Source organism: Physcomitrium patens, chromosome 13 (assembly GCF_059467195.1).
Source record: "Physcomitrium patens ecotype Gransden chromosome 13, ASM5946719v1, whole genome shotgun sequence".
In the NCBI taxonomy this organism is placed as follows: Eukaryota; Viridiplantae; Streptophyta; class Bryopsida; order Funariales; family Funariaceae; genus Physcomitrium; species Physcomitrium patens.
Window position 1 is genome coordinate 14,149,892 of NC_143422.1, and position 72,089 is coordinate 14,221,980.

The window sequence follows — 72,089 nt, forward strand, 5'->3', positions numbered from 1 at the left end:
AGGAGCTCAACCACTATTTGGAAAAATTTATAGTTTATCACAAATTAAGTTGGCAGAATTTAAAGAGTAAATTGAAGAAAATCAGGCTAAGAACTTCATACTTCATTCTAAATTTCTAATAAGAACTCCAATTTTATTTTTGAAGAAAAAAGATAGATCATTGTGGATTTGTATTGATTATTGAAGAGTGTCACGGACACAGAAATTGTCACAGACAGAGAAATACAGGCTCGAGATCTAACAAGAAGTTCAAGAAGAACTAGAAAAAATTAGATTAATGAGATGAATACAAGAACAACACCAGACAGGTGAGCTAGAGCTCCAAGAGATGTGTTGTCGAGACTGAAGAAGTCTTCAACCTTGATTCTAATATATACTCCTATTTAGGAAGCTTTTTAAGCAACTTCTACCAACTAGGAAGCTTCTAAAAGGTTCCAGAGACTTGCTTCTAGAAGGTTCAAGAAACTTGTCTTTAGAAGGTTCTAAGGACTATGTTCCTAATATCCTCTACCAACTAAGAAGCTTCTCAAGCAACTTCAATCAATTAAAAATCTTCTAGAAGGTTCCAGAGACTTTCTTCTAGAAGCTTCTAGAAACTTGTCTCTAGAAGGTTCTAAGGACTATGTTCCTAACATCACCCTCTCCTTTAGCTTCGAGGTCTCTGAGAAGCAATATTGTTATTAATCAATACCAACGCAAGAAAATAAAAATTTGTCACATAATGTCTGCTATGAATTCCAACTGTTGTTCACGAGGCAAGACAGTTACCGGCCCTTAAAGCCAACGGTAGTGGCCTACGCCTTCGACTTCTGACCAAGCATGAACTTCCATGTCCTCATTATGAAATTGTCCTGCAAATATGCCTTCTGGCTGACCATCGTAAGCAGGCTCGATTTCCAACACAATTACCAGTGATCGGTTACTCAGTATCCTCCATCGTCGTCGTGGTGTAGGTGGTTCTATATCTCGGGGTCGCCTTCATGAGCTAGTCGGTTGAGATAATCTCACTGGCATAGTATCTATCTCTTGGCTATCCATATCAGAAGACCAAACTATGGCTACTGAAAAAATTCTACTTTATCTTGGAAAAAATAACTACATCAATTACGAATTTTGATGGTGCTCTCTCCCTTTCTTATATTCTTAGATGAGCAAGCTTCAGAACGAAGCTATCAATGAACCGACTTAGGTTTATGAAGATGTTGTTGATGAAACTCTTGTACCTTTTGCAGTGCATTGGCGAGATTTTCAGTTGGCTCCCGTGTTCCTCATTAATGTCATAGTCGTACCAATGAACAAGATACTCCAACTTGCCCCACCTTCGTCGTGAATCCAGTACCTTTTCGACCTCAAATTCCTCGTGGTTCTCGATCTCAATACTAGGTGGCGGACATTGCACTCTTCCAGGAAAAGCCGAATCTTGATAAGGCTCCAACAGAAAAACATAAAAGACTGGATGTATCTCCATAGAAGCCGGTAATTCCAAATGGTACGCCACTGGATTAATTTGCTTCTGGATGATAAATGGTCCCAATCTTTGATAGTCCAACTTATCACATGATCGCTTGGTCTTAATAATTCGTCGAAGAAGCCATGCTTTATCTCCAATTTTGAAAGTAGGTGCTTGATTCCAAAATCTATCTACAGACGCCTTGTAGGATTCTTGAGCGGATTGTTATTGAAGCTTCAATGTAGTTTGAAGCTCTGATAGTTGCTTCGCAAATCCTTCAGCTGCTGGATTGTTATTTATTGACGGACTCAATAAATCAAGCTTCAGATGATACACATAGTTGGAAAAAAATGGTGTGTATTAAGTCAACGCATGGAAGGTGTTGATATATGCAAACTCGGCTAGCGACAGATATGCGGTCCAATTGTCTTGCTGATAGTTGATGCTACATCGTAAGTATTGTTTCAAGACTTAGTTCACCCGTTCCGTTTGGCCATCAGTTTGAGGATGAAAAGCCAAAGAAAGCTTGATATCCACCTTCAGTATCTCAAAGAAAGATCTCCAAAACTTTGACACAAACTGGGTTCCTCGATCTGATATGATATCATGTAGTAGTCCATGATATCGATATACATTATCAAGAAAGAGCCTTGCTGTGACTTCACTAGATGATGTCTTCTTGCAAGGGTCAAAGTGTGCCATCTTTCTAAGCCGATCTTCCACAACAAAGATGTTGTCAAATAAGTTCGATGATGGCAGGTCCGTGATGAAGTCCATGGAAATTGAAGACCATGGTTGACGTGGAATCGACAATGGTTGTAAAAGTCCATAAGGGCGATGTCAAGGATTCTTGGATCTTGAACAGATGTCATAGTAGAGGACAAAATCTTTTACATCCTTCCACATTTCGGGCCACCAGAAATCTTGAGAAATAAGCTCCAAGGTCTTGTTGAATCCAAAATATCTTGCAGCTGAAAAATCGTGGCGAGATTGAAGAACTTGGAGTCGTGCTGGTCCTTTTGGAATATACAACCGCTCCTCAAAGTATAAAAGATCTCCCTCTACCTTGAACTTGTCGTTTTTGGTACGCTACTTGATATCAATGGCTATTGAATCTTCAATGGTCATGGCACGTATCTGGTTCAGGAAGTTACCATCAATTGGCACAATAGTAGCGCAAAGCCAAAATTGCTTTGGCTTCAACAACGTCGTACATTGTTGATCAAATGCTGCTTCTCCAGCCTTTGGTACAAGATATAATCTCCTTGATAAGGCATCGGATAGTCCTTACTGCTTTCTAGGTAAATAAGTGATAACAAAATCGAACCTAAATAGCAACATACTCCACCAAACTTGACGTCAATTTAGAACTCGAGCCGACATGAAATACTCCAAATTCTTGTGATCCATGTATACAGTCACTAGGTGTGTAGCTCGTTCAAGAAAGTGATGCCATTCTTGGAAAGAATCTACTATAGCAAGAAGTTCTTTATCATGGATCTCATAATTGATTTCAGCAACAGAGAACTTTCGAGAATAGAATGCAACCGGATGGAGCTTCTTGTCTTCTCTCATGTATAAAAGTACAGCTTCCAAAGAAAAAACCAAAGCATCAGTTTCTAAATAGAAGGCCTTTGTAAAGTCTGGATGTACCAAGATTGGAGCCATAATAAATGTCGTCTTTAGGTCTTGAAACGCCTTCTTTGCTAGAGGTCCCCATTCCAGCTTATCCTTGCATGTTAACCGAGTGAGAGGAGCAGCAACTTGAGAGTAATTCTTAATGAAGATCCAATAGAAGTTAGCAAAATCAAGAAAGCATTGTACAATTCTAACCATCTTCGGAACCTTCGAGGACACAATTGCTTCTTCCTTCTTGGGGTCCATCTTCAAGCCTTCCATAGTCGCAACGAATCCCAAAAACTCCATCTCCATTTAGTGAAATAAACACTTCTCCAACTTAGCATATAATCCTCGCTCACATACTTTCTCGAAGACCAAACGAACGTGCTTTTCATGCTCTTCCTCGTTTTTGGATAATATCAGAATATCATTCAAGTAGATGATAACAAAATCATCAAGGTGCTCCCAAAAAATGTCATTCATCATATGTTGGAAGACCGCTGGAGCATTGGTAAGACCAAAGGGCATGACATTATACTCAAAATGGCCATACCTTGTACGGAACGCTATCTTCCATTCATCTCTTTCCTTGATTCGTACGAGGTTGTAAACTCCCCTTAAATCAATTTTTGTAAAGATCCTTGTACGTCCAAGTTGTTCTAAGAGACCAAAAATCAAGGATAACGGGTACCAATTCTTCTTTGTTACCTTGTCGAGGCCTTGATAGTCCACGCACATCCACAACAAGCCATCTTTCTTCTTCACCAATAAGATGGGTGTCCCAGTTGACGATTTTGATTGACGGATGAAGTTCTTGGCTAGATTCTCGTCGATATACTTCTGTAACTCCGCCAACTCCGTTTGCGATAGATTGTAGATTGGGCCAAAAGGCGGTTGTGTTCCTTTCTGTAAGTCTATGGTGCAATCATATAGTCGGTGTTCCAGTAGCCTCTCGGCATTCTTCTTTTGAAACATGTCTTTAAAATCCTTATATTGCTCTAGTATACTTGCTGTCGAGATCTTCTCTCCGGTAGTTGGAGCCGCGTAAATGACAAACGGTGTGCCTTCTTTGGACGATCTTACAAACGATCTTACTCCAATGAATAAGGATTTCTCTATTTGAGTTTTTCTACTAGGCTTATTCTTGGATGGTTTTGTGGAAAAGGTCATCTTCCGCAACTTCCAATCTATGGATGGGTTATGCTTTTTCAACGAGGAAAGATCAAGAATAATAGGATTTGATGGAGTTTTAATAAAATTAAAAATAATATGACTACTATGGCCCTTAAACGTCACTTCTATAGGTTTTGATTCATGGGTGACACTACCAGACAATAAAGGTCGCTAGCTATGACCTCAATGTGAACAGGTTTGGATTTTTGTACTAAAGGGATCTTATGACGCTTCACAAATTCTTCATCTAAAAAACAAGTAGATGCTCTTGAATCTAATAATGCTAAGGTTCTGAGTTTTTGAGGGCCAATAAACAAAGGAATTATAAAATAAAAGGCAGGTTGAGCGGAAAGAAAGGAACATGGTTGTTGTTGCGATATTTCACTGTCTAGTCGTACAGTTCCTATTGTGGCTAGGCATCCTCGTTTTCCTGAACAAACGTGCACCTGGTCATGACAGTGTGTCGATTTTACTTCTTGGAGCAATTTCCAACTTTGTGGCCTTCTTCATCGCAACATAAGTATAGACCTTCCTCCATACGTCGTTTTTTTTTTTTTTTTTTTTTTTTTTTTTTTCTAGAATAAGAAATTTGACACGTACCGCATCAATTTGCAAGTCTTCTATCTCTGAATGTGAATTCACGTTGCTTGCCGATATAGTTGGGGCATGGCAAACCGTATGTTATCTTGAGCATTGGTCTTAGCGACGTTGGAATAGGCAGTTATTGCACTTTACAGCTTGACTAATAGCTTTGTTGAGTATTCGCGGATCAGGAAGAGTTAACAGCAAATCCTTCACATCGTCCCTTAAACCCCAATAGAATTGACTCATCAATGCTTCTTCGTCCTAATTGATGTTGCATGCTAATTGCCTGAAATCTAATGTATAGACTGATGTAGAGCGTATCCCTTGTCGTAGTGGTTGGATCTTTGTTGTAGCCCATCGAACCTTGTCGTGTTCACCAAATGCTTCCGCAAACGCCTCCAAAAAGGTTTCAAAGTTTTTTAGTACGGACGATCGTTTCTCAAATAAAGGAGTAAACCATGATAGAGCTTGTCCTGTAAGTAAGGTTCCAACAAGTCCAACACGTGACTCCTCTGTTGGATAGCGTTCGGGCTATAAAACTGTTATCAACCTGATTTGATTGATGAATCCTCGAAACTTAGAATGCGTACCATCGAACTTGTCCAGAAGGCTAACTCGAGGCTCCTTATGTTGTAGAACCAGCGATGCTTGTCGAACATGAGGTAAAGTTGCTTCTCCAAGTGCAGAAGTTTGAGGCTGGTACAACCTAAATTGTGCCATCCCAGATGCTCCATCATTATGAAGCCTTGCCACGACTCCTTCAATCTCTGCAGTTCTTTGCGATAATATAGCGAGGATATTCATGATAGCATCCAACTTGGACTTTGAACTTTCCGTCATACTAATGTCTTGGCTTCCAGCCATGCTAAGAGAAGGACAGAAATGACTCTACAAGAAGACAATATTGGTTTAGGGGAGGGTACTCCACAACCTCTAAAACGCCTTAAGAGCTTCAAGAAAAGGGGTAATCCACTCTCTCCAAGAAGAATAAGACTCCAATATTGTAACAAAAGAAGTATCAGTTTAGAGGAAGATAATCCACAACATCTAAAATGCGAGTACACCTTCAAGCAAAGGGGTAATCCATACTCTAACGAGGAAGAAACTAGCATTGATATCTGAGGTGAGTGCAGTCTCGACAAACTATCATGGACACAGAAATTGTCACGGACACAAAATTAAAGGCTCGAGATCTAACAAGAAGTTCAAGAAGAACTGACAAGAATTAGATTAATCAGATGAATACAAGAACAATACCAGACAAGTGAGCTAGAGCTCCAAGAGATGTGTTGTGGAGACTGAAGAACTCTTCAGCCTCGATTCCAATATATACTCCTATTTAAGAAGCTGCTCAAACAACTTCTATTAACTAGGAAGCTTCTAGAAGATTCCAAAGACTTGCTTCTAGAAGGTTCTAAAAACTTGTCTCTAGAAGGTTCTAAGGACTATGTTCCTAACAAAGAGTCAACAAAATCACCATCAAGAATAAGTACCTACTATCTTTGATATCAAAACTTCTTGACCAGTTGAATCAAGCTAAGATATATATAAAAATAGATCTATGAAAAGTATATAATTTTATATGCATCAAAAAAAGAAATGAATGAAAGATTACAATTTGAATAAGGTATGGATATTTTGAATACAACATCATATCTTTTTTTGGACTTACAAATATACCATCAACTTTCTAACATCTAATAAATGATTTTTTTTTGAAAGTTTTTAGATGACTTTATAATCTATTATCTAGAGAACATCTAAATTTATTTTAAGAATATAAAAAAATATGAACTTCATATTTATTGTATGTTACAAAAACTAAGAGATATAAGACTTTATGCCAAGATAGAAAAGTATATATTTGAGACTATTTAGATTGATTTTTTAGGATACGTCATTTCAAATGATGGACTTATGATAGATCCTAAGAAAGTTCAAACTATTATGGATTAGAAGATCCCAAAAACAGTAAGAGTTGTCAAATATTTTTTAAAATTTGGTAACTAATATTAGATCTTTATCAAGAACTTCTCTCATGTTGTAGCTCTACTTACACGTTTGACTTGTAAAGACAAACTTCAATGGAATAAAGAAGCAAAATCAACATTTAAAACTTTAAAGATAGTGTGAATACAATTAATAGATCTAATGATTAGTTTTAACCACTTTTATAATTTTTAACATATTTTTATTAATTTTAATATTAATATGATTAATTTATAGATTAAAATTATTTTTTAATTAATTATGACTTAATTTATAGTTTTAGAATGTTAATTAGGCAGATACTTCTAACTATTAAATCTAGTGATTGTTAAAAACTTAAAAATAGTAAGTTTAGAAGGTCTATGATTTATTTTTCTTGATTTGGTTTAAATCCTCTTTTAGTAATAAAATAAGAACTAAATCCTAATACTTAGAAATTTTATCTTAATTTAATCTATAATTATTGGAAATTATATCTAAAATTAGTATTTTAATTCTTCCACTTTATTAAGAAGGCTTTGGTGGCCGAGCTCCCTCTCTCTCTCCATTTGTTTCTTATGGCAAAGCCATGGCAAAATATTTTCCCATTTTGTAAATGCAAATCTTATCCCTTGATATTATACCACCTCAATTTTGATTTTTTTAATCTATCTATTTATTTTTTCTTCTAATAAAATTTTGTAGATAGATTTCACTCACTCTTAGCTTTGTAACGGCATAAGGCATGCTTGATTTGGAGCTATGACGGATTATTGGAAATGTTTTAAAGTAACAAGGGTCTACTGCTCTTGGCAAAGTAAAAGCTTTGAGTTCAAAAATCCATAACTTGGTGATCCCTACCTCAACTTTGATTTAAATTACTAAAATGAGTGTACTTTGAAGACTAGTTTACTGAAAAGTTTGAATCACTAACTTCCAAGCCATAACAAATTTGTAATGAACTGTTAAATAAGAAGGATTTTGTTGCCTTGGCAGTTAGAACAATTGTCTTTGAAAAATCATACCTCAGTATTCACTTTAGTTTTTGTGCTGAATTTTATTAGAAAAGAAGTGCTACATAGTAAAATTCTAGAAAAAAAGATAGTTGTGAATTTTAAATCATTAACTGATTTCTAATAAATTTTTAAAGAGAAGGGGGTCTACTACTTAGGCAGCTCAAGTTCTATTATTTTGAAAATTCATATCTCAACCGTCAAGCATTGGATCACCATGAAATTTAGAAGATAGAAACAATTTTAAGTCAAGTTCAACTACAAAAAAAAAGTGTATAAGAATTGTGAAAGAATCGTGGCAAATTTCTGAACAATAAGGGATTTACTACTTCAATTCGATATATTCTAAGTAAGTTTTCTTTTCCTAATCACCTTCTAATGACATTTTTAGCACTTAAATTTCTATATTATCACTCATTCATCTTATTATCATTAATTAATATTATTTAATAATTTTAAAGAACTTTGTACCTTACTCTGGAAATTAATCTTAAATTCTTATCTTTTCATCCATTTTTACCCTTTAAGGATAAAAAATATATATATATATATATATATATATATATATATATATATATATATATAAGAATTAATCTGATCTTTTAATTTTCTCCTATTCTTTTTAACCTTAAAATTTAAACTTTTATTTTTAATCTTTAAATTTTACTTCTGTTATTCTTGAACTTTTTACTTAATTTTTAGTTATTAATTCTAAATTTCTTTTATTTTATTTTATTTTATTTTTTAAAAAATTTTCAATCGTCCAACTTTCATCTTAAAAATCTTAACTTCATGTTAGTGCTGAACTTAACTATTTAAGGCTATTTACTGCAAGATTTTTAATTTTAGATGAAGTTTGGTCATCAAAAATTCATCCTTGGATAACTTCCTCTAAATATCTCTAGTTTACATGATTTAATATCCTTATAAAAAGCTCTAGATTAGTACTTTAGCATGGTATTAATTTTTTTCTTTATTTTATATTAATTCGTAATTTTTAAAGTTTAAGTTTAATAGAATAAGTCTTAGAAGGTACTTAATTAAATGAACTACAAACTCTAAAAATTAAATCATAAAAATGTGTAACTAACTTTTTTGTATTTTTGGATTAATTTCGATTATTATATCATTTTATTTTTTTGTAATCTTATATGTGATTTGCATCTCTACATCAATTAATATTGGTCTCTAATCTAAGTTATAATCTAATTAAATCAAATTTAAGTGAGGGGAGAAAAAACCACTTATAGACAATCTTTTTATTGCACCAATCTTATATTGCGTCAACTTTTTTAAACCATTTTTTATAGAAATAAATGCATCAGACTTTGCTTAGAATGTTATATTATCACAAATGGCAATAGATAATAAACTTCATCTAATAGTTTTTTATTTTAAAAAAATTTTAGTAGCCAAGATCAACTACAAGATTCATAACAAAGAACTTCTTGCAATTGTAGATTAGTTTCAAGAATGGCCCCATTATCTAGAATAGGCTTTTAATCTAGTCATTGTTTATATCAACCATAAGAATCTTAAATATTTTATGTCAGCACATGTTTTTAATTATTGCCAAGCATCTTGAAACATAATTTTTTTAAGATTTGATTTTAAGATTACTTATTGAATCAAAAAATAATAAGGTTTATCTAATATCTTTGTTAGATATTTTTATCTTATATCAAAAGAAGAAAATGCATCTTTTGATTAATAAAGAATAATTTTCTTGAAGTCACAATATTTTTAGCTCTGTGCAATAAAATCAACATTGATTGTTGATCCAAACCTTGTCAAGCAAATTCAATTAAGTATGTTCTTTGATCCTCTTGTTCATAATATTAAAAACCCTTCTTCTAAGTCTTCTGATGCATCTAAATCCAAGTTTAAAAATAATCAATTCTATTTAGAAGGACACCTATATATTTGAGAAGCAAAAACATGTTTATATATTTTTCAAGCACGTCATGATTTTCTAGTGGCTAGACATTTTGGATATAATAAGACTTTAAGACTTATATCCAGAGATTTTTCGTGGCCACAAATGTGGAAAGCAATAAAAGACTTTGTTAAGTCATGTAACATCTGTTTAAGATCAAAAAATTCCTCGTCATTGATCATATGGACTTCTCCAATCCTTATCCATTCCAAAACAACCATGGTCTTTTGTTTCTATGGATTTTATCATAGATCTTTTAATCTCAAGTTCTTATGTCTCTATATTTGTGATAGTAGGTTGTTTCACTAAGATGGCACATTTTGTACTATATATAAAATCTATCTTAAGTGAAGAAATAGCTAAATTTTTCTTTAATAATATCTATTGCTATCATGGATTGCCTAAGGATGTTATATTAGATAAGAGAATTTAATTTGTATCAAGATTTTGGAGAATATTTTTTAAGATTTTAAAAGTAGAAATTAAACTATCTTTAGCTTTCTATCCTCAAATTGATGGACGATTAGAGCATATAAATGAAGTTTTGGAATAGTATTTGAGGTGTACCATCAACTACCAATAAGATAATTACAAAACTCTTTTGTCATTGGTAAAGTTTATTTATAATAATACAATAGATTCTTCTATATAATAAATATTATTTTACTAATTATAGATATCATCTATAATTTGATACTTTTTACTTTTCAAAAGTTCTTAATCTTATGACAAAAGATTTGGCAAATCATTTATCTAAGCTACAACAATAAAGGCCCAACTAAAAGAGTCTCAAGAATAACAAAAGATCAATTTGGATATTTGTTTCAAGAAATAATCTTATTTCTACATTAGTAATAAGATATAATTACTTTGTCATAATATTAGAACTATTTGCCTTTATAACAAATTCGATTATCATAGACTTGGACCATTTTATATTTGTGAAGAAGTCAATCTAGTCGCTTATTGATTACATCTATCAGAGTCTATCAAAATCCATCCCATATTTTAAGTATCTCTTTTAAAGCCATGAAAGACAGTTAATATCTTAGAAAAAAAGACAAATATCACCATCTCCTATAGAAGTGGATAATAATCAAGAATTCAAGGTAGAAGAAGTCTTACATTCAAGGTGACATAGACATAGGTTAGAATATCTTATTCATGTGTGCGGATATGATATTAGCAAATGCACATGGGAGCCAGTAAAAAATCTTATAAATATAGCAAAGAATGTCAAAGCTTTTTATCAATGATATCCATCAAAACTAAGATAAAGGATAGAAAACCTTTGCTATAAAAGAAACAAAGATCAGAGTATGTAGCAAATATAATTTTTCATATTTTAGAATTTCTCAATATGTAATCACTACTCTTATAGAACTTATTCTTAAAGGAGAGGCTAATATCACGGATATATATCTACTATAATTATTAGTTAAGTAATATGAATAAGTAAAAGTAGGTAAAAATAGATTAATTTTATAATATCTTCTAGAAAAGTATTTTAGAAGCTTCTTAAATGGTATTTTGACTTTATATATATTTTTAGTTGATTGATAGGTTAGAAACTTGGTCAATAAACTAACTATGTGCCACATATGTTGATAGCTTACAAAACAAGTTAATTATGTGGAGTCTATATAAAAAAACTTGCCTTTTAAGTTAAAATACATATCATGCAAAGTCAACACGTTTTTGGAGGTCCTATAAAATGTCACCACATAGATCCTAAGTAGATAGTATATATAGAAGTAAGAGTGAAGCCTTTTTCATTCTTGTCAACTTCTTTCTTGTTTTTAGTCTAGTTTCAAGAATTTCTAGTTTCCTTGTTTTTTAGCAATAGTCATTTTAGTTTTTTTTTTAATATATATACTTCTCTTTTTCTATTTCTTTGACAGAATCTTACTTGTTTATTTGCTTTCATCAAGTTTTTGTCCTTAACAAAAAGTCCTAACAACTTTAATAAAATTCTATAAACAAATTAAATAAGTCTTAAAATATTAATCCATCTTTAATTAAAATTTAAAAACATCTTAAAGAAATTTTAAAAAAAATATTAAGAAATTATAAATCAATCTTAAAGAAATATATATAATAAAAAAATACTAAAGAAATATCAATAAATCTCAAAGAAATATCACATGTAGAAATTAAACACCTTAATTTTCTTGCCTTGAAAATCATAAGATATTCATTTGATGCTAATACATAAGAACTATATCTAAGTAGCTCTTGAAGTATAATTCTTTGTTCTATCTTAATTATAAATCACTCTATTAAGATTGAGAATATCTAATTCTTCTATGTCAATTTTTCACTCAATTTATCTTCAATTATTTCGTAAATAAATTTCTTAATTTTTTTATCTTTTAATATTTTACCATCACCAAGTAGATCTTTATTACAAATTATAAAAACCATAGATGCATTACTCTTGAATTAAAACTTTAGATTGCACTTAATGAAGTTTTATGTATAATTTGTTTTTTAACTCTATGAATATAACTCTATAGCTTTATATATTTAAAATTAAATTAAGGTTCTATATAGAACTCTACTTGAGTTTGTTTATAATTTAAGATTTATGCTATATATTAATAAATTAGAAATACAAGACAAGATAGAATATTCATTATAAGTTTTTTATTAGGATTTTTATTAGGATATTTTTAACATAATTATGTGGCTATTTATACTTTTTAAATAATAAAAATTTTATTACTATATAAACTTAGTAATTCTATTCTATTTATAACTATCTAAACTATCTAAGGTCGTTGTAACCACCTTATCTTTTTTCACATGGATAGGTAACTATCTTGTATTTTTATACTAAACTTTCTTTTTTTAATCCTATTTACACTAGCTTTTACTTCAATTTTTTTATACTAAGTCTTTTTATTTTTTTTATTTTTTTTATACCAAGTATTTTATTCTTTTTCTATTTTATTTTTATTTTTTAATATTTTATTTAAATTAAACCTTAAAAACGATGTAAAATTATTTTCAAATATTTTAAAAAATTAAAAGTATTTTTGAGAGTAAATCTAAGGTTAGCAAAAATCTTAAATGAATCCTATCTAAATCTTAATATAATTCTAAACTAACTTTAATCAAATCTTAATAAAAGCTTAAATCAATCCTAGCCAAATTCTAATATAATTCTAAATAAATACTAAATGAATTCTAAATCCTAATCAAATCTTAATCATATCCTAATTAAATCCTAAAGAGATCTTAAACAAATCCTAGACAAATCCAAGAAAATTCAAAGTAATTCTTAATCAATTTCTATAGCTATTTTAAAATCTCAATAAATACTAATTGAATCATTGATCTCAACTCAAATTTCATCCACATTTCAACCCACTAGAAAATAATAAGTATACTAAATTTTTTAAAAAATAGTCTCACTATTTAAAAGAAAAAGCTCCTAAACCACTTGGATGTTATGTGCCCTTATTTTCCAATCTAGTTGTTGATCTTTCAACAATAATTTTTCCTTACAAAACTATTCAATTACTTCAAAATTTGATTAGTATGTAGATTTCTAAATCTAAACTTTTTTCAATAATTTTTTCTTCAATTGAACTAGCAAATTTTTCAAGTTCATCAAAACCTTTGCTGATTCTAAACTTCAAAAATCTTAGACCCTAATTCAAAAAAACTCTCATATTCTTCAATCTAATTGTTTGATTGACATCAATTTTTTTAAAGACATTGAAGACAATTACAATGAAAAATTCACAAATTTTTACTTATAAATGTATTACAAAACTCACACAATATTCAAAATTGTAAACCTCTTTTTATTTCTCAAAATCCATAACCATTGAATATACTTCTCATTTTAAAAAGCCCTCAAAAACTCAATATGTCTTTAAATCATATGAAACTAACTCTCAAAAAACCTCTCATTTTTTTCCTCTCAAATCTTACTTTTCAATCAACCAAAGAACCTCAAAATCACCTTAGGTACGTAGTTGTGTACCGCAGGGTCTGATTTTAACTCAAGTTCACAATTGTTCTTTGATAGATATCAATTTTTGGTATTTTGGAATAATTTTTACTAAAACCTATTTTTAACTTCTTCTTAAAGATGAAAATATGATTTATTTTTTTAATCTACTTTATTTTTTCTTATTTATGGTCTTACAAAGTAAGTAGAAGCCTCTTTTATAAGAAGGAAGCATTAACACTTATTAATTTTTATGACCTCCTTATCTATTATTTATATTTCTAAGATAATTTTCTAAAATATATTTATTTGAGTTCTTCTAAAATACAATCTTTCTTTTTCTCTTTCACATAATGGCTAAATTATAATAAGACAAAAAAAATTTAAATCTCTATATATAAATTGTGAGAAGACAATTTTGTATTTAGATATAAAATAGGTAAAGACAAATGTGAATGCAAAATTCACCTCTCAACCTAAACTTATAAGATGGTTTCAATTAAGAATTTTTTGTAATTTTTGGTATAAATAAAGAGATATAATTAATAAAAAAAGAAATTAGAATAAGTACAAAAAGGTAAAAAGAAATAACATCAAAAATTGTACATTCTAAATACTAGTTTTAATTAGCTTGTTAGATATTTATCTAATAAAATTTTAAATTAAAATTTTAAATTAAATATTTAAATATTTAATTTTATTATCTTTCTAATAAAATAATAAATAAATAAATTTAAGTATCTATAAGTAAATTATAAATATTTAAATAAAAATAAACAAAAATTAAAAAATTAAGTCAATAAGTTGTATCTAATAGTTAACTTACTTAAAGAATCAAGTATTCAAGTTCCATCAAGCTTCATAAGTAGTATATATATGTATTTTAGAGGCTACTAAGCCTTAATCTTATCCTCCTACCTATATTTAAGGTGCTACAATTTATATGAGATATATGCACCTTACTTCTTATAACTACTATATTAATGTCACGGACACAAAATACAGACTTGAAATCTAACAAGAAGTTCAAGAAGAAGTGACAGAACTAGATTAAACAGATGAGTACAAGAACAACACCAGAAAGGTGAGCTAGAACTCCAAGAGATGTGTTGTCGAGACTGAAGAACTCTTCAGCCTCGATCCCTATATATACTCCTACTAAGGAAGCTTCTCGAGCTACTTCTATTAACTAGGAAGCTTCTAGAAGGTTCTAGAGGCTTCTTTTCTAGAAGGTTCTAGAAACTTCTCGAGCTACTTCTATTAACTAGAAAGCTTCTAGAAAGTTCTAGGAGATTCCTTTCTAGAAGCTTCTAGAAACTTTTCTTCTAAAAGATTCCAAAGACTTCCTTTCTAGAAGCTTCTAGAAGCTTCTCTCTAAAAGGTTCCAGAGGCTTCTCTTCTAGAAGGTTCCAGAGACTTGTTTTCTAGAAGGTTCTAGAAACTTCTCTCTAAAAAGTTCTAAGGAATATGTCCCTAACATCACCCCCTCCTTTAGCTTTGAGGTCTCTGAGAAGCAATGTTGTTGATCAGTACCAACGTAAGAAAATGAAGATCTGTCGCATAACTTCTACTATGAACTCCAACTGTTGTTCACGAGGCAAGTAGTTCATCGACCCTTGAAGCCAATGGTAGTGGCCCACGCCTTCGACTTCTGACCAAGCATGAACTTCCGTATCCTCATTGTGAAATTATCCTGCAAACACGCCTTTTGGTTGACCATCGTAAGCAGGCTTGATCTCAAATATGATCACTAGTGATCGGTTACTCGGTATTCTCCATCGTCGTCGTGGTACATGTAGTTCTTCATCTCGGGGTCGCCTTCGTGAGCTACTCGGTTGCGATACTCTGACTGGCATAGTATCTATATCTTGGCTATCCATATGAAAAGACCAAATTACGATCTATCTTGAAGAAAATAACTACATCAACTATGAATTTTGCTGGTGCTCTCTCCTTTTCTTATATTATTGGGAGAACAAGCTTCAGAAAGAAGCTATCATCAAATTGATTTAGGTTTAACGGGATGTCGTTGATGAAACTCCTGTACCTTTTGTGGCGCATTTGCAAGATTTTCAGCTGGCTCCCAAGTTCGCTCATTAATGTCATAGCCGCACCAATGAACAAGATATTCTAACTTTCTCTACCTTCGCCGTGAATCCAATACCTTTTCAACCTCGTATTCCTCGTTGTTCTCGATTTCAATACTAGGTGGCGGACATTGCACTATTCCGAGAAAAGATGACACTCGATAAGGTTCCAACAGAGAAATATGAAAGACTGGATGTACCTTCATAGAAGTCGGTAACTCCAGCCGGTATGCCACTGGATTAATTTGCTTCTGGATGATAAATGGTCCCAATCTTCGATAGTCCAACTTATCACATGGTCGCTTGGTCTTGATATTTCGTCGAAGAAGCCAGGCTTTGTCTCCAACTTTGAAAGTAGGTGCTGGATTCCAAAATCTATCTGCAGACGTCTTATAGGATTCTTGAGCGGATTGTAATTGAAGCTTCAACATAGTTTGAAGCTCTGATAGTTGCTTCGCAAATCCTTCAACTGCTGGATTGTTATTTGTTGATGGACTCAATAAATCAAGCTTCGGATGATACCCATAGTTGGAAAAGAATGGTGTTTGTTGAGTCGACGTATGGAGGGTGTTGTTATATGCAAACTCGACTAGCGGTAGATATGCAGTCCAATCGTCTTGTTGATAGTTGATGCTGCATCGTAAGTACTGATCCAAGACTTGGTTCACCCGTTCCATTTGGCCATCAGTTTGAGGATGAAAAGCTGAAGAAAACTTGATATCCACCTTCAATATCCCAAAGAGAGATCTCCAAAACTTTGACACGAACTGGGTACCTTGATCTGATATGATATCATCTGGTAGTCCATGATATCGATATACATTATCGAGAAAGAGTCTTGCTATGACTTCACTGGACGATGTCTTCTTACAAGGAACAAAGTGTGTCATCTTCATAACCTGATCTACCACGACAAAGATGCTGTCAAATGAGTTTGATGATGGCAAGTCCGTGATGAAGTCCATAGAAATTGAAGACCATGGTCGACGTAGAATTGGCAATGGCTGTAGAAGTCTATAAGGGCGATGCCGAGGATTCTTAGATCTTGAACAGATGTCACAAGAGAGGACAAAATCTTTCACATCCTTCTACATTTGGGGCCACCAAAAATCTCGGGAAATAAGCTCCAAGGTCTTGTTGAATCCAAAATGTCCTGCAGCTGGAAAATCATGGCAAGATTGAAGAACTTGGAGTCGTGCTGGTCCTTTTGGAATGTACAATCGCTCTTCAAAGTATAAAAGATCTCCCTCCACCTTGAACTTGTCGTCATTGGTACGTTGCTTGATATCAATGGCTACTGAATCTTTAATGGTCATAGCACGTACCTGGTTTAGGAAGTCAGCATCAAATGATACAATAGTAGCACAAAGTTGAAATCTCTCTGGCTTCAATAACGTTGTACATTGTTGATCAAACGTTGCTTCTCTAGCCTTTGGTGCAAGATACGATCTCCTTGATAAAGCATCGGATAGTCCTTGCTGCCTTCCAAGTCGATAAGTGATAACAAAATCGAATCTAGATAGCGACATATTCCACCAAGCTTGACGCCAATTTAAAACTTGAGCCGTCATGAAATACTCCAAATTCTTATGATCCGTATATACGGTTACTGGATGTGCAGCTCCTTCAAGAAAGTGACGCCATTCTTCGAAAGAATCCACTATAGCAAGAAGTTCCTTATCGTGGATCTCATAATTGATTTCAATAGTAGAGAACTTCCGAGAATAGAATGCAACTGGATGGAGCTTCTTATCTTCACTCATTTGTGAAAGCACAGCTCCCAAAGCAAAATCTGAAGCATCAATTTCTAAATAAAAGGCCTTTGTGAAGTCTAGATGTACCAAAATTGGAGCTGTAGTAAATGCTGTCTTCAAATCTTGAAACGCCTTCTTCGCCAAAGGTCCCCATTCCAACTTATCCTTGCATGTTAATCGAGTGAAAGGAGCAGCAACTTGAGAATAATTCTTGATGAAGATCCGATAGAAGTTAGCAAAACCAAGAAATCATTGTACGTCCCTAACCGTCTTCGGAACCTCCCAAGACATGATTGCTTCTACTTTCTTGGGGTCCATCTTCAAACCTTCTGTAGTCGCAATGAACCCCAAAAATTCCATCTCCGTCTGGTGAAATAAACACTTTTCTAATTTGGCATATAGTCCTCGCTTGCGTAGTTTCTCCAAGACCAAACGAATATGCTCCTCATGCTCTTCCTCGTTTTTAGAGAATATTAGAATATCGTCCAAGTAGATGACAACAAAATCGTCGAGGTGTTCTCAAAAGATGTCATTCATCATATGTTGGAAAACCGCTCGAGCATTGGTAAGATCAAAAGGCATGACATTATATTCGAAATGACCATACCTTGTATGGAATGCTGTCTTCCACTCATCTCCTTCCTTGATTCGTACGAGATTATAAGCTCCCCTTAGATCAATTTTTGTAAAGATCTTTGCACGTCCAAGTTGTTCTAAGAGACTAGAAATCAAGGGTAATGGGTAACGATTTTTCTTTGTTACCTTGTTGAGGCCTTGATAGTCCACACACATCCGTAATGATCCATCTTTCTTCTTCACAAATAAGATGGGTGCTCCAGTTGATGATTTTGAATGACGAATGAAGTTCTTGGCTAGATTCTCATCGATGTACTTTCGTAACTCTACCAACTCCGTTTGCGATAGATTGTAGATTGGGCCAAAAGGTGGTTGTGCTCCTTCTTGCAAGTCTATGGCACAATCATATGGTCGATGTTCCGGTAGTATGTCGGCATTCTTCTTTTGAAACACCTCTTCAAAATCTTTATATTGCTCCGGTATACTTGCTGTTGAGATCTTCTCCTTGGTACTTGGAGCCGCATAAATGACAAATGGAGTGCCTTCCTTAGATGATCTTATAAACGCTCTTGCTCCAATGAATAAGGATTTTTTTTTTCGAGGTTTTTTACTAGGTTTTTTCTTGGGTGGTTTTGTGGGAAAAGTCATCTTCCGCAACCTCCAATCTATCAATGGATTATGTTTTTCCAACCAAGAAAGACCAAGAATAATAGGATTTGATGGGGTTCTAATAATATTAAAAATAATATGACTACTATGGTCTTTAAACGTTACTTCTATAGGTTTTGATTCATGGATGATGCTACTAGACAATAAAGGTTACCCATCTATGACCTCAACATGAACAGGTTTTGATTTTTGTACTAAAAGGATCTTATGACGCTTTGCAAATTCTTCGTCTAAAAAACAAGCAGATGCTCCTGAGTCTAGTAGTGCTAAGGTTCTTAGTTTTTGAAGGCCGATAAACAGAAGGATTGTAAAACAAAGTGTAGGTTGGGCAGAAAGAAAGGAACCTGATTGTTGTTGGGATATTTCATTGTCCAGCCGCACGGTTCCTATTGTGGCTGGGCATCCTCATTTTCCTGAACAAATACTCCCCTAGTCTTGACTATGCCTCGATTTTGCTTTTTGGGGCAGTTTCCGACTTTGTGGCCTTCTCCACCGCAATACAAGCATAAATTTCCCTCCATACGTCGCTTTTTTTTCTTCTATAGTAAGAGATTTGATACGGTGTCGTATTACGTGCTTTCCTGCTCGAGAACGCGCCGGGCGTCTGGTTGTAGAAGGTAGTATGGAGATTCATCGATAGTCAAGCAGTCTATCAATTTTGACTACTGGAATATAAATGTCTGCAACAATGTACCGTAAATCTATACGGATGCTCTTCGACTGCTTGTCGAAGTCCTTTTTGCGACAACCGGTAAGTCTCTAGACGTTACAGAGAACCCCGAACAACCCAAACTGTTAATCTTCAATACCGCTTTGTACTTACAATCTTGTATCCACCGACTGTCTTGTTAGATTAACTCAATAAATTTCATTCACTCCGCATACTCAATCCTATAGACGCCCTTTTAATCCTTCAATCACAGACGTAACTCGATTTCATAAAACAGTCAAGAGTATTCAAACCCACTTCATTAAAAATCTCGATTCACCATTACAATACTGACTTCAGCAGCGATTGCCTCAGCCTTCCCAAAACTCTACGAAGAAGAAAAATCCAAATTCTCTATCTTTCCTTCCCCGACCCGAAGCATGAAGCTCCTTTCTCTCTAATCCCTTTGATCTTCAAAAACCTCCAATGAAAACCGAACTAATAACCTTGCAAAAGCTTGAAAACTAGCTTCCCCCGATTCCCAGAGAAAAAAAAAAAAAAAAAAAAAAAAAAAAAACCCTCTTCAAAACTATATCCCCTCTAACCTTATCCTCTGAATTTCTTCAATCTTCCGTCTTAGATCCGGAATTGGCTCCCACCGTCAAGCTTGGATCCAAAATTGGCTCTCATTGTTAGAGCTTTCTCCTCCATTTTGACCTTTAAGAAATCCATTTACCGAAAACAACGTTCCCTGAAACGGCACAGAGAACAGGACAGTCCGAAACAGAATCGAAACCCCGTAATCGGAACCACATTGAGTCGCCCGACCAATTCAGGTCCCATATTGAGTAAGATGCCCGTAATATGCTGGATGTTCCCGTAATTGGGTCTGCATTGGGTTGTCCGGCCAATTCAGGTCTCATATTGGATAAGAGGACCCGGATTGGATTCTCAAAATTGGATCCAATTGGCTCTTCGAACCCGTCGTGTGAATTGGTCCTTCTCTTCCTGTTGACTCCCGTTATTGGAATTGAATGGAGCATTTCAGTATGCCCCGGCTGACTGTAACGGGGTGACTGAACCTGGCCACTCAGTATTTATACAGGAGTTGGTCGATGCTCCCAATGTTCGAGATAACTGAATATTAATAAAATTCCCCTTTCTTTTTATTTTCACTGTATACTCGTGTTACAACACGACATCCACCCCCTCTGAACCTGTGCATCCTCCGGTATGCACCAATTTACCCAATTGCTGTTTGATTCAGAATATATCCTCTACGTCTTTGTCCAGTTCGTCTTCGTCACCTTCATTATCCAAATCACTTTCATCTTCTTGCTGCGGAATCTCTATACCTTCATTAAGGTCTTCCATATTCATCTATGCGTGTCTTCGTTTAAATATTTTTACTCGCTTCTCTGCAATTGGTATTTTCAATTTTGTACCATCTAACTCCCGTAATGAGTAAGTCGCATTATCATGAACAGTTGTTACTACATATAGTCCAAACCAACGTTTTGAGAATTTCCACAAAGTACTATGTTGATTATCCAGACTATTGTCATAAACAAGTACCCAGTCACCTTCCTCGATTACTTTTGGTCTCAATCGATGTTGCTTATCGAATTGCGCCTTGTTTTGTAACCTTGCTCTTTTTAACCTTTCTAATGCTATTTGGACATCTTCCGTTCTTTGCTCCAATTGTCGAATCCTAATAGCCAGAAGTTCTTCTCTTGTCAATCCATCTTCCCATGGTAGCATACTCCAAGTAAGTACCTTTTCTTCAATCGGCATAATTGGTTTTTGACCTGTCATAAGTTCTACTAGCATATATCCTGTCACCGAGCTATGTATTGTTCGATCAATCCATAATGCAAATGACAAAAGCCGTGGCCACTCTTTAACTTTCCCATTACAAGCTTTAACCAATGCTTTCACAATCGGTGGGTGACCACGTTCGCTTTTTGCATTCCCTTCTGGATTATAACCAGTAGTCAGTGATAGTTTAACTCCACATCTTTTAAAGAACTTATGAGCTTCTTGTGCATTTAATTCTCCACGATCTGCAGTGATTTTTTCTACGCACTCGTAACGGCAAATGACCTCTTCAAGCAAAAACCTACAAATCCCCTCTGTAGATTTTGTCCTCAATGCTCTTCCTTCTACTTGATTTGATAAATCTTCACGAGCTAAAACCAAATATCTCATCTGCCATAACCCAACCGGCATAATAACCAAATCAACAACCCATTTAAAATGAATAGCCAGAGGATACGTAGGATGAAGACCATCTCGATGTCGGATATTAGAATACGATTGACAGATTTCACATGACTCTACAAATGAGAGCACATCTCGATACATATTTTTCCACCAATATCGTTCCTTGAGTTTAGCAAAAGTAGCCCAGATTCTTCTATGCCCCGCCCATAAACTATCATGAAACTCCTTTAATAATTTTTGTTTTTCTTCTTTTTTGCCTATCACTCGTTGTGGCATTCCAATTCCTTTCTTTGGTCTCTTCCATAAGAATCCATCTCGAAGTAAAAATCCATATGCTTTTATTCTTATTTGTTTGAATTTTTCTGTAGACCAATTCCCCTGCTTAGTCAAGGTATTCAAATAATGACCAATATCCAATAATTCTCCTTCATAAGATTCTTCAAGAAATAGCTTGTCTTCTCTGTTGAGATTTGATATTGAATAGAATTTCAATCCGACATCATCAATGTCTTCAACCATTTCGTCCTCCCTCTCGTATCTTGCTCGAGATAGCATGTCTGCTACTAAATTGTCCTTCCCAGTGATATGCTTAAATTCTGGATTTAGTGACTTAATATAAGCAATCCATCTCAACATTGCAATATCTGGCGTTGAACAGTTAATAATCATTCCAAGCAATAGTAAGCAATCTGTTTCAATTACTACTACTGCCCCAATCAAATAGTCCTTTTCAGCTTTCATAGCCGAAACGACTCCCCAAAGTTCTCTTTTGACTTGCGAATATGCACGCTGACGAATACTTAAAACTTTATTCCCAAATCGAACTACAAATCTACTCCCATTTGAATCATCTTGACCCACAGCCCATCCAATGGCAATTGGACTAGCGTCCACAGTAAGAATCACTGGTCTATTGCACTTATAATCAACCTTCCTCAATATTGGAGGTGACATCAATAAATTCTTCAATCTTTGCATTGCCTGAATATGCCTTTCTTCCCATTTAAATCGGTAACCCTTGCGTAACAGTTCATATAATGGATCCGCTATGTGAGCAAAATGAGGGATCCAGATTCGATAAAATACACATGCACCCAAAAACCTGCGAACCTCTGTTAAAGAATCACAATCCTCTTTCATCCTTCCAATTGCATCAACTTTAGTCGGATCTGGTTTTCTTCCGTAAGATCCACATAAATGTCCAACAATTACAACCTCTCGTACTCCAAATACGGACTTCATACCCGATAATGTAAGATGAACTTCTCCAAGCCGAGTTAAAATCTTTTCACAATCTTGTATATGATCAACAACATATCTGCAACACCCCCTCGTATCTAAAGTTTCATCCTTGTCTCCTTCTCTGCACCCTTTTATAGGAACATCATCCAGAAAAGGCATAGTCTTTTCCAGAATAAAATCTCTCAATACCTTATTCATCCCATTCATCATATGCGCAACTAAGTTGGTCGCGCCTTGAGGAAGAGTGCACATTGTAACCAATCCAAGTGGTGTCCTCATCGTTGTCATATCTCTACTTCCTTCGGCAAGTTGAAATTGATCATAACCTGAATACAAATCACCCATTGAATAGATCGTCCTTCCAGCAAACGCCTCAGCAAATTCATCCACAATAGGTCCAATTCCTGCATTCCTGACAGTTACAGCATTCATCAGCTGCATATCTTAAATAAACCGTAGTGATCCATTCTTCTTAGGTACCGTAAACCATCGACTAGAATACAGTGCAAATGAAGGTTCCAATATTTTCATCTTTATCTTTTCTTTCAATAGTTCCACCAATTTAGGTAAATGTGCCCTCGGTACTGGAATCGGTCTTAGATTCCAAGGTACATGCGATACAGTGAAGATAACCATAGGTGTTATAATATTTGGATCCACAAACCCAATTTCATGAGATTCGAAGGCAAACGATCTACCTTGTTTAGCCAACATCTTTTTGAAGCAAGTAATTTCCTTCGGAAATAAAGAACCATCAGAACCAATCTTCAATTCTTCAAAAGTCTCTTCAGTAAACTGATGTCCAATACTCATTGGATCTCTTAAACTTGCTTCTTTTGATGCTTCTCCCATTTGTTCTTTAGAATCCTCTGATAATGGTCTGGCAACAGGCTTCACCTTCTTATCTGCCATTTTATATCTCGACTCTACTGTGACTTCTGGTGCTTGAAAAGATTCAAGCATGGTATAAACCTCTCTCAAATGAATCTCAACAATCTTATCATTATCCCCTAGCCCAATAGATGTAATCAATTCCAATGAATCTTCCAGTCCATTTTCTTCATAAACACCCAAAATCCTCTCATCATCTTGCAATGTACCTATCTTGCGTAATTGTCCTTCAATATTATATAATCTTTTTCTTTCTTTTCTTTTAAAATCATCAACTTTCTTATACATAATATTTCCATTCTCCAATATACTAATAAAACTCGCATCAAAGACACCTTCATCTCATGAGAGTACCTCCTCTTTTGTACCTCCATAATCTCGCTTTATAGTGGTACCTCCTTAAAATCCTTAAATCCTTCAACAATCTTTGGCAATGGTTTCTCCCTCAACCTATCTCGATTCCGTTCATGGTTAGGAGGTACTGTTAGAAATTGTACAGCTTTCCTCCCATCTTTGCTCCGTATCTTTGCATAAGTAGAACCATCGTCAAGTACTTTTGTTCCCATCCGTGTTGTCGTGATATAAGGTTGTCCTAATATCAACGGATAAGACGTTGTATCTTGAACGAAGAAATGTTGCTCCGTCGCAACATCCCCAATCCGAATTTTGACATTTGGACAAGCTCCATATAATTCGCCCCGTGTGTTATTAGCTGCTCGTATTGCCCATCCATGTTCCATATCAATTGGCCATTTTTGCTTCTTATAAAGATCTTTAGACATGAGATTTATTTCAGAACCATGGTCGACCAAAGCAACTATTGGTTCATCTATATCTCCTACCTTCACCAATACCTCAGTAGTTGCCCTTGCCCAATGCTTTCGAGTATAATGGCTCAAAGTTTTCATTTCCTTGTCACTAGAATCTTCGAAACGTACTCGCTGATTATACCCATTCTTTTCATTTGTTGGTTGCTTGTAACCAATATCAACCTCTTCTTCATCTCTACATATTCTTGCATCAATAGCATGACTCATTCCAATTTCGCCCATTAATTGCCTCTTTCGCTTAATGCTGTCAATGATAACATCATGAAACTCCTTCTTTGCAATTTCCAAGACTTCTTTCAATGTGAATTCCACCTTAGCATTTAATATACGTTCTTCCAACACCCCTTTCAAATTTGTTGCCGCTTCAATGTCAGAAAGTAGCTTATAAGCAATTGATTTGCCCTTATCTTTTGTCTGCGTTGTTTTTTCTCCCAATGATGCTGAGGTATCCTTTACAGGCAATTCTTATGAAGCTGCCTCCCGAGCCTTGTCTCCTCGAGTTTGCCTCTTAAAAGAATTTCCTTCTCTAGTATCATCAAAATTTCCTCGTCTCTTTTCTTCCATCAAAGCTTCATGTTGGCTCTTAGCAATATATGCATGAACTGAAAGAGACTAAACAGGATCCTCCCAACCTGTTCTACCTCATATTGTAGCTGCAGTTCTCAATAACGCTTCTCGAGGTAATTTCCCTTCTTGCATTGTAGAAACGGCAGAAGCCCAAAACTCACTAGTTTCTGTACTTCCACCAATTTCATCATCTACTCTAGCACCATAACTTGCACTTTCTCGTGCTACTGTTTCATGCTCCTTTAAGTAATCTTGAACCAATGCTCTCATTCCTCCCTTGCCAAAATTGGTTTGAAGAAGATCCTCCCTATCTTTCAATGCTATCTTCCCATCTTTCCAGTAAATAATTTCCTGCCGTATCATATTATTAAATTCATTACAATCTTTTCTAGTGTGTGAAGCATCATCACACCAAATGCATCTTTGTACATATCCTTATTTTGAAACATTCTTCGAATTGTTTATAGAAGTATTCTCTTCAAGTCTTGCCAATTTGATTTGAAGATCTCGCATTCCTCGTATAATTTCTTCCATACCCATATCTGCTTTCTTTGACAAGGATGTCGAAGGTTGAACTGTAGGCATTGTTGGTGGTGTTGTACGTACTGGAGCTTTGGGTGCTTGTACTGTTTTCGGAATATTGCTCCTATCCTTCCTCCTTTCTTTTTTTGTAAGCAACTCCACTGCATCTTCAACGTTCTTCCACTTCGTTGTCAATCCTTCATCTTCTTCTTTGTCTTCAAGAAGGGGTTCTAATTTCTCTTGCGATTCTCCATCAGCAGCTTGAAGAAATAGATCAACTTTGTTCGGCTCCAATGTCAATTTTTCTACCTTCGATAATTGAGAGTACTCCCTCTCAAATTCTCTTTGTAGCTCTGTTGCTTGCAAATTCTTATTGGGCCGTTCAATCCATCCCAGAAACAGCTTTTTAGTAACGCGATCAGCATCCTCCAAGAAATATTCGTCTTTCAATGCATGTGAAAAATCCTCCCATGAATTCCCATAACAATCCGTAATCGATGTAATGTGGTCTCTTATCTTTGGTATCGTGGCAAGTCCAAATAGTAAAACCATTTTCTTCTCAGAAACCCGATTTAATTCCATTTCACGAACATAACATCTTAAATACCTTGAAATATTCCTCCCATCAAATTGATCAATTTTATTGACCACTGCTTGCAATGCTTTGGTTGCCAAAGCTTCCTTTCGATCATTGCTTTGCTGTTGCTGCATTGACAATGAGAAGGCTTGAAACAAACTAGCAATAGACGGATCCATGTGCATACCTTGTCCTTTAGAAGACTTCCCACCAGAAACTCCTCCCAAAAATCCTTCAAAATTTTTATTTTCGTTTTCCATATAAATAAAGATAAAATCAACCAAAATCCAATACCTTCTACCTCAAGCTTTCACGTCAGGTTCACCACTTTTGTCGTATTACATGCTTTCCTGCTCGAGAACGCGCTGGGCGTTTGACTATAGAAGGTAGTATGGAGATTCGTTGATAGTCAAGCAGTCTATCAATTTTGACTGCTGGAATATAAACGACTGCAACAATGTACCGTAAATCTATACGGATGCTCTTTGACTGCTTGTCGAAGTCCTTTTTGCCCCAACCGGTAGGTCTCTAGACGTTACAGAGAACCCCGAACAACCCAAACTGTTAATCTTCAATACCGCTTTGTACTTACGATCTTGTATCCACTGACTGTCTTGTTAGATTAACCCAATAAATTTCATTTACTCCGCATACTCAATCCTATAGATGCCCTTTTAATCCTTCAATCACAGACGTAACTCGATTTCATAAAACAGTCAAGAGTATTCAAACCCACTTCATTAAAAATCGTGATTCACCATTACAATACTGACTTCAGCAGCGATTGCCTCAATCTTCCCAAAACTCTACGAAGAAGAAAAATCCAAATTCTCTATCTTTCCTTCCCCGACCCGAAGCATGAAGCTCCTCTCTCTCTAATCCCTTTGATCTTCAAAAACCTCCAATGAAAACCGAACTAATAACCTTGCAAAAGCTTGAAAACTAGCTTCCCCCGATTCCGAGAGAAAAAAAAAAAAAAAAAAAAAAAAAAAACCCTCTTCAAAACTATATCCCCCCTAACCTTATCCTCTGAATTTCTTCAATCTTCCGTCTTAGATCCGGAATTGGCTCCCACCGTCAAGCTTGGATCCAAAATTGGCTCTCGCTGTCAAAGCTTTCTCCTCCGTTTTTACCTTTAAGAAATCCATTTACCGAAAACAACGTTCCCTGAAACGGCACAGAGAACAGGACAGCCCGAAACAGAATCGAAACCCCGTAATCGGGACCACATTGAGTCGCCCAACCAATTCAGGTCCCATATTGGGTAAAATGCCCGTAATAACCTAGATGTTCCCGTAATTGGGTCTGCATTGGGTTGCCCGGCCAATTCAGGTCTCATATTGGGTAAGAGGACCCGGATTGGATTCTCAAAATTGGATCCAATTGGCTCTTCGAACCCGTCGTGTGAATTGGTCCTTCTCTTCCTGTTGACTCCTGTTATTGGAATTGAATGGAGCATTTCAGTATGCCCCGAATGACTGTAACGGGGTGACTAAACCTGGCCACTCAGTATTTGTACAGGAGTTGGTCGATTCTCCCAATATTCGAGATAACTGAATATTAATAAAATTCCCCTTTCTTTTTATTTTCACTGTATACTCGTATTACAACACGACAACGTACCGCATCAATTTGCATGTCTTCCACCTCTGAATGCAAATTCACACCGCTTGCCGACATAGTTGGAGCATGGCGAATTGTATGTTGTCTTGAGCGTTGGTCTTGGTGACGTTGGAATAGGCAATTATCGCACTTCACAGCTTGGCTAATGGCTTCATTGAGCGTTCGTGGATCAGGAAGAGTTAACAGCAAATCCTTCACATCATCTCTTAAACCCCAATAGAATTGACTCATCAACGCTTCTTCATTCCAATTGATGTCGCATACTAATTGCCTAAAATCCGAAGCATAGACTGATGTAGAACGCATCTCTTGTCGTAGCGATCGGATCTTTGTTGTAGTCCATCGAACCTTATCGTGTTCACCAAATGCTTCCGCAAGTACTTCCAAAAAGGTTTCGAAGTTGTTTAATATGGATGATCGTTTCTCAAACAAAGGAGCAAACCATGATAGAGCTTGTCCCGTAAGTAAGGTTCCAACAAGCCCAACACGTGACTCCTCCGTTGGATATCATTCGGGCTATAAAACTGTTATCAACCTGATTTGATTGACGAATCCTCGAAACTTGGAACGTATTCCATCAAACTTATCTGGAAGGCTAACTCAAGGCTCTTTATGTTGTAGAACTAGTGGTTCTTGTCGAACCTGAGATAAAGTTGTTTCTCCAAGTGCCGAAATTTGAGGCTGGTGTAGTTTAGATTGTGCTATCCCAGATACTCCATCATTATGAAGCCTTGCCACCACTCCTTCAATCTCTGCAGTTCTCTGTGATAACGTAGCGAGGGCATTCATAATAGCATCTAACTTAGACTCCAAACTTTCTGTCATACTAATGTCTTGACCTCCAGCCATTCTAAAAGAAGGACAAAAATGACCCTATAAGAGGCAATATTGGTTTATAGGAGGGTAATCCACAACCTATAAAATGCCTTAAGAATTTCAAGAAGAGGGGTAATCCACTTTCTCCAAGAAGAATAAGACTCCAATATTGTAACAGAAAAAGTATCAGTTTAGAGGAGGGTAATCCGCAACCTCTAAAAAATGCTAGTATACCTTCAAGTAGAGGGGTAATCCACACTCTACTAAGAAAGAACTAGCTCTGATATCTCAAGTTAGTGTTGTCTCGACAAACTGTCACGGACACATAATACAGACTTGAAATCTAACAAGAAATTCAAGAAGAAGTGGCAGAACTAGATTAAACAGATGAGTACAAGAACAACACCAGAAAGGTGAGCTAGAACTCCAAGAGATGTGTTGTCGAGACTGAAGAACTCTTCAGCCTCGATCCTTATATATACTCCTACTTAGGAAGCTTCTCGAGCTACTTCTATTAACTAGGAAGCTTCTAAAAGGTTCCAGAGGCTTCCTTTCTAGAAGGTTCTAGAAACTTCTCGAGCTACTTCTATTAACTAGGAAGCTTCTAGAAAGTTCCAGGGGATTCCTTTCTAGAAGCTTCTAGAAACTTCTCTTCTAGAAGGTTCCAGAGACTTCCTTTCTAGAAGCTTCTAGAAACTTCTCTCTAAAAGGTTCCAGAGGCTTCTCTTCTAGAAGGTTCCAGAAGCTTGTTTTCTAAAAGGTTCTAGAAACTTCTCTCTAGAAAGTTCTAAGGAATATGTCCCTAACAATTAACTATTAATCTTCCTATCTTCTATTATTGGCTTCACAATTATATTCCATAACATCCAATTAATATTAGAAGCTTGTAAGATCTTCAAATATTTCTAAAATTCTTCATAATGGTCTTCTAAGATAATAAATTTATTTTTATTATAATTTTAAAATATATATTATATTTTTCTCAAAGATTCTAAATAAATTCTAAAAATATATGTAATATTTGTATAATGATATTATTATTTCAAAGCTATGAGGTATGAGATATGGCTTTTTAGATATTAAGTATTTAGGTATCTGCCTAAATACCTAAAAAGACATGAGGTTCTTTCATATGTTATTTCTACCTACTAATATTTATAGGTTTTAAATGAATAATACATGTAGATAGAAGGCTAATATAGACATTAGTTTCAATAATTAAATACTTACTTTATAATTTAAAAAATATTACATTAATTAAGATAATTGCCTCTAAGACTTATTAAAACTTTATATTTATAAAAAAAATTAATAAAAATCTTTTAACTTATTAAAATATTTTAATTTTTATTAAATAATCAATTAATTGAATGGACTTTTTAATTTTAATATTTTATATTAAAACAGCTTTAAATCATATTTTTAACATTTCCACCAATTAATATCCATTGATGCTATTCACAATCTTTTTTTAAAAAATAATGATAAAATCAAATGTCTAAGTATTCAAGTGTTTGGATTAACCAATCATAAGGATTTTGGATATTGTATCTAATATTGATGAGGTTGAATCAAAAAGTAGTAATTTAGAATATTATTTCTTAACATTGGATTGTATGTGTATATATGATTTAAGATATTACAAGATAAGCAAGAAAGTTAAAAAGGAAGTATAAAAGAGGAAGCTTCATTCAACTATGCTCATAGATCATCATAAGAACAAATGTTGTGTCATTTCTGTGTGTTTTGGCTTCTTACTAAGGTATTTAAGAGAAGTATTTTATGGTATGCTTTGACTATAATTGTCTCTATGAGTTCATTATAAAGCTCTTCCATTATGGTCTAGTTCTATGTAGGTCATTCTAATAAAAGTACAATTGTAGCAGTGTTGACCTTACTTTGAGTTGTACGGCTAATGTATTAAAAACCAATAACATTTCCAAGATAGAAGAGCAATAACAAAGTAGATTATTCTTCATAGCAAATTGTATCCAAGAGAATAGCAAGCTTTGAATTTTTACGTAAATAATTAAAATAGATATGATAGTTTAAAGACTTACATAATACGTTAGATGAGTCAAATATCTCCCAACTTACCATGGGCCTTGTTGGTCAAAGTCTTCCTATTGTCTAGATCCTGTTGGTTTAAAACTATTGTTAAGTTAATGGAATCAGACAACAAATGTCGAACATAATCCGAGGTTCTCCAAACCATGAACGGATTCACCTCCGATGGCGTATTCTGCCTGTATTGGGCACTCGTACAAATCCTATCGAGGCTCTGGAGAGTAACTAGCAGCGTTCACATCAAGGGCTCAGAGGGTAGTCAACTCACATAGCAATTAACGATATTCAATTCACAACATTCAGCTCGTGCAACGCATGGTTTCAATGCTGATCTAACGAGCACATCCGCCGTACCAGCTCGAATGAGCCCGCTCACGTTGCTACAGTAGATGTCGATACACCTGCCGTCATTGTTTCTGCTTTTTGACCAGCATACTCTCATCCCTAGTGTGAGCCCAGTTCTTACTTTGTGTTGTTTTACTTTCCTCGCCTTTCCTTGGCTTGCTCTCTGTTTTCCTTCTGGAACCTTCGTCCTCACCACGTTTGGAACTTCGCCCAGTTTCGAATCCTTCTCCACAAATCAAAACTGGAACTCATAATTTACGATTTGCTGTTGCAGCCATGCGGGGTACGCTCCTCGTCGTCTGCTTCGCCCTCGAAGCCCATATTTTCATGGTGGGCATGAGGGAGAGCCGTTCCAAAAAATGCATTGTTTCGTGCATTATTTTGTTTAGGTTGTACTAGAAATAATTTATGCGAAGATGTTTTGTGAAATAAAAAGAAAAAAAGACGAACTTTTCTGATTTGGAATTAAATATCCATACTATATATTTAGTTCATAAATAATATTGAGAAGACAAGATGAGATACACATAGTAAAATCATTAAAATTTTATAGTAGAGACTTTAAAAAGTTTATGTAGTTGTAGAAAAAACTTATATTTTTGTATATATTCAATGCTCTATAATTTTCAGTCATATACTTAAATCTAAAAGTGAACAAAGATAATATGTGTTTTCATGCCAAAAAAACAATGCTAAAAGTAATTAAGAAGAAAAACTTTTATTTTTTAAAATTAATTAAATTTCTCAAAAAAAATTGAATTTAAATTATTCCTACACTTATAGTACTTCCGAATATGATTTTTATTTACTGTTTTAGTTTTTGAATTGACCAGAACCAATAAAGTTAAATTCTAATTTCATAAAAGAGATTGTTCAAGTATATTTGGACGTGTAATAGAAAAAAAGTTTTTACTTAGTGAAATAGATTTATTTTTATTATTGCGTTTAGATGATAAAATACTCATAAAAAAATTAAAAAATTAAAAAAATGGCCATAAATAAATTTTAGGACTCAAAAATCTACTCTTAAATTCTGTAATGACTAACTTTGAGTCTTGCTGTGAATCATCCCTTCCAAAAAATAACTTTGTAGTTTTGATTTCATTGGTCCTCATTACAAACCCAACACCATTACACCAATTATAGTCTAAAAGATAACAAAAGAAAAAACACCCATCCAACCATCTATCCATACATTCATTCATTCCTTCCATCCGTACATCCATCATCATTTCTTCCTTTCATTGTTTCTTTCAATTGTTGATTGATTCGTCCATCGAATATCCAAAGTTGTCCTGTTGTGGACCATCTACTTAATAATAATGATATTTATAAAGTAATGTATCAATGGAAATCAAATCGAATGAAGGGCGATAACAATGCAGCGTTTTCTACTTAATCGTCAAACAAGCATAAATCAACACAGTCCACTTTTTTTCGCAGGAGGCGACTGTTTTCTCTTTTGGTATGAAGCTTTGTCAACTAGCAATATATCGTTGAAAACGACTCGTGGCGGGGTTTGAGCACGTCCAGGCTGCAACGTCCTTCACTGTGGCAGGCTTGTCCCCAATCGGAGTGTCGAAAACAGAAAGCGGGGAGTGCAACAAAAATCCGAGAGTCTATTTAAAAGGAGATTTTAGCGCCACCCCAGGGGCTCGAACCCTGGACCACAAGGTTAAGAGCCTTGCGCTCTGCCAACTGAGCTAGGACGGCTGCAAATCACTAACGTCCCCGCAAACACGATGTCAAGCCCGCTGCTATCGGATAAAAACCTACGCCACCCCAATTTATACTCTTGTTTCCCCACTAAATATCGGAAGGGTGACGATACCGAACTAGTTTGCAAGAAGTAGATCTATTTCACAAATTGGTTGACCTTCACACTTGGAACTCGTGTCCTGGCTCTGCTGGCTTGGATCATGTATCATGAGGGTGAAAAAAAATCAAAACCTGATTCTGTATATGATTGATTTGTTGGATGTTTTGAAACCTGTCAATGATTGTGTACTGACAGCAATAATTTCTAACAAATCCCCAGCTTTCACGTGACCTATACTTCATTAATTACAATCCTGTGTGTTCTGAGAATCACAGGCCTGGTACTAAGTATGTTTCAAGCGACACGCTGACCACACAAGAGACATGAGAACCCACGGCAACTTGAGACACTGACTGTAGGAGTTAGCGAAGACTGCATATTCCGTCTGAGGCTAGACCTAGTCACAAAGAAAACTCTTTTTTCTTCAATCGCGGAATGCAACTAACACGGCATACATCTAGAACTCTAAATTGTATCAAGCATTTCTAAAATGAACATTTCCCTTGCCGTGACAGATGCACGGCGAGTGCACTGGGCTGCGAATGTCTGAGCTTTCCATATTCAGCTGCAGCAATGCCAAATTACGAACACAATAAGACTAACGAAAGCAAAGACAGAAAAGTGAGATCGTGCAAAAACACACATTATATTCAAAACAATATAACTAGGTCGACATTTTCGGTAGCGACAATAAGTTGAAAATATTACGTACAGGAATTACAAAGTACTTGCTTAAGAACAAAAATTTAATGAACAAGTTACACACCGACATAGCTAGTGATCATCAATCACTGCTATCTGCAGTCAGCTGACAAGAGCTCCAGCATCTCCACGACGTCATTGCATCTATACATGCATTCTCCATACTCTTGGACGCGATCGTGTTGCAGCCCCTTTATCAGTTAAGTATGACATCTGTATAAGTATGCAAGTCAATACAGGCAAAACTCACAAGGAAACTATTGTTAGACAAAACTCAGCAGGCACTCCAAAATCCATCAGGTCAATCTTACGGGAATTCATCGTCAAAATCTCTTTCAAACTTTCTAGGTAGACTTTCTCTACATTGACTCTCTCATCATTACAATCGCAATAGAGATTGGATATGACATCTTGACAAGCACAAATTAGTACACATGGTTGTTGTCTAAAATCACAAGCACAAAAATTTCAACCATGAACCTTTATGACGATAACCTCTATATCAGCTTAAAATCCACGAATCTAGAGACAATGCAGAAGTATGGATGAAAGAATAGTCAAAAAAAGGATCAGGCCTGTAATATGTTTTATCATCCTCCATCCTACCTTCCATTTGTTGCCATCCACAACGTCTAAAATCCATAGCGATGTAACCTCAAAGCAAAAAATTCAGTCAGATCGGTATATACCAGTCCGGCTGCACAACGTGTTCACCGTTTGATGATGGCTGAGTTCCTTCCGCAATTATAACATTGCCAACTATTTGCCCAATACTTTAAAACCACAGGATGTCCTAGCTATATTACGCTCTGCATTAGATGGCCAGTTAAGACCGTGAAGGAGCTTCTTCCTCTTTAGAATCCTCTAACCATGCTTCAAGTTTAGCTGCCTGTTCTGCTTGTAATTTTGCATAACCCTCAACTACCTCAGGTTCTTCCAAATCCAACTCTGGATGTTCAGGCTCTTCATCTTGCTCATGATCCCCTTGTGTCGGCAAGTTTTGAAGATCAAACTGGTCCGCCCGCCCATCACTTTCAGTCCCTTCTCTCCGACTAAGGTTTCGAAGGGCAGTACTTGGAAGCCTTAACCAATCAGCCAACTTGGTTTGACTCTCGGTTATGCCAGGAAGCCGTTGCTCCTCATGTTCACGAGCCAGTTCGGTGTCATTACTATTAATTGGAGCGTCTAATCTTGTGGCCGAGGTTACTCCAGTATCAGCTGTTTCCAGCGATGGTTTGCCTGGTTTTTCGTGCGCAGATTCTCGCAAATTTACAGCAGAAAAGCTTCGAACCAAGGATGGTTTACGAGAGGAATCTGACGTACTGCCAGAACGAATACCCCCCGCACCGACTATGTGACCAGCTTTTTGAATTGCAGACTCCAGAACATTCCAATACGGGATATTCGGTATGTAACCACCATGAGAACCCGGAGTAGAAGCACTATATACTGGAAGATTTGGTACAACGCTGACATTTGTGTCAATGCCCTGTTTAACAATATCTCTGTCCTTAGCTTCCAAAGTACTAGGCATAGACATCGTCACACTGCTGGCCCTCTGATAAGCTGAGTTGAATAAACTGCTTACATAACCCGAGGTCTCTGCTTGAGTCGAAGGCAAATTTCCGTTATCCTGCCACTTCCAAAAAGTCAACTATTAAATAGAACAAGCATAGAAAAAAGCAGCGTCCTTTACACTAGGAAAGGGGAACGAAGTGTACTCTCAGTACATTGGAATCCGTTAACAGGTAATTTTCTTATATCTAAGATCTGGTGCCGCTAGGAGAGTGAAGCACTGCGAAGGAGAAAAGATAGCAATAAAGGATCTGAGGGCAAATAGAATCCAAATAAACGGTGAAGCTTTACTTGAGAAGATGATAACCGAGATGAGCCAAAAGGGAATTCTTTCACTGAATTTAACACTGAGGATGATTCTCTTGAACCTTCCAGGATAGCGCCCTCCAAGGGTATTCCGTGTTTAGTCTCTTGCTGCAACCCCGAGAACGGCAAAGCACCATGATGGGTAGCAGACCTAGGCAGGTGTGCGATAGGGCGTCGACTGCTCCTTTGTGAATCAAGACATGACATTATATACTATGAGTATTGCATACATATGTGGTGTACGATATACAATTACATTCGCTACGAATAACCATGCGAAGATTCAGAATCAGAAAGCAAAATGAATAGCGAACAAGGGCGAGAAACTGAAGTAGCACACCAATAACAAAAACTAATTGGACACACAAAGAGATTGACTTTGCGTGCTCACTTTACAGGGTGGTGAAGAGTTGGCAGGAGTTGAAGACTAGCATTAAGTGTGGCAATCATTTTGCTGAACACAGGGGGCCCAACCTCTTTCATTGTTTTCACGGATGTGAGGGCATCTCTCACATCTTCTGTGTACAGCATAACCTCTTGTACTTCTTCTACAATTTGGCTCTGCTTGAAAAGCAAGCGACTGAACCGCTATTAATATCATGATCGTCTTTATCATGCACAATAACGAACAACTGCTTGCGCAGATAGGTAGATCTCTAAAAAGATTTATAAAAACAATAATTAAAAGAAAGGAAAAATAACAATCGAATCAAGCAGCTGACTATCACATAGATCTGATCACAAAGGCGGATAACTGTCGTGAGAAATAAGAATCATCATTAGAATCCTCCTTCAACTCCACGATTAATTTTGAGCACCCGCAAAGTTTGACCTAAAGTAGCGACAGAAAAGAGATTCAACCTTAAGCGCTAGTAAACCTGGAACAGCCTTGTGCACGTGCTGCTGCACGAAGTAAAGACCAACTGACGGCTCATTGGCGACGTCTTTCACCATGTCCGTTACCGAGTTATGGACTGGATTGGAGAAAAACAAACAAACAAATAAATAGATAAACAAAACGAAACAAATAAATAAAATCTCTAGTTACATTATCACATGATTTTGATTGATATTCCATCACAATCAACAACGATGGACGAAACAAAACATGCGATAGATTTATGCATACCGCCTTGAAGAATATCCCTAGGCGCAGAGGGCTGCATCTTCGCCATGCCAACCAGACAACGCAATAAATACCTCCCTCAATTCCCTTTCGACTTCGATAACCAGACCTTGCAAGGAGGCATGCATATCACTAGTACATCTGCAATTAAGCCATTAATCCTCAAAGTCAAGTGCGCAATGTGCAAAGTATTTCCACGACAGCCAATCCCTGGCGTCGGCAAACCAATCCAAATTTGAAATCGACTAATCCCTAAATTCCAGCACCGTTAACACTAACTCCTAAACGCTGAGTAATCCTTTGTTATCCTGTATCCGCTTCTTAGTAACAAGGGTCGACCACAAACCCTCATCGTAATGAACACCTCGTGGAGTCACATCTAAAATAAACGCGGCCACACTTTCAGATATCAAGCTCTGCGTCAAGCTCTCGGAAACACTACTATCAGCACACGCACACACGCACACACATGAACCAGAATATCGCTATGGTTGCTAAGAAAGCGTAGACAAGTTTGCTATTCAAGGGCACATTGGCAAACAACCATCGTCAAGTAATTCAGAAGTCTTCAAGTCCCTTGACGACGATGATCTTCACATGTTCAAAAATGTCTAAACATACCTATACCAGTTGTATCTACAGGATCGGTTGATGTGAAGAATGTTCACCTGAGCTGAAATTATATATCAAAGTAATCGTAAATCAAATAATCAACAACTTCAAATTGTTGCAAGAAACAAAATTTAATCATGTTTAGAAATTTTAAGTTTATAATTGTTATTTTAACCATGTCTCATAATCATGTTGTTTGAGTATTTTCTAAAAAAAGAGCATGGTGTGTAATAAAATTATATAAATTTAAGAACAAAAAGTATGCATCAAGGTTTTTAAGACTTGAAAAAATAAATAAATAAATAAAAATGTAAAGTAGTAAGCCAAGTCTTTTTTAATATTTTTTTCCTGATTTATTTTTATTCTAAATTCACTATTTTATTGAAATTTTAAAAATGTAAAAATGATAATAACATTTAAAATACATCATTAGTATTTTATCTTAGAAGTTACTTTTGGATTTTATTTATTTATTTATTTATTTATTTTTTCACAATTTCAAAAGTAATACACAGTAAGGAGTCTTTACACTCAAGGGGACAAGTGAAGAGGTTGTAACTTTATTTATTTATTTATTTATTGATTGATTGAAATTATAATCTTTGCTTGGCTGGTTTTATACTTAAGAAAATTAGCCCTAGGATCTTAAGAAAAGATTATAAAGGTGAATGACTTTTGTTTCTACATAACTTAAACAATGTTGTTGTCCGAGATTCATTTCATGACCTCTCTTCACTTAATAGTGTCTCCGAGAGTGAAGGCTTAAAATAAAACCACACAAAAAACCTTTGTTATATGATTTTTCAAAGTAGAGTTGTAGGTATGAAGACTCCTTTAACGAGATGAGTACCAATTGGAAGAGAGGAGTACCGTCTCCAACAGGGCCGATTGCAGTGGAGTCTACCGCTGGAGATACTCTTGAACAGTAGCTGCCTTGGCGAGCTTGTCGCCGGCACTGGCAATGGCGCAAGGGAGATGGCGTTCGAGGACCGAACGAGACGGAAAAATTGATTGCGATGAGCACCAGAACTTGATCGATGAAGGTGGGTTAGCTGCGGGCTAATAACTTCATTAGCATACGATTCTAGCTGTGAGATTTTTTAGTCTCTGGGTTGACTAGTTGGGAGATAAACCCTAGTGACTGGGAGTCTAAGCAGGCACGAGAAGAGAAGATGCGTTACATCGTGGGCGCTCGTTACAAATGTGAGGGCTAGGCGATCGGACTTTGCACATGGATTGAATCGCAAGTGGAAGAGTATTTGCAGGAGCGAACACGATTCTGTCGTTGGGTGTGGGAGTTCAATGGGTTCTTGGTCGCGGCCTTGTGCTGCGATTTCGGATCTTCCGTTGCTGCTGGAAACATAGCGATTGAGCTGGGGTGTTGCGAGTATTGAGGGATTGAACCAGGAGATCCGGATGAAAGAAAGTTTTTGCATCGTGGTCAATTGGGAGGAACGCTATGGCTTCAAAACTTGAGGTCAGTTTTAAAGGATCGCCGTTGAAGTTGGATTTTTGGAATGGTAGAGGTGGGTGTTAGGGATGTTGATTTTTTACATCGTTGAGCGTTTCAAAGTGTCATGGATCGCTCCATGGGCGCTCGCTCGATGATCGAGTACTGGTCTTGATTAATAGGATATTGCACAATTGGAAGTAACACTGGCACCTAAGCAGGATTCTGGATTTTCAGAGGTGGTTCGTAGGTGCCTCTGCATGATTTCGATATGTGCATTCAGTTGATTGTGGAGTAAAATGAATTTTTTCTTGGGTGGTGACGTGCAGCTGCCATCCTAAATTTCTTAACTAAAACTCTTAGCGGGTCGAAACATACATCATCTAAAAAACTGCTCTAAAAAACAGGTGGTTCCGTTCAAATTTTGTACTCAAGGGCGTTGCAAATGTGATTAATCTCGTTGTGTATGCGTGCACAGGTGCGTGTTGAGGGACGGGATTCTGACAGTAATGGTTACGAGACGATATGTTGGGGCTGCAAGCTGCAATTAACACTGCCGTGTTATTCTCCCATATTCAAGTGTGGATACTGCGGTGCGGTTACTGTCCACGAGACATTTCCTAAGCCTCGGTCACGTTGGAGTCTTCCACCAGGATGCATCTCTCTCTTGGACCATTTCTTGGTCACTTTTGTCTTCCTCCTCGTGCTCCTCATCATTGGTGAGGTTGCAGACTTCTCCACCCTCCTCTAGTGATAGTCTTTCATACCAGAAGCATTGGTGTAGTTACTAAATCCTTTCACATCCAAGCTGGAAATGACTTCCAGCATTCTAGGGAATTTGTACTAATGCGACGTGTGTGTCTGGACGCAGGTGGGGGTGTATGGACTACCTTTCCTATTTTGTTCCCAAGTGTTTCAGTTGGTTTCTTTTTTCATTCGACCATCACTGCCCTTCTTGCATTTTACACACTTTTCAACTACATGTTGGCGGCCTTCATTCCAGCAGGGCCTCCGCCTCCAGTTGAATGGGGCCAGGTCGAAGTGGTCGATCGAGGTCGATTAGAGAATTACAGGTTTTGTGATCATTGTCAGAAACCCAAGCATCCTGCTGCTCATCACTGTCGCACTTGCAGAGCGTGCGTCATGGAAATGGATCATCACTGCCCTTTTGTATGCCAGTATTTTCTAACCATCTCATCCTTCTTTTATGGGCGATGTTAATGGACTACGTAACCTGCAGAAATTATATAATTCAAATAACTGCAAACCCGAACTCTTAACCTCGTTTGTTTGTGCGTTTTACAGATTGGAAATTGCGTGGGTGCAAACAATCATAGATACTTTATTCTCTTTCTTGTGCTCACAATGGTCAGCTGCCTTTATGTACTTGCTATGGCTGTTTACACATACAGTCACTCAACCATGTCTTTGACAAAGACTCTGCATGAGCCATCTGAACCTGGAGCGTTAGGCTCCAGGTTGGATCATCTGGTCAATATGTGGAGTTCCTTACTCCTAGACAATGAAATGGAAGTTACCATCCGGTATGTCGGGTTGCTGTACTTATGTATAATAAGCCTTGCACTGCTTGTTGCAGTTGGCCTCTTGCTCTATCAGCAGTTGGCGCTTATATACCAAGGTCAGACTTACCTAGACTCCCTCTCTGCTGCGAATGACGGCAATCCTGGATCAGGGAAGGAAGGCTGGGCAAATCTTCAGCGATTCTTTGGTCAAAGGTATTCTTGACCTCTACTTTTCTTGTGAATCAATCCCAAGAAATTCATGCTGGATGAGTCTCTAATGTTGGCTCATGTTTGACCATAAACAGGGAATCGTCCAGTACAGAGCTTTAGGTTCAAACACGGTTCAAGTTTTTGCTGCTTTATTAAGAGCAGACTAGGCTTACAATGTAATTTTTGCACGATAGCCTTATGTGATGTCACAAAGATGATCAACTAGAGAACCTCTTGTTCTTAGTCTGCATAGTTGTATTCTTACACAAGCATTTCCGTTTGTTTCACAACCACAGAGAAAGCACTAAGTGTGTATTACGATATTTTGAACTGCAGACGTGGACGCTCTCCTTACCTGGGATCGTTCCGTTGGAACAAGTTAAAACATACAGCCTGGAAGCTCACGTCGGTGGCTTTTCTCGTGGCGATTTTCGTGACATGCCGGAATGTGCAGACTCTCGGGGCATAAACGGTGAAAGGATATTGTTGTGGTACCTCTCAAACTTCAAAAGCCGATCAGTACTCGGCTCCACTAGCAATGGAATATGAGCTGGTATTGCATCACTTCAATATTCTCAAACCTTCTGCGCACTTCGCCTCTAAGGGTTCCTGGAGGAGGCATCGAATAGAACACACGGTCAGTGTACCCACAAGAGTGAATCCGAATTAGTCACGTCGGAGAAGCTACTCATTGAGAATTACACACCTTGACAGGTTCGAGAATTCCTACAGTAATGCTCAATAGCATCGCTCAAGACGATATCAACTTCTTGTGAAAAGGTCAAGAATCTTCTTGTAATGTGCACTTGACAGTAGAAAAGTCCGAAATCTAGCCACGAAAGAATCTTACATGCATTGAGCTCCAGATCCCTACGAACCGTAAATTTTTTATGTGCATTGGGTGGTATAGTGTTCAGAGAATTGGCTTTATTCGCTTGCCACAAAAGCTGTGGGAAGCTCTACATTGTCTAAATTATCATGTACCCAATTCTGGATTGCCTATTGGAATTGTGATCAGAAACAGCTTTCTTGGTCGTAGTCGCTGCTTGATCATGTGATGGTTTCATGTTAAGCTCTAGTGCTGAGTCTCGTACTTTTAATCCAACCTACTAATCTGAGTAGATGTCTTCTAAAAGAAGTAAGCTGTTCGAGAGACTAGCAAATTGAAGTTTATTGTCTAAACTTCAACATATGAGTATTTTGTGAGCTAATCGAGTGTGGAAGAATCTGTATAAAAACGTAGATAGCTCAGCATAAGAATTGATGTCATTCATGTTCACAATGTGGTGATAAACAAGGATGAAATCAAAGTTAACCAGAGATGTTGTTCATCTATATTTCTAAAATCTTCCTGGCTAATGTGAAACGTTACATGCATCTATCAGGAAGTAGTTTTAGGCAATCATACATGTAATGGATTTGGTATTTGGTAGTAAACAAGTCTCTATTTAGATTTTTTTCTTCCTTTTTATTTTTATCTGTTTTCTGATTACTTCCTTATTTGATAGTTTGATATCCAGACGTAGATTTCAATATCAGAATTGTGTATCTTTTTTAAAAAAAATGCATACATATATTTAGTATATATTTCATCAAATGTAATGAGGTTTGAAAGTTAATGATTACAACATTATAATACATGTATGCATGATAATTTTTTTTTAAACATTTATTCTGTAAATGTTATTTTAAAGAATCCTTTTTGAAAATAATCCACTAGTATTCGTATTTTGTATTTTATATTAGAATTTGGATGATTTTAAAATAAGAGCCATAGACATATATGGTACATTCTTTGTAATATTACAAAAAAAATCTTAATCAAGATGGAACAAAATTTTAAATATAAAGCATACAATCCATCCACCACTTAAAAATTGTACTACAATTTCAAAGAAGCAATATACAAAATAATTTTTCCATCACTTAAGAACTTCATTTTTGTTATATTGTACACAAATATTTTTCTACTTCTTGATGGTTCTTCTAAAAAATATAACTTTTTAAGATTGTTATCTAGTGAAGTAAAGATATCCAAATATATAGTGCATTATTTATCATTCAACTTTGGCACATATTTGTCTATTATTTGTTTAAATCATCACAATCTTATTTTTAAATGATCTATAAATATTTTATTTATAGCATTTTCATTCCAATTCCTTTTCTACAAAAAAATCAATAAAAAAATAATACTTTGATTGATTTTTAAAGAATTTCATCAAGCAAAAATAATATATAATCTAATATCTCTCTTTTTATTGGCCTCTAAATTCTATAATTGTGAATCAATTAGTAATCCACATCATCACAAAAACTTTCTTTAAACTTGTCACATAGCCTTTGTGAATGTACATATCAACATTGAAAAAGAATAATAAGAAACAATGTTCTTAACTACTTCTTCTTTTTCATTATAAAGGCTTCTTCTAAGTAATGATTCCACTCTTTGTTATCCTCTAAAAATCCCATTTTAAACATATACTTTTAAAATTTGGTTGCAATATTTTATTTATAGTATACAAATCTTCAAATGAAGGTAATTTATGTACTATTTTTAGAAGAAGCAAATAATAGAATCTTCTTTCTTGATATTTGTATTATCAAGAAATCTCCATAAATTCACACATTTCAAAAAATGCCATCAAAGTTTTTTTTTTTTTTTTTTTTTTTTTTTTTTTTTTTTTTTCTTTATGGACTAAGACTTTTGGTGGTATATCATTTGGATAAAGAATTACTTGATGCATTCCAAAAAGATGTAATGCCAATTAAATCTCATTTAGAATTTTTGAATACATTTTTATTTCAAATAAACACTATGATGCCTTTAGAGTTCTAATATATCCTACATTAATATGTTACTTGAATTCATCCTCTTTTTTTCCAATTTTTATTGTTGCACAATTATGCCTTTTATAAATATACTTAAAAAGATATTTTACAATACAAATTAAAGTACAAATATTAATGTTGATATAATAATACTTTTTGTTAAGAATAGAATTGCATACAATAATATCACAATTATTTAATATATGATTGCCAACATTGAAAATTCTTCCATCATTCTTTCTATAATATTGGAGATACCAATCACCATCCATTGATATTACTTCATGATATTCTTTTGAATATCTCTCTTAACATATTCCATTCTTTATGCATGGAACTTGCATATTTTGAGATCGACATGGACTATAAACTATGCAAGAGTTCATTATTTTAAATAAAATTAGATTTTTATTTATTTATTTATTTATTTTCTTCTTAAAAATTTTATACAAACAATCCTATTAATATTGATGAAATATTTTATTTTGTTGTTTTTTCAAAAAAAAAAAAAAATGTATGTGCAAAAGACCTCACTTTGAAATTCAATAGTATGCACTCTTAAAAATGGTTGTTTTAAATTATAATTTAATAAATATCTTCAATCAATGGACAATACTTGAATTCAAATTTTTTTGATAACAAATCAAGACAATCCTTCGACCATTGTCTTAGAAAGAATGTACTTGAGATCTCTGGCCATTGCAAATTTATAATCATTGTACCAAATATATGTTAAAGTTAAAAGTAACAAATGGCTATAAAATCTTAGAAAATCTTAAATAGATTTTTTGTACTTTTAATATAAGACAACAAAAGACTTATCTTTTACCTTAGATTTTCCATGTCAATTTTTTGGTTTTGCACATCTTTGCCAATCCTTGATATACATCTATATGTAACCTATTTTAATTCATATTAAAGCATCTCAATTGATTTTGCTATGTTGTTGTTCAAATATCCATAATAAATTCTTATAGTAATTTTTTTTCTCATAAGATAGTTGATTATTTATTATATTTTAGAAATAATTGATATGAATAAAACTCTATTTTTAGTAATATATGCAATCAATGTATTTTCACTCCCATCTTCATTAGCATTTATATTTTTGTGTTTCATTTGGCCATGCCATCCAAATTCTTTGCATCAAAAAAAAATAACATAGTAGACTAGCAATTATGTAGGATGTCCGTGAACTAATTGCAATGCACCTCCTTTCTATTAAATAACTATATTTCTCATTCCCTCTACCTTTGTTTCATTATCTAACATAATGATTGCAACCTTATTAGAAGTTAGAAGTTTATAACATCTTTTTTTGGCATCTTTATTAAAATAAAGCAATACATGTATATCATTACCACTCATCTTTTTTTTTGCTTTAAAAAATATGTAATAAGCTTATAGGCAAAGCAAAAAAAATATCTATTATTTTCTCAAACATTCTTGAAGTTGTTATAAATATATATATTTTTATTCCAATAATTACCTATATAATTAGGTAGAAGTAGATAAAAGTAGATTAATTTTATAATATCTTCTAAAAAAGCTTCTTTGAAGCTTGATAGATACAGTTATGACTTTATATGTATTTAAAATTGATTAATAGATTAAAAACTTAGTTAACAAATTAACCACATAGTTGTCACGGACATACACATGTAAGCCAGTAATTACATGTGTAAATAGGTAGAAGTAAGTAAAAGTAGATAAAAGTAAGTTAATTCTATAGTATTTGGTATGGAAGCTTTTTAGAAGCTTCATGGACGTTGCTTTGACTTTATAGGTGTCTTTAATTGAGTTTTTGGGATTAGAAATGTGGTCAAGAAGTTGGCCATGTGCCACACATGTTCTTAGCTTAAAGACCAAGCTAACTATGTGGCCCACACATAAAAGAACTTACCTTGTGAGTCAAGACATGTGCCCTACAAAGTCAACATATATTAGAGGTCCTATAGAACGTCGCCATGTAGCCCCTAGTAAGATAGTATATATAGAGACAAGAATGAAGCCTTCTTTACTCTTGTCAATTCCTTTCTTGCTTTTAGTCTAGTTTCAAGGGTCTCTAGTTTTCTTATCTTTTGGCAACAACCATTCTAATTTCTTTCTTAATATACATAACAAGTTATTTCTATTTTTTCATCTTTCTTTAAGAGAAATCTCACTTGTTTATTTGTCTTTATCAAGTTCTTGTCCTTGACAGATTGACAAGAGTACACTTACAACATCAAAGCTTTGTCTAATCTTGATTAAGAGTAAATTATCATTTTTTCTTGATAAGACATAAGCATATTAGAAGTTACGGATTACCTTCTTCTAAATTGATATTTTTTTTGTTCTTAAGTCCTCTCTTGTATTTGTTTAGGGCGATATTAGACATCTTCTCTTTTCTAAGTGTTATCATGGTTGAACTTGCTGAAATGAAGAGTGCAATGGCACAAATGCAAGAACAATTGAGGGAGTTAATGCTTTCGATGCATAAACTCAATTTACCACCACAAAGAACAAAAATATTGGCAGGAAGTGAAAATATAGAAATGATTGGAGCTGCTTCAACATTTGCACCAAATCATGTCCCTCCTCTTATGGTGGAACATCCTTCCAATGTTAGAGAACCAAAAATTGCCCTATCCGAGAAGTTTGATGGCACCAGATCAAAGTTTATGAGATTTATCAATCAAGTATAACTTATGATTGAACTTCAACTCCAAAGCTATCCAACTCCATGATCGCAAGTTAGATTCATTGATACGCTTCTTTCAAGTTTAACATTATCATGGTTTTCATCTTTTCTTAAACAATGAGATCTAATATTGGATAATCTAGAGGCTTTTTTGGCAGAGTTTCGATCCATGTATGGAAAACATGATGTAATTCATGTTGCAACCAATAAGATCCATATTTTACGACAAGGCAATCGATCAATAACATTGTATGCTTCACAATTTTGACAACTTGCAACTGATATCATGTGGGATGATGCTGCATTTATTAGCCAATTTCTCTACAGATTACAATATGAGGTAAAAAAATTAATGCTCAACTTACCTGATCCTCAAACATTGAGTCAAGCAATTGACTTTGCTATGAAGTGCGACAATCACCTTTTTAAATTCTGATTTGAGAACCGTACAAGTGGACCTCAACGTTACTATAATTCAATAGCAACATCAACATCTCTTTAATACATACATTTGGAAGTAGAGGATATGCAAATTGATGCAATACGTTTCAAAATTCTTACTGAGTAAGAAAAAACTCGTCGTTGTTAGGAAGGATGAACTTATATTGTGAAGAACCTAAACACATTACTCAACATTGCCCAAAGAAGTGATGCAACCATAAAATGAGGAGTACGACGATCAAAGGAGATAGCATGTTGGAAAATGAATTTGTCCAACTACAATAGGGATCGTACAGTTGAAACCTTGTACAACTCCTAGTGAAGGTCCTATCCTCTCATCAAAACCTTCTCCATATTTTATGATAAATTTTATTCTAGGACCTAAACATCTCAAAGCCTCTACCTTGTTAGATTCAAGAGCCTCAGCATGTTTCTTAGATGAAAAATTTGCTAAAAGACATAGCATATTTTTAGTAAAGAAAACTAAACTTGTTCATGAAGAAGTCATAGATGGTCGTCCATTGTCTTCTAAAGATGTTATTCATGAAATCCTTCCTATAGAAATAATAACTAATAGTCATAGTAGCTTTGTAATATTTAATATCATTAGTTCTTCTTCTAATCTAGTCATTTTAGGTTTATCATGGCTAAAAAAATATAACCCTAAAATAGATTAGACTTCTTACAGTCTTGAATTTTCTGAAAGTATAACTAAGAGTATAGTTAATCAAGTAGAAAGTCATAAGTCTAGTATAATTAAACCTATATTTGTAGGTGCAAGTGCTTTTTTGCATGCTGCAAAAGAAGGATCACCTTATGTCATTTATGCCACACTTGTTTCTACTAATAGAAAGACTTAAAGTGATATTCCAAGTCAATATCAAGATTTTCAAGATGTATTTGAGAATAATAATGGATATACTTTTTCAGAACATCGTTCCTATAATTGCTCAATTGACCTTCAAGTAGGAACACAATTGCCATTTGGACCAATCTACAATTTATCTCAAAATGAGTTGGCTGAACTCAAGGAGTATATTGAAGAGAATTTGGCCTAGAACTTCATATGCCATTCCAAATTCCCAGCAAGAGCTCCAATTTTATTTGTGAAGAAAAAAGATGGATCATTGCGGATGTGTGTTGATTATCGACAACTCAAAAAAATCACTATCAAAAACAGATACCCACTACGTTTGATATCTAGACTTCTTGATCAATTGAATCAAGCTAAGATCTATACAAAAATAGATCTATAGAGAGCATACAATATGGTATGCATCAGAGAAGGAGATGAATGGAAGACTGCATTTTAAATAAGGTATGGACATTTCGAATACATCATACTTTTTGGACTTATAAATGTACCAGCAACATCTAATGAATACTTGATTAACTATACTCTTAGTTATACTTTATTAAATTCCAACATCTAATGAATGATGTCTTTTGGGAGTTTTTAGATGATTTTATTGTCTGTTACCTTGATGACATCTTAATCTATTCTAAGAATCCAAAAGAACATGAACTTTATGTTCGCCAAGTATTACAAAAACTAAGAGATACAAGACTCTATACCAAGATAGAAAAGTATGTATTTCACACTACTCAAGTCGACTTCTTAGGATACATCATTTCTAATGATAGACTTATAATAGATCCTAAGAAAGTTCAAACTATTATGGATTGGAAGATTCCAAAAATGGTAAGAGATGTCTAATGCTTTTTGGGATTTGCCAACTACTATTGGATCTTCATCAAAGACTTCTCTCAAGTTGCAGCTCCACTGACACGTTTGACTTGCAAAGATAAACTTCAATGGAATCAAGAAGCAGAAGTAGCATTTGAAGTTTTGAAGACAACCTTTGTTTCTGTACCAATCTTGTATCATGTTGATTTTTTTAAGCCATTTTTTATGGAAATAGATGCATGAGACTTTGCTTTGGATGCCGTATTGTCACAAATGGGAATAGATAATAAACTTCATCCAATAGCTTTTCATTCCAGAAAATTTTCAGCAACTGAGATCAACTACAAGATCCATGACAAAGAACTTCTTACAATCATAGATTCATTTCAAGAATAGCGCCATTATCTAGAAGGTGCTTCTAGTCTAGTCACAGTGTATACGGATCACAAGAACCTTGAATATTTTATGTCATCACGTATTTTGAATCGTCGCCAAGCCTGTTGGAGTATATCTTTGTTAAGATTCGAATTCAAGATCACTTATCAATCAGGAAAACAACAAGGTTTGTCAGATGCACTCTCTAGACAATCTTACCTTGCACCAAAGGAAGGAAATGTTACTTTTGATAACCAATGAACAATTTTTTTGAAGCCAGAGCATCTTCATCTTCGAGCAATGAAATCAATACTAATTATTAATTCAACTTTTATTAAGCAAGTTCAGTCAAGTATATCTTTTGATCCTCTTATTCGTGATATTAAAAGAAATCCTTCAAAGTCTCATGATACTTCCAAGTTTGAATTCAAGAAGAATCTACTATATTTTGAAGGACGCCTGTATGTTCCAAAAGATGAAGCTCGATTACGTGTTCTTCAAGCTCGTCATGACTTTTCAACAGCAGAACATTTTGGATATAATAAAACTTTAGAACTAATATCCAAAGATTTTCGATGGCCATAAATGTGGAAAGCAGTCAAAGATTTTGTACAATCTTGTGATATTTATTCGAGATCAAAAACTCCTCGTCATCGACCCTACGAACTTCTTAAGTAATTATCCATTCCAGAACAACCATGGTCTTCTATTTCTATGGATTTCATCATAGATCTTCCAATCTCAGGTTCTTATGACTCTATATTCGTGATAGTAGATTGTTTTACCAAGATGGCACATTTTGTACAATGTACAAAATCTATCACAGGTGAAAAAACAGCTAAGCTCTTTCTTGACAATATCTATCGCTATCATGGATTATCCAAGGATATTATATTAGATAGGAGAACTCAATTTGTATCAAGATTTTGGCAGACTCTTTTCAAGATTCTAAAAGTAGATATAAAATTATCTTCGGCATTCTATCCTCAAATTGATGGACAAACGGAGTGTGCTAATCAAGTTTTGGAGCTGTATTTAAGATGTATCATTAACTACCAACAAGATGATTGGACAACTCTTTTATCATTGGTAAAGTTTGCTTATAATAACACGATACATTCTTCTACAAAACAAACACCTTTCTTTGCCAGTTATGATTATCATCCATGACTTGATACTTTTGATTTTTCAAAAGTTGATAATCCTGTTGTAAAAGATTTGGCAATTCATTTGTCAAAGCTACATGCAACAGTTTCATTGGAGGTTTTTGAAGATCAGGGGGGTTTTCAAGTTTTTGCAAGGTTACTAGTTCGGTTTCATTGGAGGTTTTTTTTGAAGATCAAGGGGATTAGAGAGAGGAGCTTCATGCTTCGGGTCAGGGAAGGAAAGACATAGAATTTGGATTTTTCTTCTTCGTAGAGTTTTGGGAAGACTGAGGCAATCGCTGCTGAAGTCAGTATTGTAATGGTGAATCGGGATTTTTAATGAAGTGGGTTTGAATACTCTTGACTGTTTTATGAAATCGAGTTACGTCTGTGATTGAAGGATTAAAGGGGTGTCTATAGGATTGAGTATGCGGAGTGAATGAAATTTATTGGGTTAATCTAACAAGACAGTCAGTGGATACAAGATCATAAGTACAAAGCGGTATTGAAGATTAACAGTTTGGGTTGTTCGGGGTTCTCTGTAACGTCTAGAGACCTACCAGCTAGGACAAAACGGACTTCAACAAGCAGTCGAAGAGCATCCGTATAGATTTACGGTACATTGTTGCAGTCATTTATATTCCAGCAGTCAAAACTGATAGACTGCTTGACTATCAACGAATCTCCATACTACCTTCTACAGCCAGACGTCCGACGCGTTCTTGAGCAGGAAAGCACGTAACACGACAAAAAGTGGTGAACCCGACGTGAAAGCTTGAGGTAGAAGGTATTGGATTTTGGTTGATTTTATCTTTATTTATATGGAAAACGAAAATAAAAATTTTGAAGGATTTTTGGGAGGAGTTTCTGGTGGGAAGTCTTCTAAAGGACAAGGTATGCACATGGATCCGTCTATTGCTAGTTTGTTTCAAGCCTTCTCATTGTCAATGCAGCAACAGCAAAGCAATGATCGAAAGGAAGCTTTGGCAACCAAAGCATTGCAAGCAGTGGTCAATAAAATTGATCAATTTGATGGGAGGAATATTTCAAGGTATTTAAGATGTTATGTTCGTGAAATGGAATTAAATCGGGTTTCTGAGAAGAAAATGGTTTTACTATTTGGACTTGCCACGATACCAAAGATAAGAGACCACATTACATCGATTACGGATTGTTATGGGAATTCATGGGAGGATTTTTCACATGCATTGAAAGACGAATATTTCTTGGAGGATGCTGATCGCGTTACTAAAAAGCTGTTTCTGGGATGGATTGAACGGCCCAATAAGAATTTGCAAGCAACAGAGCTACAAAGAGAATTTGAGAGGGAGTACTCTCAATTATCGAAGGTAGAAAAATTGACATTGGAGCCGAACAAAGTTGATCTATTTCTTCAAGCTGCTGATGGAGAATCGCAAGAGAAATTAGAATCCCTTCTTGAAGACAAAGAAGAAGATGAAGGATTGACAACGAAGTGGAAGAACGTTGAAGATGCAGTGGGGTTGCTTACAAAAAAAGAAAGGAGGAAGGATAGGAGCAATATTCCGAAAACAGTACAAGCACCCAAAGCTCCAATACGTACAACACCACCAACAATGCCTACAGTTCAACCTTCGACATCCTTGTCAAAGAAAGCAGATATGGGTATAGAAGAAATTATACGAGGAATGCGAGATCTTCAAATCAAATTGGTAAGACTTGAAGAGAATACTTCTATAAACAATTCGAAGAATGTTTCAAAACAAGGATATGTACAAAGATGCATTTGGTGTGATGATGCTTCACACACTAGAAAAGATTGCAATGAATTTAATAATATGATACGGCAGGGAATTATTTACTGGAAAGATGGGAAGATAGCATTGAAAGATAGGGAGGATCTTCTTCAAACCAATTTTGGCAAGGGAGGAATGAGAGCATTCGTTCAAGATTACTTAAAAGAGCATGAAACAGTAGCACGAGAAAGTGCAAATTATGGTGCTAGAGTAGATAATGAAATTGGTGGAAGTATGAAAACTAGTGAGTTTTGGGCTTCTGCCATTTCTACAATGTAAGAAGGGAAATTACATCGAGAAGCGTTATTGAGAACTGCAGCTACAATATGAGGTAGAACAGGTTGGGAGGATCCTGTTGAGTCTCTTTCAGTTCATGCATATATTGCTAAGAGCCAACATGAAGCTTTGATGGAAGAAAAGAGACGAGGAAATTTTGATGATACTAGAGAAGGAAATTCTTTTAAGAGGCAAACTCGAGGAGACAAGGCTCGGGAGGCAGCTTCATAAGAATTGCCTGTAAAGGATACCTCAGCATCATTGGGAGAAAAAACAACGCAGACAAAAGATAAGGGCAAATCAATTGCTTATAAGCTACTTTCTGACATTGAAGCGACAACAAATTTGAAAGGGGTGTTGGAAGAATGTATATTAAATGCTAAGATGGAATTCACATTGAAAGAAGTCTTGGGAATTGCAAAGAAGGAGTTTCATGATGTTATCATTGACAGCATTAAGCGAAAGAGGCAATTAATGGACGAAATTGGAATGAGTCATGCTATTGATGCAAGAATATGTAGAGATGAAGAAGAGGTTGATATTGGTTACAAGCAACCAACAAATGAAAAGAATGGGTATAATCAGCGAGTACGCTTCGAAGATTCTAGTGACAAGGAAATGAAAACTTTGAGCCATTATACTCGAAAGCATTGGGCAAGGGCAACTACTGAGGTATTGGTGAAGGTAGGAGATATAGATGAACCAATAGTTGCTTTGGTCGACCATGGTTCTGAAATAAATCTCATGTCTAAAGATCTTTATAAGAAGCAAAAATGGCCAATTGATATGGAACATGGATGGGCAATACGAGCAGCTAATAACACACGGGGCGAATTATATGGAGCTTGTCCAAATGTCAAAATTCGGATTGGGGATGTTGCGACGGAGCAACATTTCTTCGTTCAAGATACAACGTCTTATCCGTTGATTTTAGGACAACCTTATATCACGACAACACGGATGGAAACAAAAGTACTTGACGATGGTTCTGCTTATGCAAAGATACGGAGCGAAGATGGGAGGAAAGCTGTACAATTTCTAAGAGTACCTCCTAACCATGAACGGAATCAAGATAGGTTGAGGGAGAAACCATTGCCAAAGATTGTTGAAGGATTTAAGGATTTTGGGGAGGTACCACTGTAAAGTGAGATTATGGAGGTACAAAAGAGGAGGTACTCTCATGAGATGAAGGTGTCTTTGATGCGAGTTTTATTAGTATATTGGAGAATGGAAATATTATGTATAAGAAAGTTGATGATTTTAAAAGAAAAGAAAGAAAAAGATTATATAATATTGAAGGACAATTACGCAAGATAGGTACATTGCAAGATGATGAGAGGATTTTGGGTGTTTATGAAGAAAATGGACTGGAAGATTCATTGGAATTGATTACATCTATTGGGCTAGGGGATAATGATAAGATTGTTGAGATTCATTTGAGAGAGGTTTATACCATGCTTGAATCTTTTCAAGCACCAGAAGTCACAGTAGAGTCGAGATATAAAATGGCAGATAAGAAGGTGAAGCCTGTTGCCAGACCATTATCAGAGGATTCTAAAGAACAAATGGGAGAAGCATCAAAAGAAGCAAGTTTAAGAGATCCAATGAGTATTGGACATCAGTTTACTGAAGAGACTTTTGAAGAATTGAAGATTGGTTCTGATGGTTCTTTATTTCCGGAGGAAATTACTTGCTTCAAAAAGATGTTGGCTAAACAAGGTAGATTGTTTGCCTTCGAATTTCATGAAATTGGGTGTGTGGATCCAAATATTATAACACCTATGGTTATCTTCACTGTATCGCATGTACCTTGGAATCTAAGACCGATTCCAGTACCGAGGGCACATTTACCTAAATTGGTGGAACTATTGAAAGAAAAGATAAAGATGAAAATATTGGAACCTTCATTTGCACTGTATTCTAGTCGATGGTTTACGGTACCTAAGAAGAATGGGTCACTACGATTTATTCAAGATATGCAATCGGTGAATGCAGTAACTGTCTGGAATACAGGAATTAGACCAATTGTGGATGAATTTGCTGAGGCGTTTGTTGGAAGGGCAATCTATTCAATGGGTGATTTGTATTCAGGTTATGATCAATTTCAACTTGCCGAAGGAAGTAGAGATATGACAACAATGAGGACACCGCTTGGATTGGTTAGAATGTGCACTCTTCCTCAAGGCGCGACTAACTCAGTTGCGCATATGATGAATAGGATGAATAAGGTATTGAGAGATTTTATTCCGAAAAAGACTATGCCTTTTCTGGATGATGTTCCTATAAAAGGGTGCAGAGAAGGAGACAAGGATGAAACTTTAGATATGAAGGGGTGTCGCAAATATGTTGTTGATCATATACAAGATTGTGAAAAGATTTTAACTCGGCTTGGAGAAGTTCATCTTACATTATCGGGTATGAAGTCCGTATTTGGAGTACGAGAGGTTGTAATTGTTGAACATTTATGTGGATCTTACAGAAGAAAACCAGATCCGACTAAAGTTGATGCAATTGGAAGGATGAAAGAGGATTGTGATTCTTTAACAGAGGTTCGCAGGTTTTTGGGTGCATGTGTATTTTATCGAATCTGGATCCCTCATTTTGCTCACATAGTGGATCCATTATATGAACTGTTACGCAAGGGTTACCGATTTAAATGGAAAGAAAGGCATATTCAGGCAATGCAAAGATTGAAGAATTTATTGATGTCACCTCCAATATTGAGGAAGGTTGATTATAAGTACAATAGACCAGTGATTCTTACTGTGGACGCTAGTCCAATTGCCATTGGATGGGCTGTGGGTCAAGATGATTCAAATGGGAGTAGATTTGTAGTTCGATTTGGGAATAAAGTTTTAAGTATTCGTCAGCGTGCATATTCGCAAGTCAAAAGAGAACTTTGGGGAGTCGTTTCGGCTATGAAAGCTGAAAAGGACTATTTGATTGGGGCAGTAGTAGTAATTGAAACAGATTGCTTACTATTGCTTGGAATGATTATTAACTGTTCAACGCCAGATATTGCAATGTTGAGATGGATTGCTTATATTAAGTCACTAAATCCAGAATTTAAGCATATCACTGGGAAGGACAATTTAGTAGCAGACATGCTATCTCGAGCAAGATACGAGAGGGAGGACGAAATGGTTGAAGACATTGATGATGTCGGATTGAAATTCTATTCAATATCAAATCTCAACAGAGAAGACAAGCTATTTCTTGAAGAATCTTATGAAGGAGAATTATTGGATATTGGTCATTATTTGAATACCTTGACTAAGCAGGGGAATTGGTCTACAGAAAAATTCAAACAAATAAGAATAAAAGCATATGGATTTTTACTTCGAGATGGATTCTTATGGAAGAGACCAAAGAAAGGAATTGGAATGCCACAACGAGTGATAGGCAAAAAAGAAGAAAAACAAAAATTATTAAAGGAGTTTCATGATAGTTTATGGGCGGGGCATAGAAGAATCTGGGCTACTTTTGCTAAACTCAAGGAACGATATTGGTGGAAAAATATGTATCGAGATGTGCTCTCATTTGTAGAGTCATGTGAAATCTGTCAATCGTATTCTAATATCCGACATCGAGATGGTCTTCATCCTACGTATCCTCTGGCTATTCATTTTAAATGGGTTGTTGATTTGATTATTATGCCGGTTGGGTTATGGCAGATGAGATATTTGGTTTTAGCTCGTGAAGATTTATCAAATCAAGTAGAAGGAAGAGCATTGAGGACAAAATCTACAGAGGAAATTTGTAGGTTTTTGCTTAAAGATGTCATTTGCCGTTACGGGTGCGTAGGAAAAATCACTGCAGATCGTGGAGAATTAAATGCACAAGAAGCTCGTAAGTTCTTTGAAAGATGTGGAGTTAAACTATCCCTCACTACTGCTTATAATCCGAAAGGGAATGCAAAAAGTGAACGTGGTCACCCGCCGATTGTCAAAGCATTGGTTAAAGCTTATAATGGGAAAGTTAAAGAGTGGCCACGGCTATTGTCATTTGCATTATGGGCTGATCGAACAACACATAGTTCGGTGACAGGATATATGCCAGTAGAACTTATGACAGGTCAAAAACCAATTATGTCGATTGAAGAAAAGGTACTTACTTGGAGTATGCTACCATGGGAAGATGGATTGACAAGAGAAGAACTTCTGGCTATTAGGATTCGACAATTGGAGCACAGAACGGAAAATATCGAGATAACATTGGGAAGGTTAAAAAGAACAAGGTTACAAAACAAGGCGCGATTCGATAAGCAACATCGATTGAGACCAAAAGCAATCGAAGAAGGTGACTGGATACTTGTTTATGACAATAGTCTGGATAATCAACATAGTACTTTGCGGAAATTCTCAAAACGTTGGTTTGGACCATATGTGGTAACAACTGTTCATGATAATGCGGCTTACTCATTACGGGAGTTAGATGGTATAAAATTAAAAATACCAATTGCAGGGAAGCGAGTAAAAATATTTAAACGAAGACACGTAGAGATGAATATGGAAGACCTTAATGAAGGTATAGAGATTCCGCAGCAAGAAGATGAAAGTGATTTGGATAATGAAAGTGACGAAGACGAACTGGACAAAGATGTAGAGGATATATTCTGAAGAAAACAGCAATTGGATAAATTGGTGCATACCGGAGGATGCACAGGTTCAGAGGGGGTGGATGTCGTGTTCTAACACGAGTATGCAGTGAAAATAAAAAGAAAGGGGAATTTTATTAATATTCAGTTACATCGAATATTGGAAGCAACGATCAACTCTTATACAAATACTGAGTGGCCAGGTTCAGTCACCCCGTTACAAATTCGGGGCATACTGAAATGCTCCATTCAATTCCAATAATAGGAGTCAGCAAGAAGAGAAGGACCAATTCACACGATGGGTTCGAAGAGCCAATTGGATCCAATTTCGAGAATCCAATCCGGGTCCTCTTATCCAATATGAGACCTGAATTGGCCGGGCAATCCAATGCAGATCCAATTACGGGAACATCCAGGGAACGTTGTTTGCGGCAAATGGATCTCTTAAAGGTAAAAACGGAGGAGAAGGCCTTGATGACGTGAGCCAATTTCGGATCTAAGCTCTGACGGCGGGTGCCAATTTCGGATCCAAGACGGAAGATTGAAGGAATTCAAGAGGATAAGGTTAGGGGAAGAATAAGTTTGAAGGGGAATCGAGGGATCAGGGGGGGTTTTCAAGTTTTTGTAAGGTTACTAGTTCGGTTTTATTGGAGGTTTTTGAAGATCAGGGGGATTTTCAAGTTTTTGCAAGGTTACTAGTTTGGTTTCATTGGAGGTTTTTGAAGATCAGGGGGATTTTCAAGTTTTTGCAAGGTTACTAGTTCGGTTTCATTAGAGGTTTTTGAAGATCAGGGGGGTTTTCAAGTTTTTGCAAGGTTACTAGTTCGGTTTCATTCGAGGTTTTTTTTGAAGATCAAGGGGATTAGAGAGAGGAGCTTCATGCTTCGGGTCAGGGAAGGAAAGACATAGAATTTGGATTTTTCTTCTTCGTAGAGTTTTGGGAAGACTGAGGCAATCGCTGCTGAAGTCAGTATTGTAATGGTGAATCAGGATTTTTAATGAAGTGGGTTTGAATACTCTTGACTGTTTTATGAAATCGAGTTACGTTTGTGATTGAAGGATTAAAAAGGTGTCTATAGGATTGAGTATGCGGAGTGAATGAAATTTATTGGGTTAATCTAACAAGACAGTCAGTGGATACAAGATCGTAAGTACAAAGCGGTATTGAAGATTAACAGTTTGGGTTGTTTGGGGTTCTCTGTAACGTCTAGAGACCTACCAACTGGGGCAAAAAGGACTTCGACAAGCAGTCGAAGAGCATTCGTATAGATTTATGGTACATTGTTGCAGTCGTTTATATTCTAGCAGTCAAAACTGATAGACTACTTGACTATCGGTGAATCTCCATACTACCTTCTACAGCTAGACGCCCGGCGCGTTCTCGAGCAGGAAAGCACGTAATACGACATCGTCCCTAGAAAGGAGGGTAATATCACGGACATACATATGTAAGCTAGTAATTACATGTATAAATTGATAGAAGTAAGTAAAAGTAGGTAAAAGTAAGTTAATTTTATAATATTTGGTATGGAAGTTTCCTAAAAGCTTCATGAACATTGCTTTGACTTTATAGGTGTCTTTAATTGAGTTTTTGAGATTAGAAACGTGGTCAAAAAGTTGGCCATGTGCCACACATGTTAGCTTGAAGACCAAGCTAACTATATGGCCCATATGTAAAAAAAACTTATCTTGTAAGTCAAGGCATGTGTCCTACAAAGTCAACATATATTGGAGGTCCTATAGAACGTCGCCATGTAGCTCCTAATAAGATGGTATATATAGAGACAAGAGTGAAGCCTTCTTCACTTTTCTCAATTCTTTTCTTGTTTCTAGTCTTGTTTCAAGGGTCTCTAGTTTTCTTGGCTTTTGGCAATAGCCATTCCAATTTCTTTCTTAATATATATCAAGTTATTTCTATTTTGTCATCTTTCTTTGAGAGAAGTCTCACTTGTTTATTTGTCTTTATCATGTTCTTGTCCTTGACAATAACAAATGTCTTGGTAGCTTGTGGAACAAGCTGACTATATGATGCAGATATAAAAAACTTATATTACAAGTTAAAACATGTATCTTATAAAGCTAATACATGTTTGAGGTTCTATAAAATATTGCTACATAGCTCTTAGTTAAATAGTATATGTAGAAGCAATAATAAATCCTTCTTCACTCTTCTCTATAACTTTCTAGTCTTTATTCTTATTTTAAGACTTTTTAATATTTTTGTCTTTGGCAATAGCCATTCTACTTCAATATATTACCATCTTTGAGTGATTTTTTAGAATTTTTGAGTAACATAAGAATGTATTGAGATTCTCTTTTTTTGAGATTTATATCTTTGATAGTTTTATAAGAGTCCTAATTTATTATTCTTGTCTTGTTTCAGAAGTAAGTGGATTATCTTACTTTTATTATTTTATTTTAAAGGTTGTAGATTATTTACTTTAAAACAAATAATTTAGTTTTTTAATATTGATATTTTTTTAAAGAGAGTAGATTATCCTTCTTTGTAGAAATTTTTATTTGATATTAGAGATTGCAAATTATATTCTTCTAATTTGACTTTTGAAATTTATTTGAATTATTTATAGAATAAAAAATTTAAGATATTATTCTTGATAGAAATAAAAATAGATTTATAACTATTACAAATCTCTACAAATTTATCAACATTCTTAGGATAGAATTCTTAAGTAATTCCAACATAAATTATAGAGGTACTATTTTTACGCCTCTAGAAGAAGTCAACAATAAAGTTCAAAGTTATATAATAAGAAATTATATAATTAAGAAAAAAAAATAGATCAAATTTATAATTGAATTTGAAAAGTCTTACTATTATAAGTATTAAGAAGACAAGATCAAAATTTTGAGGATTTTTATAATATGTAAAGCTTTATCTAAAATTGTATAATTCTCAATAGTTTGATGGATTTACTCAAGTTGAATTTATAGGGGTATTTTTTTCTAGGAGTGCTTTTTTTTTGGTTTATGCTTTTGATGGAAAAGTATTCATGGCTACTTTATGATTTCAATTTATTCTTTAAAGTTTTTATAGTTATATTTAAAAAAAATAATTGAAAAAGAATAGCAAAGACCAAGCTTGTTTTTTTATGACAAAGATCACATTCAACCACCACATATGGTATTGAATTCCAAAATCTTACTTGTAATATGGATTAAAATAACAAAGCCGTTATCAATGAATTTTAATATGGATTAAAAGATAATATCAAAGTTTTATTATTGAAAATATTAAGAGTAAAATTATTAGAGTAATTTGTTATTGAAGCAATTGCATGCAATAATTATTTCTTTGAAAGATGCTACAAATATAGATTTGGTTGAAGAAGTACAAGTCAAGTCATAGCAATACCTTTTAAGTTTTTGGAAGCTTACTTGTTTAGGCCAAAACCTATACAAATTGATATAGTACATTTTAAACTTTTTATTGAGAAACAAAAGACTTGATGTTATTAAAAAGTTTTGTACCTATATTATTAAAAATCCAAGCAAAGTGCTTAACATTATACAACAAAGCAATGCAATCTTAAAATGAATCTAGTTTTTGATAAGATCTCTTCTAATCTAGTTATTTTAGGATTATCATGGTGATATAATTTTTGTATAAGATTGAATTTTTTATAATCTTAATTTTTTTTATAGTTTAATTCAAAATTTTATTAGTTAAATAAAAATACATAAGTCTAGTACATCCAAATTCTTATTAGTGGATGCAAGAGCTTTTATGTATATGGCAAAAAAATAATCATCTTTTGCTATATATGCCACATCAATTTTTAATGGTGGAAAGTCGTCAAGTAGTATTTCTAACTGATATCAAGATTTCTAGGACATTTTTAAAAAGAAAAATGTAGATATTCTTCTAAAATATTGATCCTATGATTGTTCAATTGATTTGCAAGAAAAAATTCAACCTCCATTCAGACCAATCTATAACTTATCACAAAATTAACTGATTGCACTCAAAGAGTACATTAATAAGAAATTAATTAACAACTTCAGACATCATTCAAAATCTCTAGCATGGGCTCCCATCTTATTTGTAAAGAAAAAGATGGATCTTTGCAAATGTACATAGACTATCAAAGACTTAATAAGATCACCATCAAGAATAGATATCTACTACCTCTAATTTCAAGACTTCTTGACTAACTCAATCAAGTAAAGATCTTCAAAAAAATAGATCTAGAAGGAGTTTATAACTTGGTTTGCATCAAAGAAGGAGATGAATAGAAGACTGCTTTTCAAACTAGGTATAGACATTTCAAATATAATGTCAAGTTTTTTAAACTCACAAACATACCAATTGCTTTTCAACATTTAATGAATGATGTCTTTTGTGAATTTTTTCATGATTTTATCATATATTATTTAAATAACATCTTAATCTACTCTAAAAACATAATAACATATGATTACTTTGTTGCAATATCAAAATTAATTGTCCTTGTGATAAGTTGCATTATTATAGGCTTCAATAATTTTTTATTTGTGAATAAATCAATCATATTGTTTATTGATTATATCTATGAGAGTCTATAAAGATCCATCTCAAATTTCACATCTTTCTTTTTGAGCCATATTAGACAATGAATATCTAGAAAAGAAGACAAATGCCACCTCCTCCTATAGAAGTAGATAATAATTAAGAGTTTAAAATAGGAGAAGACTTTGATTCAAAGTAGTACCAAAATAGGTTAGAATATCTTATTCATTGATGTAGATATAATATTAATAAATGCACATGAAAGCTAATAAAAAATCTTACAAATATAGCAAAAAAGGTTGAAGCTTTTCATCAATAACATCCATTAAAATTAAGATAAAAAATAGCAAGATCCATGAAAGATGATGATTTTTTTTTATAGAATTCATTCCTAAAAGCAAAAGTAATATCATAGACATACATATTTATTCCAATAATTACCTATATAATAAGATAGAAATAAAAAATAGATTAATTTCATAATATCTTCTGATAAAGCTTCTTAAAAGCTTCATAGATATGGTTTTGACTTTACACGTATTTATAGTTGATTGATAAGTTAAAAAATTGATCAACAAGTTAGCACTTGGCATATATGTTGATAGTTTGTATAACAAGCTTAGTATATGGCTTACATATAAAAAACTTACCTTATAAATTAAAACATGTATCTTCCAAAATCAACACATATTAGAGGACTTATAGAATATTGCCATATAGCTCCTAGTTAGATAGTATATTTGGAGGTAAGAGTAGAGCCTTCTTCACTCTTGTCAATACTTTTTTAGTCCTTCATCTTGTTTTAAGATTTTCTAGTCTTTTTGTCTTTAGTAATAGCTATTCTATTTCAATATATTACAATCTTTGAGTGATTTTTTAGTCTTTTCAAATGATACAAGAGTATATTGAGATTTTCTTTCTTTGAGATTCATGTCTTTGACAAAAGCCCCCACATTGTTTAAATTGATAAATTATTATTATGTGCTATCTTTGTTTCACATGCAATATCAAAATTATAAATATAAAGTTACATTTCAATTGCTTCTAAAACTTATTTTGGTTAAAGAATATTCATTTAATATTGAAGATTTTTAATTATGCAAAAGCTATATAAACCATATCCTTACAAGATAGTATTATTTTATTTTTATACCAAGAAATGTAAATACATGTATAATATTATATTATCAAATAGTCTTTTAATTTTTTTTATTCATCTTATCCATCAAATAGTTATCTAATTAATAATAGGACATCTTTAAAAAGAAAAATTTTAATTTTTCTATGAAGACAACATGTACCAAATCCTAGTTTTAATTTTGTTAATAGCATGGTTTGCTCATTCATTCAATAGAATACCTTGTAATGTGAACATTGAATATCCGTATTTCCAACATTATGAAGACCTTCCAATCTTTCTCTTTCATTATGATGTTCATAAGAAAATTTCTCTTCTTGTTTACCAATATCTATGATTACATCTTTTCTTTGAGCTCTCTTTTAATTTCTTTAACATTGTTGAATAAGTACTCTAGAATGAAATGTTTTAGCTTTTTTTTGTGCTCTTTCATGTTCTCTATATTATTATTGAGAAATTGTTCTCTAATTAATTCTAATTATTATCATTGCTTGATCATTACAAATAAAACTAATTCAATTAGACAAATAGAGTGAGTTTATTATAAAAAAAATAAAAAAATAAACTTACAAGCATAAAAATTATACCTTTATAAAATTCCAATAAAACCATATTGCTTAAGTATTTGAACAAGTTTATATAGTACTTGTAAAATAAAAATAAGTGCATACAACTTAATTAATTAAATTATAGTGCCACAATGCTTTGACAATATGTTATAATAATACAATGATAAAGATCTTACATCTATATATTCTGATTAATCAAATATATGTATATATTTATATATATGAAATCGAATATAGAAAAATTTATATAAAAGCTAGAAACGAAATTCTTAAAATTAGGTTTTTTACAAAAAAAATTGTTGTACTTGACAATACTATTAAAATTCTAATAAAATCACATTATTCAAGAATATTGATAAAAATTCAAAAATCCTTTTTGATTACAAAAGAATTATATGTAAGTAAAGCTTCTAAATACAAAGTAGAACACTCATCAAGAATTTCTTTGTATGCATGGATAAAATACAAAGAAATATTTTTTTATGAGAATATAATAATATAATATTATATACTCTCTTTATAAAGCTTGAAGCTCATCTTTTGCTACTTAAATTTATAATATTTTTAATCATGAAATAAGATATCTTTAAAAAGAAATTATTTTATAAATACAACAAATAATCTACAATAGTCTGAATAGATAATTAATAGATACAAAATCTCAAATAATGAATCACAAAGTGTATGAGATTTTTTCTTATATCCTCTTATTTACAAAGCTAATACCATGCTTAGTAAACCATAGTCTATTTTGATTTTAATAGTTTGTTGTATTATTTTTTGAAACATAAGCACATGGAACAATGACTCTAAATCAAAATTACCTTAATTTTAAAATATTTGGTTTATATTAATTTTTATGAGAGACAAAATCTTATAACAATAATTTGGGAATCAATAAACTATTAACCTAAATATTCCAATACTTATCAATAATAAATAAAAAAAAATTTAATATGTGCTTTGAATAAAGATATGATAAATATTATAGAAGTGACATGAATAAGTATTGTTACTTGTATAGTAAAGATCATCATCATATTTAATATACAAGTCTCTCTTTGAGCAAAAATAAATAAATAAATACATATTTTTATTCTGAAAATTTTATCAATTTTTGCACTCTATTTTAATATACCATAATACAAAAAATACCAAAATCAAACGTGAAAAAATTTTCATTAGGATAAAAATCCATCTATATATTTGCAATTGATATCTAAGATGTAAAAACAATACAATTTCATAAATTAGTAGCGTATCTTAGACATTGCAAATAATTATCAACTTAAAAATCACTTCAATAGTACCTCACTACATCTATTAGCTAAAATATTATCTTCAAGCATTGTCATGTTGTAACATAATTATATAGTGAAAATATAATCAAAAATGAATTTTTAATTTAATCATCTTGATTCAATAGTAATTTAAGATCTTTAAATATAGCTTTTATAAAAGCCTCATATTTTATTTTCTTATCTTAATAACTAGTAGATTAAAGGTTGGTTAGTAATTTTACCTTTTAGATTGTAGAATTTTTTTTAGTGCCTTAAAAAGCCACAAATTAATAAAAATAGAATAGAAGAGATAAATAATTATTATGGTTGATACTAAAATTAAATTGAGGATAAGGTAGGGCTAAAAAAAAATCTTAGGATAGATTAGATTGATGCCTAAGGATCAACCATTTATCAAACAAAGTCAAAATCAAACCTCTAGCCACTAAAGAGGCTGCATAAGGCAAAGTAAAAAGAAATTTGAAGATAAAAAATTGAGATTCATGAGTTAGCTTTAAGGATATTTCAAAGATATAAGGCTTATTTTTATAGGTTTTGGAATGACTTTGTAATTTTTGTTCAAAATTAGGATTTGTATTAGTGATTTGAGATTTATGCAATACAATTAGGGCTAACTTTCTTTGCTAATTCGTGAAATTGGTGTCACATCTATAATTCAAAATTTGATAATACTTGGTTGATTTAATGTGCTAAGTGTGTATAAATTTTTTTACTAATTTAATAGTATAATTGAAAGATATCTGGGTTTTGGTACAAGAGGATATCAAAAGTTGGCAGTTTGGAGTCATATAGGATTTCTATGATATCTAAAAATCTACTAGTCAAATCAAGGTGAAATTCAATATATTATTAAAAAACTTTAAGATCAAGCTACACAATCATTTTGAATTGAATTTAACAATTGAAAAAAGAAAAATTACTACTGAAATATGTGCATCATCTTTCAAGTTGGCACCCAAGTAATATTAGAGCGGTTTTTGGGCTTTTTTTCACAATTTGTAAGTTAGATTGGACTGATTTTTTCTAAGAGTAGAAAAGATTTATAGTAGAATTTACATGTAAAATTTTTCATCAATTAGATTTTTAGATTAGAAGTTACAACTTACCAAAGTTTACTAATTAAAATTAAGGCTTACAGAGAGAAATCAAAATTGCCTAATTATGAAAGTAATAAGGTAATGGGAACTTATGTATGGTTGATGTTACTAAGAAGTGTATTTTTGAGTACTTTGTCTTGGCTTTAAGTACTTTTGAATTAAAATTCGAATTGCATTCTTCTTATATGGTGAAACCTATTTGGATTTCTTGAATATTTGTAAAACACAACTTCATCTTCCATAGTTAGGTGCCTAGTGCATTTTCAAATAAGAAAACACATATTATAATAGCGCCACACCAAAACATGTTATTTCAAAATGGCCTTATAAGTATCTTCTACTAAATATATTTAAATATTATGATATCTAAGTTCTTTGCTATTTGACAAAGGTTTCAATTGCAATGGATCTTCAAGAAATCATATGGAAATGAAGGATATATTTGTATTATTACATATCAAAAAAAATATTAATATTTTTTATAAGGGTTTTTTTTTTTTTCCTTCACTTAAGTTTAATTTGATTCCATTGTACTTAGATTAAAATTCAGTATTAATCAATGTGGACACTTAAACCATAAATATAAAAAATAAAAAAATAAAAACAAGTAAATGATATAATAATCATAGTTAATCCAACCAAACACAACAAGTCAAATATATAATTTTTATAATTTCTTACACTTTATAGTCTAATAAGTTAATTGCCTTCTAAAGTTTACTTAATTAAGCTTAAACACTGAAAATTATGAATATAAAATAAAATAAATTAAAATAATTTAGAATTGATAACTAAAAATTGTATGAAGAGTTTAAAATAATCACAATAAAAGTTGAAGATAAAAGTAAAAATTATAAATTAAGCTTAAAATTAAAAGGTAAAAATAAAAAGATAAGTTTAATTTTTTCTTTTATCTTTTAAAGATAAAGATGGATGAAAAGATAAAATTTTATCATTAATTATTGGAATGAAGAAAAAGTTCTTAGAAATTATTAAAAAATATTATTTAATGATAATAAGACAAGTGAGAACTTATATAGCAGATAAGGTGCTAAAAGAATGTGATTAGAGGATGATTAGAGAGGAAAAAAATAACATACCTTGAGTTTGTTAAATTATGGGTAACTATCTTTGCTACTCAAAAATTCACCAAACATTCTTTGAGACTCCAATGTATGTGAATTTTGGTGTGATCAAGGTTCACTCTAACATGCTTCTACCTTTCTAAATCTTGTAGCAATCCAACCCAAAATGCTTGAGATATGGTTTTTTCCAAGTAGAGCCACTTGCACTGCCTTGGCAGCAGATCTTTTCTACTTAAAAATTCACTAAAAGTTGGTTAATGATTCAAAGTTAACAACTATAGTTTTTTCTAAAACTACACTTAGTAAGCTTCTTTATAAAATAAGATTCAATGACAAAACATCAAAGTTGAGTTAGAGGTCACCAAACTACAAATTTTTGAAGATGACATTTCTATGTTGCCAAGGGCAATAGACCCCCTATCCCTTGGAAATTTGCCAAAAATCCGTTTAAGCTTCAAATTACTTGTGGCTTATGTTGTTGAAAAGCTGGAAACTAGAAAAAGATGAGAACAAAATATTTCTTAAAATAATAAAAAAATTGAGTGACTGAGAGGAAAAAATACCAAGGCAATGATATGGTGGGAAAAAATTTCCTTCAAATAAAGTCAAGAAACAATTTGGCAGGGCTTTGTCTTACCAAAGGGGGAAGAGAGAGAGGGAGCTTGGCCATCCAAGCCCTCTTAACCAGGTGGGAGGAGGCCCAAAGGTGGCGACCACATCTCAACCATCTAAATCAAAAAATTCCAAACCAAGATCAAAGGTTTGCAATCACTCTAAGCCTAAATCCAATTTTAATGATGGAAATGCCTATAATTCCAAAACCAAGACCTTTTTGGTAAAATTAACACCACCAATATTTCTAAAACACATTTTTATCCTATAGTTGACTATTCACAAATACAAATGTCAGTTCTAAATCATAAAAATTAATTAATTTGTTAATTTGGTTGTAAGTTTCAACTATGATTCTAATTGTACTCAGTCTACTTGGAGATCAGTAAGGATTCTTGCCATCAAAGCCATCATGATCACCATTCTTCAATTTAAACTCCTTTAAATATGAACTCATAGCAAATCCAAGATCCAATTGTAATTTGGCCTTGAATTAATACGCTTGTGATTTTTTTTTTTTTTAATCTTCAATTTTCAAATCCAAATAGTGATTAAAATCACTAAGAGGGGAATTCTACTACACCAATTAGCTCACCTCCATCTTCTAGAAATCATCATTAATTTAAAAATTAAACTTTATATTTTTAATCCATTTAAATTACAGCATGAAATTTAAGCTTTAAAAAAATCTTAAAAATTAAATAGAAAGATAGAGCAATTAGACATAAAAGATTTTCTAACCATAGTCAAATTAGGAATTCGCCTTGGAGTTGAAAACTAAGATTGTGGATTAATTCAAGATATAATTTTTAGAACTTAGAAGAGAAATTCTAATAAAATTGTAATTTTAGTACTAAAAGAGAATTTAAACTAGATCCAAAAAAAATAATCATAGACCTTCTAAGTTTATTATTTTTTGACTTTTTAACAATCATTCAATCTAATAATTAAGAAGTATCTACCTAATTAATAACCTAAAATTACAAATAAAATCACAATTAACTAAAAAATAATTTTGATCCATAAGTTAATCATATTAATATTAAAATTAGTAAAAATATGTTAAGAATCACAAAAGTGATTATAAATAACCATTTGAGCTATTAATTATGTTTACGCTTTTGTAATTTTCATCTATTATAAGTTATGCTTAAAGGCTATAATATCCAAAATTAATAATTTAAATTCATCAAACTACAATAGGAAAATATTTGTAATTAATTGAGAGAAATTAGACAGTAGATAAAAGTTAGAGATTTAACTTTTAGATTTGAATCAAAGGTTTGGCCAAAAATTATTAAAAATAGAAGTTTTTCTAATCATATTTACTACATCATGTAAACCAAATATTACCTCAAAGATTGCATGTTGTAAGGATTTACAACATAAAAAATTAGCAACCATTTGTATATACTAATAAAACTTAGAAGTTGTTCTATTTAACAAACTAATACAAGAGCCTCCAATATAGGTTGCCATGAGTATAGACTCTTTTAAGAGTAAGACCTATGGAAGTTATAATTATTTTGACTTGAATGTCTAGAATTAGAATAGACATCAACTTGTTAATCAACTACATAACAAAATAACAATCCTAGCCAAATATATGGGCGTGCCACTCATACAAACAAATTTTAAAAGATCGCCTCAATATTTGATGCTACATGTATTGTATTTTGATGCTAGTGTGAATTTTTTTAATGCAATTTTTTATCACAATATATGATAAACAATTACTACAGATATTACAAAAGAATCAAAATTCAGCATAACAAAGTATGATGTATGACTTATACAGCCTTCATTCACCGTTATATATTAATTATCATAAAGATGATGAGTGAATGATATCAAATAAGAAAAAAGATATCTAATAGCAAAACAACATGTTAATTTTAGACCTCTTACTTACTTACTTTTTTAGAAGATCCTAAAAAAATACTTTAATATTACAATGAATTAAAATTTTAATTCACTTTTAATTCACTTTTGATGATCAAATTTTATAAAAATAATAAAAAGTATAACCAATCATAAAGGATTTTTATCTTTTTTTTTTTTTTTTTATCTCTTAAGCTATTTTATATTATATATATATATATATATATATATATCTATATCTATATATATATATATATATTTATAAAGAGAGAGAAAAAAGAATAAGGTCATCTTAAATCTTCTAAACTATTTTTTTGTACTCTAATTTTTATTTAAATCTCTATATTTTCTTTGTATTTAATAATAAATATTTTATTTAATAAAATTATATCATTTTAGTCATATAATAGAGACACATTTAGTTATTATTTGATTCCTAAAGCAAGATATTTCTTTAATATAAGCCTTATATTTTTTAATTCAAAAATACTAAACCAACAAGCATAAAATTTATGTATAATTAATTAATTTTTTTATAAAAACCATACATAAGAATTCTTTATGTAAAAGTATTTATACATGATTTTTTAAGGATATTAATCAAGACAAAACTTTAAAAAGAATAAAATACTCCTTTATTACTAAAAAAAGAGAAAGTCAATAAACAAGAAATAGGTATAAGATAGAAATAAACTAAAATGGTCATTGTTAATTATAAAGAATCTAAAGAATCTTGAATTATGACTAAAATACAAGAAAAGTATTGACAAGACTAAAAGTGGTCTCAAACTTATCTCTAGATATACTAGCTATTAAGATTGTCTTGTAGAAGCTTTCTATGGATTGCAAGGCTTGTGGCCTAAGTATGAAGGTGTAGATTGTTACTAATGCAATTTTTTATAATTAAAAAACCTATAGAATAATTTTGGATATCTACATGATATATTATAATAAATGGCTATATTCACTAGTATATTTATTAGTAAGTAGAAGTAGATTAAATTATAATATTTTATTGAAAAGATTTCTAAAAACTTTTTAAGTTTAATATGTATTTATGAGTAATTAGTAGATTAATAATTTGGCCAATTTATTGGCCAAATATCACACATTTAGTCACTTTTATTATAAGTTCGCAATATAATGCACATATTGGAAACTTGCCCTACAAATTAAATATGTATCTTTTAAGTTGAACATGTGTCATATGGCCTATAGGACATTGTCACATATTTCTTTAATATATTGTATATTTGGAGGCAAGAATTAAGCCTTATTTACTCTTGTCAACATCTTTCTTATATTCCATCTTGATTCAAGACTTCCTAGTCTTTTTGCATTTGACAAGAGACATTCTAGTTCCAATTCTATATCTATCTTTTAGTTGTATACTTTCTTTATTTTGTTGATATAAGAATTTATTTTTATTTTTAGAATTTTATTACAATTTATGTCTTTAATACATATCTATAGGAATTTAAGTATCTAATTTGTGCTTAAAAATATTCCTTGATTTATTTTTTAAAGAATTATAATCTACTTACTATGTATTTATAAACTTTTATTTACTTCTATTTATTTTATTAATATAAAAATCTATTATATGGAGATTATACCATGATAAATCAAATATTTTTAATTACATAAGTAATATTATTTTTTATTTATTTATTGTAGTTAGAAAAAATTAAAATTTAATAAAAATAAAATATTTTTTTTATAAAATAAATATGATTTTTTTATTATCAACTAATATTTATTAATCTATTTATAAATTTTTAATAAATTTTATCTAATTAATGTATATATATGTAATTTATTTAAAATAGAATAAAATTAATAAATATTATAAGAAGTCACATATATTTATATTTTAAAAAATAGATATTTTCTTTTTTACAATCAATATGTTTTGACTTTTAAAGAGAATTTATTTTAAAATATTACATTATATGATTTTATTTGAAATTTTTATAGTTTATAAATTAAGTTTAAATAAAAAATATTTATGATATAATCTTTCTAGTTTTTAATTTTATTTTTCTTATATATTTATTTTAGAGCAATAATATTTTGATACCTTGTATTAAATATTTTGGTACCCCCTCCAAATGCATGGAGTGATGCCTGTGATAATACCATTGAAAACTTGTTCCCAAATTCCTAAGTTCCTAGGCTAAACTCCCACCCTTGTCATTAAGAAGAGCCTTGGGAAATACCAAAATATCTTAGCACTTTTGCTCTGCTTCTACTAAGTGTCTTTTTTATATAAAAATATACATTTACATTTATACATATGATAAAAATAATTGATTGCCTACAAAAAAACAACAGTCCAAGTCTCTAAACTTTCCTAAATTCACTTCAAATAACTTATATTTGTCTAAATATTTCAATTGCAATCACTTGGCCAATCACTATGTTCATCAAAGGTCTCATTCATACCATTAGTTGAAGCTATTTTTCTAACCAAATTTACTAGAACTCATTGTACCAATTTTTTACTTCAAAAGTAGCAAAAAGTACATACAATTTCTTTGTTGAAAATCAAAATCGGTAGGCCTGAATTTCTTTAAACTCAAGCCATACACTGTAGCCTATCTGGATTATAACTTGTTTACAAGATCAACCAACTCCTTTCCAAAACTATTGAAATTATAAGAAGCCCTAATACTTGGGCACAAATTTAATCAAGAATTGCCAAGAAGGAACAATTTGATGGAGCTCAGGTGAAAATTGTGGTACAATATATCCCTTAACATGTCCTCCAAATCTGCAATAGTTATGACAAAACTGGCAAACAGGGGAGGACATTGGAAAATGGGCACACAGGGCATGACCCACAGTGAAATATCTTCATAGCATTTGTACACGGAAGACAAGGGTGCTGTTAAAGATCCCATAGAAAGACAATACAGAAAAGAAATGAAAATAAAAGAAAGGCTACACGAGAAAACCCCGAGATAAACCCAAAGTAAAGGAATCGAAAGAACAAGAAAAAGACGAAGAGAGAGAGAGAGATTCTGCATAAAAGAACCCCACGAAAAGTCTCTCGAAGAAACCCTGGAATAAGATCCATGAGAAAACCCGAATAACTTTCATGAGAAAGCCTTAATAAAAAATAAAAGGGCTACATGACAAACCCTAAAAAAGGGTGCACGAGAAAACCCTAAAATCATGGGGTAGTGTTTCCTGATCGCAGTGCAGGGCTCATTCAAGGCTATGAAGCTTTCTGCAGGTCTGCTCCGCGGAGCGCGTTTCAACCTTCGAGGTCACAATGATTGGAATTGATGAGGAGGAGGATCTGAGCAGCGCATGGCGCAGGCTGTGTGCTGCAGGGTGGAAGACGCAGAGCAGAGCGATTGAGACAAAGGGACAGACAATGAGAGCGAGAGAGAGAGCGAGGTCTCAGGAACTTAAAAACAGCGCTCAGCTTATGAGCTTTCGTGTTCTTCGTTTCTCCGCTGTCAGTAAATCGTGAGGATGTGGACTCAAAGACACTGAAACCAATGACTGTCGAAGCTTCTTACGAGAATTTCAACCTCGTCTTCAATGGTTGGCGATTTCGCTTGGGTGCAACACAGGGGTGAGCCTCACGCGGTGATAAATATGTTTCTTTAT

General features: G+C 33.5%; 2 protein-coding genes and 1 non-coding gene across 15 annotated transcripts; 1 reads left to right on the plus strand and 2 right to left on the minus strand.

Moving 5' to 3' along the window:
* Positions 1–32,784: 32,784 nt before the first annotated feature.
* On the minus strand, positions 32,785–32,857 carry TRNAK-CUU (transfer RNA lysine (anticodon CUU)). The gene has a single exon. It is a non-coding gene; the product is annotated as a tRNA-Lys (tRNA).
* A 214-nt stretch (positions 32,858–33,071) lies between these two features.
* Positions 33,072–37,267, minus strand: LOC112290709 (uncharacterized). Of its 12 annotated transcripts, none has more exons than XR_016506129.1 (7): positions 36,676–37,267; positions 36,408–36,520; positions 35,938–36,107; positions 35,532–35,730; positions 34,355–35,298; positions 33,730–33,856; positions 33,072–33,528 (listed from the first exon to the last, which is right to left on the minus strand). XR_016506129.1 is itself a non-coding variant. In XM_090255398.1 (5 exons), exons 1-5 carry the CDS (start codon positions 36,719–36,721, stop codon positions 34,492–34,494), a joined length of 1,335 nt encoding a protein of 444 aa, XP_090111524.1. In that variant the 5' UTR covers positions 36,722–37,267; the 3' UTR covers positions 34,220–34,491. The 12 variants fall into 12 exon arrangements, 4 of the variants coding, with proteins under 4 accessions (XP_090111524.1, XP_024393086.1, XP_090111526.1 ...); XR_016506128.1 differs by having other exon boundaries at positions 33,730–33,878; XR_016506127.1 differs by having other exon boundaries at positions 34,355–35,304.
* Positions 37,268–38,156: 889 nt separating this feature from the next.
* Positions 38,157–41,505, plus strand: LOC112290874 (protein S-acyltransferase 11). Of its 2 annotated transcripts, XM_024537682.3 has the most exons (6): positions 38,200–38,327; positions 38,442–38,761; positions 39,213–39,453; positions 39,606–39,904; positions 40,040–40,470; positions 40,804–41,505. In XM_024537682.3, the coding sequence occupies exons 2-6, from the start codon at positions 38,744–38,746 to the stop codon at positions 40,934–40,936; spliced, it is 1,122 nt and encodes a 373-aa protein (XP_024393450.1). In that variant the 5' UTR covers positions 38,200–38,327; positions 38,442–38,743; the 3' UTR covers positions 40,937–41,505. The 2 variants fall into 2 exon arrangements, with proteins under 2 accessions (XP_024393449.1, XP_024393450.1); XM_024537681.3 differs by having other exon boundaries at positions 38,157–38,761.
* Positions 41,506–72,089: the final 30,584 nt, after the last annotated feature.

Excerpts from the sequence above, each read along its gene's own strand:
- LOC112290709 (XM_024537318.3), bottom strand. The coding sequence starts at position 36,721 with ATGGCGAAGATGCAGCCCTCTGCGCCTAGGGATATTCTTCAAGGCG. Across the intron at positions 36,521-36,675 it reads TAGGGATATTCTTCAAGGCG|TCCATAACTCGGTAACGGAC; the intron begins GTATGCATAAAT and ends TCTCCAATCCAG. Across the intron at positions 35,305-35,531 it reads CTCGGTTATCATCTTCTCAA|TGGCAGGATAACGGAAATTT; the intron begins GTAAAGCTTCAC and ends ACTTTTTGGAAG.
- LOC112290874 (XM_024537681.3), top strand. Across the intron at positions 39,454-39,605 it reads CCTCGTGCTCCTCATCATTG|GTGGGGGTGTATGGACTACC; the intron begins GTGAGGTTGCAG and ends GTCTGGACGCAG. Across the intron at positions 40,471-40,803 it reads CAGCGATTCTTTGGTCAAAG|ACGTGGACGCTCTCCTTACC; the intron begins GTATTCTTGACC and ends TTTGAACTGCAG.